The sequence below is a fragment of the Centrocercus urophasianus genome, unplaced genomic scaffold, assembly GCF_019232065.1.
Source record: "Centrocercus urophasianus isolate 14NV4802_14NV808 unplaced genomic scaffold, USGS_Curo_1.0 seq_12, whole genome shotgun sequence".
NCBI lineage: Eukaryota > Metazoa > Chordata > Aves > Galliformes > Phasianidae > Centrocercus > Centrocercus urophasianus.
In genome coordinates this window covers 23,181,569-23,253,657 of record NW_024884364.1, presented here as the reverse complement: position 1 = coordinate 23,253,657, position 72,089 = coordinate 23,181,569, and the positions used below count along the sequence as shown (strand labels likewise).

General features: G+C 39.7%; 1 protein-coding gene across 3 annotated transcripts; it reads right to left on the bottom strand.

Annotated features, from left to right (window-relative positions):
* Nucleotides 1-23,021: 23,021 nt before the first annotated feature.
* On the bottom strand, nucleotides 23,022-52,276 carry CXADR (CXADR Ig-like cell adhesion molecule). Of its 3 annotated transcripts, XM_042809933.1 has the most exons (8): nucleotides 48,105-48,207; nucleotides 38,398-38,564; nucleotides 37,498-37,702; nucleotides 36,994-37,152; nucleotides 35,298-35,420; nucleotides 34,889-35,027; nucleotides 34,370-34,556; nucleotides 23,022-23,595 (listed from the first exon to the last, which is right to left on the bottom strand). In XM_042809933.1, exons 1-8 carry the CDS (start codon nucleotides 48,190-48,192, stop codon nucleotides 23,554-23,556), a joined length of 1,110 nt encoding a protein of 369 aa, XP_042665867.1. In that variant the 5' UTR covers nucleotides 48,193-48,207; the 3' UTR covers nucleotides 23,022-23,553. The 3 variants fall into 3 exon arrangements, with proteins under 3 accessions (XP_042665867.1, XP_042665866.1, XP_042665865.1); XM_042809932.1 differs by lacking the exons at nucleotides 23,022-23,595; nucleotides 48,105-48,207 and adding an exon at nucleotides 52,172-52,276 and having other exon boundaries at nucleotides 30,237-34,556; XM_042809931.1 differs by lacking the exon at nucleotides 23,022-23,595 and having other exon boundaries at nucleotides 30,237-34,556.
* Between the last annotated feature and the right edge of the window lie 19,813 nt (nucleotides 52,277-72,089).

Genomic DNA, 72,089 nt, shown 5'->3' with positions numbered 1-72,089 from the left:
GTGGCACTTCTCTGGAGTTATTCCAGTTGTTCCAGTGCCACTCTAACTAGACTCATAGGCCAAAGCTGCTAAGAGTAGGATGGCCCCAATACAGTACATGTTGTTTCTCTGTGCCCTACTGGCACGTGGTCTGGATCAAGCATGAATAAGGTTATAGAACTGTGGCTCTGTTCGTGAGTCCCAGCTGTCGTGGAAATGAGGGGAAGGAGGAGGATAGCTTAAAAGTAAACAGAAGGGATGGTGGTAATGGGTTGACAGTTGGACTAGATAATCTTAGTGGTCTTTTCCAACCTTAATGATTCTATGATCTTAGAAATGACTGTCTCATGTTGGCCAGCCACAATGCTCTGACAACTTTGACTCTGCCAAACCAGAGTACGCAATTCTGCAAACAGCTGCATGTGCAGCGTTTTCTACAATGCCATACTGCTGTTTTTAAGATACTTTGAAATTTTATACTAAAGCATGAAAAACAAAACAAACACACCATGTCCCTTTCTGGCATCTTACTCTATTTTTGCTGATCAGACCTTTCCAGAAACATTTACCACACTGACTTCTTTGCTTACATTTGCAGGGAAGGCAGATTCCTGGTACTCCAGGAATCAGGCCAATCCAGCACTCGCCTTAGAATCATGGAATCATAGAATGGCCTGGGTTGAAGAGGACCTCAAAAGCCATCTAGTTTCAACCCCCCTGCTATGTGCAGGGTCACCAACCACCAGACCAGGCTGCCCAGAGCCACATCCAGCCTGGCCTTGAATGCCTCCAGGGATGGGGCATCCACAACCTCCTTGGGCAACCTATTCCAGTGTGTCACCATGCTCTGAGTGAAAAACTTCCTACTAAAAACTTCCTCCACCTTGCTGACCTTTCCACTGGACTTATTCCAGAATTGCTATTGAACTAGGGAGCTCAGCTGTAGACTCACATAATGCTACTAAAAAATACTAAGACCATTTGCATTGTGACTACTGCCTTTTCTCAGTCCAGCTTTGGCTGGGGACACACTTGGGATTTTCACTGTCACCTGCTGCCATGGTTGCACTAATTTTAATTGGCTGATTGGAGCCAAAGCTGGCTGAGAAACCGTCTTCAATGACGGGCTTTTTATAGCTGTGTTACTGGGTACTAGAGGATGACCTAATGCAAATCCATTGTTACTAACTTATTTGCACTTGTTTCTTCACCTCCAAAATGTGGCAGTACTGAATTTGTTTGCGAAGCTTAACCTATGTCTGAAGACAGCTGTTTGCTATGCAGTTGTGCTGTTACTCACTACTACTCAAAATTTTGGAAGATTAATCCTTCAAAATTTGTCTGAAACGGCCTGCAGGGTCACGCTGGCTTATTTAGAAAATGTGGAGCCCAAACACAAGCAGAAGATGTTTTGTGCAGTACAATCTTTGCTCTTATAATTTCAGAATTGTCTGAGATCCTGTGGCAGCTACCTTCTTTGAGCAGATTTTGCTGAACAAGATGTCAGCAAGCAGGTATGCACACATAACGGAGTGGCTTTTTCTCTGCCTTAGGGAGGTAAATCCACTTCTGTTGCTCTGTAGTTTGAAGCTGATAATCTTCTTCTTCCTCCACCATAACTGCTGCATGAAATGAGCTCTAAATATTCCCATTATTTCTCCCGCTGATATCAGTCTGTTATTTGATATCACACAGCTATATGCCACCTCTATTCTGAGCTGCTGCTGGATCCCAGTGTCACTTTGTGGCATGTTTTAAGCTAACAAAAACACACTGAAATTGGAAATTCTGGGTTAAAACACTGGTAGAAGAGGAAGAAAAGTATTAGGTTGTTTTCATCTCTCTGCTTCAAAAATCTGGTGTTAAGCTTTCAAGCTGGCATTGGCATTTATGAAACCAAGGGCAGAGCAGCAGCCTCGTGTGACACCTTCCCTTTATAAACTCTGCAAAGATACAGCGGGCAATGATGGTGAAGCCATTGGCAGGGAGAAGTGTTGAAATCTATCAAGACAGATCAAACACAACAGGAGCAAGAGCGTAATTGAAAAGACATCCTGAGAACTGGAGACTGTGTTTTCTGGGGCTTTTCTTTTCTACTGCTGAACAGAGGATGCTTTCTCAGCCAGGTCCTGAAACCCTCAGATTGCAAGGATGTCAAACCACTGAGATCTCACTCTCCTGTCAAACTGAGAATCTGCAATTGAGATCAGACCTGAATCGAGAATCACACCAGAACTGTTTTTTTTCCTAGGCCAAGCATCCTTGCTGCCCACAGCACAGGAGCACTCGATCTTCTCACTGATAGGTAGGCATGGCTGTCTGCAGCAGTGTGTTTTGCTGGGTTATTTACCAAGCCATAAAGTTCTTGGAGCTGATTCACAGTGCGGTCTGACAAAGAATTGAGTCGATACTACTTCAAAGGGCAGTGTGGCGTGGGTGGGCTGGGACTGTGCAGCACTGGGCAGAGGGAGCAGACGTGCCTTGGGCAGTGCTCTTCAGCAGTATCATACCTTCCCCTCACAGTACAGCAAGAGGTTGTAGAGCAGCTGCAAAAGCTCACAACTGCATTCACAGAAACAGCCAGACAGTCTGCTGAGCTTTTGAAATGTTTTGTGTTGCACCCTGACATCACAGCTAAAGAACCTGGTGGCCTCGAGGCCTCAGCACCTTCACACCCACATTGTACCCAGGTCCTGGAGCACAGCTGGTTGTTGACAGTTACACAGGCTGGGGAATGTCCAGGTGAGAGATGTCCAGGGCAGGTTTTTCCTCACTTTGTGCCTGGAGAGAAGGAAGACTTTTTTGTTCATACACTGAGCCCTTCGTGAAATTATCAGAAAGACTGTGGGACTATGTGGAGACAGACTGATGACAGCAATAAAGTTTTCTCTAATTGTCCTTAATTCTGACTGATTAAAATTTCTTAAGGGAGAATTTCACATGTTATCAAAGGTGTTCAACATCTTGCAGTGTCAAATCCTCTATTACTTAAGACAACTTTTCACCTTTTCTCTAAAGCACGGTCTTGAATTATAACAACTCTAAAATCTCACTTGACACTGATGGGATTTTGATATGATCAGCATCTCTGACATGTCTGGTCAATCCAATGGTGCAGCAGCATGTCTGACCCAACCAATGTCAGGGGCTTGAGCACCATTTGTGTCACAGCAAGCAGCCAACACAACCCTCATGAATTAAGAGCTCACTTTGGTGTCAAAATTAGGGCGAAATACCTTTAGGAAAGTCAAGGTTACATTTCTGTTAAAATAATTTTTTGAAAATAAATTAGTATCTACCTACAGTCATGATGTTTTTTTCAGGTAAGCAAAACAAACTAGAACCTGATTCATTAGTAGGATACTTTAGCACAGTCACCTATTATGAGGAGGAGACTCTGTAGTTTGTTTACGAATCCCACACTAAAATTAATAGCTGAGTTTTCCAGGACTTTACAAAAAATGTTGGATGTCAGTGCCATTGCTAATTAATTTCGTTAGTCACACACACACAAAAATCCCAGAACACAGCATTGAAGGCAACCTATAATTAAGTTGGCTTGATACAACTGGAATTATTCATCTCCTGTAATACACTCTTTTCTTCAGGGGTTTCTTGGGTACATGTATGTGTGGTCAGATCACGTGGACTTTTGCCATGTGTTTGGCCCCCTAAGAGGATATAGATTCCTTCAGTGGCTGTTTGATTTGATGTGCTTTGATTCTACACAAAACAAAACAAAACAGGATGTGGAGTACATTTGATATTTACTATGAAGAACATTTAAAGGATAGCAAGAAATGTTGAGATCCAGCATTCCTAGAACAAAACAATTCTTGGAAGAGAACAGGAACAGCTGTAGTTATTCCACCTGCAGTGAGAAGCATTTCTTATAGAACTGAGTGTGTATATTCCTGTGCAGTCCAAGATGTTTTCATGTTGGAAGGGCAAGCGAGGGCATTAAGCAAAAGAACTGAACATGAAAAATGTTCCTGTTAGAATAAGAACACTGCTTTGTTGAAGGTTTCCATTGATTTCTGCATAGATCTCAGAAGAATCACTTAAACTTGTTATCATTCACCTTCAAAAGTGCAAATACTCTTTTACAATAAGAGTGAAGAATGGACAGTGGAGGTAAGAAAGGTGAAAAATGGGATACTTTGTTGGATAATACAAAATTGATGAAGCTGCTGGGCAACAACAAAGGTTCATTTTGACCAGTATCCTATTTGCAATGCAGCACACCCAAGAAAGATGCTAGGAATCCTGAAAACCTGTTGTGACACATCCCAGAGCTCTACCTCACCTGCTGTTCTTCCTAAGCCAATGTTGAAGTCTGTGCCATGAGTAATATGAGACATCAGCCACAGCATGAGGGCTGTTCCAAAAGTAATTCCTGCTATTTTGGCTGACACTTTAGGTGCAGATGTTGGTAGTACGGCAGTAGAGGCTCAACCTTCCTACCAATATTCTGTTATGTTTTGTTGCTATGTGACAGATGGCAGCAGAGGGGCAGTCTGACAGAATGGCATCTGACATGGAAGTGTATAGGAAGCAATGGTGTGGAAGTGAATTCCTCCATGTGTAAAATAATTACACCCACTGACATGCATTGACACTTCCTGAACACCAACAGAGACCAATCAGTGGCTGTGAGCACAGTGAGGTAGTAGATGGTGTGTTTCAGCAATGATGACAACACCAGTGGATCACCTCCATCAGTGCAGAATCTTACGAGCGCTGTGCAGCTTAGCTCTCCACTCAGTTAAATTCTGGGTGCCAGCCTTCTGCAACTTTCTCTCTCGTGGCCACAATAGTAGATTGAGTTAAAATCAAGGGAACCAGTATCAGATTAATACCTGTATAGATACGGGTAATTCAGTTAGTACCAGCTTGTCCCGGTTTACATTTGTTTTATTTTCTGTGCTGTCCTGACAGTTATCAAAGGGTAAAGCGTGCAATTAAAATGATTTGTATTCATGTATACGCACACACACAGAGCATTTATGCTTCCTACTGGCGCTGTCAATTTTGATTCATTATTCTCCTCCTGATACTTTAAGATGAATAATTTAATGCTTATAAAAATTTCCATTATAGCAGCAGAGATGAAGCACTGCTTTCTGCAGTCTTCCTATTAGCTCTAGAAAGACAAAAGCTCTCTCTGGTGGCAGGTTTTAGTAATTACATTTTTCTTTTCATCCCATTTCTCTCTGCGTCTCAAGCAGCCTAGCAACTCTGTTACTAACCCCAAAACACTCCAGTGACAGCACTAGAGGAAAGAAACTATGGCACTGGTCTGTTTAAATAGCACTATGTATGCTTTAGATATGATCACATATAAATATTGAATTGGGAAGCAGATTTAAAGCAGTGAATTCTGAAAACTCTTTATGCATTGACATATATAACTGCTTCATATTTATCATTAAGCCCAAAGACGTTTGGGCTTTCAGTAAACAGCTGATTTACTTGTTTTTTTCCGGGTACAGTTTCTTACTGCAGTATAATACCAGCTAGACACATTTTCAGCCACAGAAGGAGGCTTGGGGCAGAAAATGGGCTTACCCTCCAATCCAATTTTTATGCCTATCCTCAGCTGCCAAGCAGCTATCACTCTAAATTAATTTGCCACTTTCAACGTGGAAACATACCTATAAGTAAGTTAAAAACCTCAGAAAGAAGAGAGACAGCGATATCGATCTTGTATAATTTGCTGTGATTTCTGAGTTCAGTTTACCTCACCAGAAGATTTATGTTTAATAATGATAGCCTTGGGAAGCTGTAACCAGGTGCTGCTGTTCCTGCTGTCTGCAGTGGGTCCTATGCTATGGTGCTGGCCCATCACCTGCATCTGCCCTGCAAGAGCTGGAGGTGTACATTGAGTGGTGCTGGGCTGCTCCATAGGAACTGCAGGTGCATGCTGAGCAGTGTGGGGCTGCCTAGGACCATCTGTGAGGTGGTGTCAGCAGATCCAGTGGGTAATTTCTCCTGAAGTATGGATTATAGTAGAAGAATAAATGAAAAGTGCAAAGAAGAGTTAATTGCAGTTTAGGAATGAAAGACAGTAAGGTACAGGAACTAAGGTTTTTAATTGCTAAAGACAAACACAGGCATTAAAAGGTCTTTTGGTCAGTTTAAACCTACAGTTTAGGCTGCCTAGAACTTTCTGATGCAGTTCTGATCATAGAATCACAGAATCATTAAGGTTGAAAAAGACCACTGTCATCCAGTCCAATCATCAACCCATCACATCAACCCACTGACCACATCCCTCAGTGCCACATCTGCACAGCTCTTGAACCCCTCCAAGGACAGTGACTGCACCACATCCCTGGGCAGCCTGTGCTAGTGTCTCAGCACTCTTTCCAAGAAGAAATTTTTCTCAATATCCAAACAGAACATCTCCTGGTACAACTTGAGGCCATTATCTCACATCCTATCAAAGATATATTTTTGTTCGCCTGTGTAACTATATACAGTTAATAAATTATGATAAATTATGATGATACAGTTCTGTAACACAATAAACGTGGTTGTGTTTTTGCTGTCTGGGAGCTGAGCAATGTAGTATTTAACAAATAAATAAAAAGAAATACAGATACCACAACCTTTCGCCTTCCATGTATAGTTAACATATGGGTAACATTATACTCCTTAGCTGTATTCCACATTTGGAAAAAAAAACAAAAAACACAAAAAAACACAACAGAATTCAGCTCTTGCACAGCAAGATATCTTGTAAATATACTGAAATAAATGCTCATTATATCCTGGTTTATTTATCTGTCTGTTTCATGGATGCTAACTCATTGAATAAAGCCCAAATATATATTGTCCACACTTCTACTTCTCAATGATGCTCCCGATAAAATATCTACAAGCAGATAAGAACATTTACTGTCATCCTCGTCTCCCCTACTACTGATGCCTATTTTATTGGACCCTCCATCTCTCCCAACAGAATATTGTGAAAGTTGGTTCATGAGTGGAGCAACTGATGTACCTTGCTGTGAGCAGCAAATGCCTCTTCCTCTCCTGAAATTCAGGAAGTGAAGGAGATCTTTTCAAGTCACACTGTATTTTGGTGAATCCATACATATTCAGTTGTTAAATTAAGTTTTTCACACTTCGTGTAAAACAAACAAACAAACAAACAAACAAAACTCTCAAAGGCCCTTTCTATTCCAGTACTTCCACGTGAAACAGTTCTTCATCAATTATAACACACCTTCCGCTATGACCCCACCAATGGTCATAAGTAACTCAACCAGTACCCAGAGTTTCTCTGGAAAGCTGCAGGCTGCAAAGGTACTGGCTTTGCCAGCATTCTGCTCCAAAGAAATACGAGACAAACTTCTGGTTTCCTGCTCATCAATAAATGTCTGTGAATCCTTTTCTCCCATTATTGATGCTAGAGCAGCATCCCAAGCTGTTCCTTGATCTTGAGGACAATGAGAAGGGCAGCCTGAGAACTCAGCCAGTTCCTCTGGTTCCTGCTGCAGATGGCTGATTTTCAGGGTCTCCTGTCTCAGCCTGACCAAGTTTGCAGTCTCAGTCCTTTCTGTGAGAAGCCACTCTTTGTCCTGCCAGTCAGCAAGTGAAATTGCACTGTTGTGGGAGAAGCTCAAATGTCACCATGGTGCCCACATGTCACCACAGTGACATCTCCACGTGGTGCCCAAGGCCCAACTGGTGCAGCAGCTGGAGCAGGCGTTGCTAACCTGCCTTTGTTATTTACTGGTCCTGCACAGAGCACAAGTGTTGTCTCTTGAGTCAAGGAACGAATAAAACTGTATCTGAAGGAGATCATTCCTTGTCCAGACCTCGTTTCTCCTTTTCTGTGCGGTCCCCTGAATCACTCCCTTCTGGACTCGCTGGTGTACCACTAGTTCTCCAGATGGGAGTGGAAAACAGTTTCTCAAGCAATGCTAACAGAAGAAAATAGCAATCTCTTCCCAGTTTGTCACCATTTATTTATTTATTTATTTATTTATTTATTTACTGCAAATGCTCCACGACTTCAATAGCACGGCTTCTGCAAGGAAGTAGCCGTGTGCACAGGCAAAGCTTTGCCAAGTCAGTAGTCTCTCACAGGCTGCTCTAGGGTCCAACTGGAAAAAAAACACTAAGCATACTTTGCATTTGACATAAATGGGAGATAACCAAACTCTCTTTTCTTTGATTTGGTTCCAATACTTTTATTTGATAAATTAGAAATTTAGAAAGCAATCTAACAAAATCAGTGATGTTCTCTAAGCTGTTTAAATCACACCTCTCTCTACAGGATCAAGTACTCTATCTGTAAAGAAGAGCTTTGATCTCAAGATGGTAACTGGATGCAGTGAGGATAACAGTAAATCGGGGGGAGTTGTTGACTCTCTCAAGGGTAGAGAGGCCTTGCAGAGAGATTTTAACAAATGAGAACATTGGGCAATCACAAACAGCATGAATTTGAACAAGAAAGATGATCTTTGCTTTCTGGTGGCAGCAACAGTGCCCAAGGGAATGGCATAGAGCTATGCCAAGGGAGGGCCAGGTTGCCTCTTCACCAGAGGGCAGTGGGCATGAAACAGGCTCCCCGAACCTCAAGCTGCTGGAGTGCAAGGAGCGTTTGGACAACACTCAGAAATATGGTTTAGTTTTTAGGCAGTGCTGTGTAGAGACAGGAACTGGACTCAATGATCCTTGTAGATTCATTCCAGAAAAAGGATATTCTAAGATCATACTATGTGAACAATGGATTTTACAGAATTGCTTTCTCATTTCACTGGCTCATTATACTTTCGGTGTAGGCACCCATGAAAGCAGGACTCAAATATATTTGGGTAATGCTCAAAGGCATATCTAACTGCTAGCAGACTGCCATACATCTGTGACTTAAGTACAGCAACATACATATGTATATGATTTTTTTTCTGTATGCTTGGGAAAATGATATGTGGAACTTCAGGCATAAGACTTCAGTAAAATTCTTCCTAAGTACAAATTAGACATTCACTTAAGTAGGTACCCAGATTTCTTGTAAGCATTTGCAGGTACAGGAGGATTTCATCAATAAATCAATTTACTGTTGTTATATTAATAAATGAGTACATGTGCCACTTTCGGGTGCCTTCAGCACCTTGCCACATATTAGAAGAATTATAAAACAGGAAAATATATTTTATTCAAGTCTGGTGTCATCTCTTTCTCTGTCATGGAGACATCCACACGTTAACAGTCTGCCTTAAGAGTAAACATGTTAAGTGGTATTTATTTTTCTTTTAAAGTCTGTCATCAACGTTTACTAACAATACATTCCAAATATACCTAGATTTACAATAAACAAGGACCTCCAGTCCTATGTCATAATCCTTATATCAGTTCTTGTGAGCTCATATTTTTGTCTTTGAAGGAGTGTTTATTACATTAAAAAGGACAGATGCTGATGTTTGCTTCATGACAAAAGATCATGGATATGTTCTGACAGAAGCACACTGTAGGTAAACGATGACATAGAGAGTTGTATTAGAAATGTACATAAAAAAACAATATGTATTTATACTGTCTACACTGAAAATATACCTGAACATCCTTGTCACAGCCTCAGTGGATAGAGGCTTCCAGTGAAGGCTTTGAACAGGAAGGGTAAGATGAACATACAATCTTGCCAGTAATGTCTTATTTTAAAGAGGATTTCTCCTGCTGATTTAATGCATTTTGCCAAACTTGACCTCATTCCATCTCAGCAGTTTAGAGGTGTAAGTCTCCCTGTCACTCTTCATAGTTCTTTGTTCATTGCTGAAACTGGTGTCTCACCTAAGGACAGTATGCACCAGGAAAAATCCTTTTTGCCTATTTCAGAAGAAGCTTCTGGACTTCTTGCTTACTTTTAGCTTGACATAGAGTCCAAAGAAGAGAGTAAGCTGATGATCCGCTGTAGGAAACCTCTGACAGTATGCTGAGTTTGGTACTGAATGAGAAACAACTTATTCAAATTTATCTTGAACAAGGAGCAAGAATCAAGAGTGCCTGAGCACATGAGAAATTATATAAATTTTCTTCGGTGCATCCCAAAGTTTCAGCTTGTTTGCAGCTCTCTTGAGCGTGTATGGGGTGGAGATGCAGTCAAGACTGTAGGCTGGAGGTGTTATAGTCTAAACCCAGGAGACAATAGTGCTGCTGAATCTGGACTTGCCTTAATGTAAAGCTGTCTGGATCTAGACCTTGAGTGCTTGTTTATTTCCCTCACCACTGCTTTTGTTCCCTCGGGATTTCATACTGTCCACAGAATTCAACACTGCAGACACTGCAGACACTGCAGACACTGGCCTTCCTTGTATGCCAAAATAGGTATCATTTCATATATGGAACAAGTACAGATTTCCCTGCTTTTGGTACACGATGTCCAAGCACATTCTTCGTTACTCTTCCCACCTGTTTACAGTTCCTCTTAATCAAGCAAGCCAACTTTGTGAGATGGGAAATGCAGTGAATAATGCTTTTATATCTGTCTGTCAACAGCCAGAACAAAGATCAGTCATGTCAATTTTTTGCTGTTAGAGGCAACTGATGTGGGAGACATCTTCAGATGAAGAACCTTTTTCTAACTCCCAACCCTGACACAGCTCCATGCCGTTCCCTCAGGCCCTGTCGCTGTCACACAGAGCAGAGCTCAGCGCTGCCCCTCCGCTCCTTGTGAGGAGCTGCAGCCGCCATCAGGCCTCCCCTCAGTTCCTCTGCTCTGCGTTGAACCAGCCAAGGGACCTCAGCCACTCCCTGAACTACTTCCCCTCCCGACCCTTCCCCATCTTTGTAGTCCTCATGGCCTAACAGCTACAGGCATGAACAGGAAATTACAGTTTGTACATGAGTGAACGGCGTTTTGAAGAACCATGTCACTTATGTCACAACATCCGTGTGAAGTTGAAAGACACGTTAATTTAATGGCACATGTTGTCAGTAAAATGATAAGGAGGAAGATTCAAGCAACACTAAAATATGAATGACTTAAGCAAGCAGAGGCCCAGGGACTGAAGTCCGGTCAGAGACTGGTCTCACACATCAAATTGCAATGGACAATCAAAGGCAGAACGTTCAAAGAGATGTCTAAACCTCTGTGTGACTGCTGCCAGCCAAAATGCAGCTTAGGCTGTTTCCTATTATGATTCTTCTCCTGAAATTCTGGCGATAAATTTTCTGTTGCTTAATAGAGTGTGACACATAATCTGTCTTCTAGACACACTGTCAAAATAATGTTAATTCGCATACGAAAATCCATTTAATAAAATATATTAAAAAAAAAAAAAAAAACATGAGTTGGCTCACGTTGGAGCTGTCTGGTGGATTACACAAAGTGCCTGCTTCACCGGACAGCTAATCCAAAGTAATCCTCTTTTGAGATCGCTGATTCACCATCTGATTTGCACTCTGATTTGCACTGGGAATGTCTGCTGCTGCAAATAATTCCAAAGGGACAGATTGGGGAACTGAGTCGGAGATCAGTTAAGTGAGATACCACAGATCAAAAAGGAGCATACACATGCTCCAACCTCCAGAAATGGATGGGCAGCACAGATTTTTCAACAGCTGATGAAATTCAATTTAAAAAAAAAAAAAGATCTGTGCACATTTCTGGCCTCCTGCTTGAAACAATCCTACAGTAAACATCCCATTTTGGCAGTCATACCCCAAATAGACACAAAGGGAAAGTTCACAGGTTAAAAGCTTTGCTTTTAGCTTTTCTATAATCCTTTTCTCCAGTTTCCAACTTCCTTTTTTTACTTACTGACTGACAATTTTGTCCATCACCTCAACTAATGACTGGGTGTGCTTTCTCTTTTTCCACTCACACGGCTGTAGTTGTTGGAAGAATGCTGATCTGGTGAATGCACTGGACTTTGATGCCAGTAACCTGGGTTGGGTTATCTTTCTCTTACAGTGATCCTTTTTGATCTATGGTATCTCACTTAACTGATCTCCGGCTCAGTTCCCCAAGAAAAGATAATGATCTGCCTGCCCCTTGATCTGCCAGCATTTGGCTGTTGTTACTATTTAGACTATAAGATCTATGTGGCGGGACTGGTTTCTGACTGATTGCCTGTAGTGTTTAACCCAGTGAGGCCAGTCTGGGTCAAAATGTTTACACTTGTCTCTACCCTAAGTATAGCAACTGCACAATTACTTGCTAGTGGTAAGAAGAAGCACGTTTAACGAGTTCATCAAATTAATATTAAAAGAAGAGCATTTCTATGCTTCTCTTTGACTAAATTCCTATTCTTTACATCATACATTAAATATGAATGTAAGTGTGGTTTTTGTATATAAAATGTGATTTTATTTATTTATTGACTTCTTACAGTGGTTTCATATTTTAGTTAAATATTCCCTCATGAATTGCTCTTTCATTGAATAATTCTAACAGTTCAACCCTGCTATCAAATACAAAATACTAAATATCAGACTGTAGAATCCAGTATTTTTTCATATTTGCATTCATTGCGTTCATTTGCCATTTCATAATTAGGAAAATATATTTTAAAAATTCATAATTAGGAAAATATATTTAAAAAAATTAACCACAATGAGGAAACTCTAAGCGTGCATTTGTTTGTTTGTTTGTTTTACTTCAGTTACAGAGACTAAGCTAACAATAATTAAGTCCATAAACTAAATTAGGATTACAAACTGAGAGCAGGGCACAGAAAGACAGGTAAAAGAGCAAGCGTAATTCCAGATTTCAGATCATTCGCACTCCATTGCTATGACACTGAAATATGCAGATTGCTGGTCTCCACTTAAATTTTTGGGTGATGTACAGTAAAAACAACAGTCACTTAAAGAACACTGATATTATTAATTAGCTGGAGAGGCTAATTTTATGAAGCTTGACATACGACTCACCTGGAGTACTGTGTCCAGATGTGGATTCCACAGTACAGGAGAGACACAGACCTGTTGAAGTGTATTAAGCAAAAGGCCACAAAAATGATCCAAGGGATGAAACACCTCTGGGGAGACCTCATAGTGGCCTCTAAATATTAAAGGAGTGCTATAAGAAAGAAGGGGACACACACTCTTCAGCAGGGTCTGTGGTGACAGAACAAAGGGAAATGGTTTCAAACTAAAAGAGGGGAGATGTAGATTGGATATAAGGAAAACGTTTTTTGCATAAGAGTAATGAGGCACTGGCACAGGTTGCCCAAAGAGATGGTGAGTGCCCTGTTCCTGGACACACCCAAGATCAGGCTGGATGGGGCTCTGAGCAACTTGATGTAACTGTAGGTGTCCCTGTTCATTGCAGGGGAGTTGGACTAGATGGCCTTTAAGGGCCCCTTCCAGCTTAAACCCTAACCCTAACACTTCCAACTCAAACAATTCTGTGATTTTACATTTCTTAAAAGGCTGACTGATAAACCCAGTAGAAATGAATATTGGCAAGTTGCTATTAATTAGCCATGTAAACGTCTTCAGTGTCTGCCAAAAATACATTGTAGAGTCGATGGAAATTCACTGCAGAAACTTCTATAGGGCAGCATTGTTGTAGTTTAACTATGTGCTTCAAATATAAGGGCTCCTTTGAAAGTCATGCCTCCTATTTTATTATGTTAGACCATGATGCCAGAAGCAGATGTTGGTGGTATGGTAGCAGAGGTTGAACTATCCCACCAATATTCCATTCCAATTTGTTGCTATGTGAGAAGTGGCAGCAGAGGGGCAGTCTGACAAAATGGCATCTGATGCAAAAGTGCATGTGAAGCAAAGAAAGGTCACTGAATTCCTCCATGTGGAAAAAACCCATTGACATTCATTGACACTTGCTGAATGCTTCTAGAGACCAACCATAGGATGTGATCACAGTGAGGTGGTGGTTGGTGCTTTTCAGAAGTGGTGACAGTGACGTGGAGGACAAGCCACGTTCCAGATGGCCATGAACAACTGATATTCCATGTAATGAAGACTGTTTCAAGCAGCTCATCTGCATAAAGCAGCTAATGATAATGACTATGCTGAAAAATAGAGTTCTGTAGCTTAAAATTCGTTTTGTCACATAGGGTTATTGTGTTCCTTGTATCTGTCATAGTTATCATGGAAATAAATAGTAAGGCCTTACTTTTGGAGCAAAATATGCATACTTAAAAACTGCAAAAAATGCAAACAAACTCCCTGTTGCAAGCTTTGCTGCAGTGAAATAGAAAAAAACTGATGTTTTCATATTGTACTGAGGCTAGGTCTCAGAATCTGATCAACATAAATTTCCACACTACACACTTTGCATTGCTCTTAATGAAGGTGCAGCTCTCATTCTCAACTATATCTTGTTGCCTGAGAAACAGTGTTTGGATTTGGCTTGCCTTGTTACTCAAGAGACATAAAAAAGAAATGAAATTGGTACTTGCTACATAAAAGATGCTTTGATGGGCTTATAGGTGCGGAGCTTTGTTAGAAGCAACCATAACTCATGGCGTACTCAATGGCATGACTCCAATAACGACAGTTAATTCACAAGGGAAATTTTAAAAAGGGACAGAAACAGGAACATAAAGAGGAGAAAGGGGAAGTAGCCAGCAGGAGAAACAGGAATAGTTCAGGAGGCTTAGGTAACTACAGCACAGTAGCTGGCAGTAATGAAGGTGATGGGGATGACGTGGATTTTAGCTACACATTCCTTTTGGTATTACACATTTTTTGGGGGGGGAGCTGATCAAATTCCCCACTGACTGCTCCTATTTAAAATGCTCTCAGCACTGACAGAAGTATGCTCATTAGATGCCAGTGTCACACATGTTATGAAGCTTCTATGGGCATGTATAATGGGTACATATTATCAAGAATTTAAGTGGCTGTTTATTTGTTCTTCACTAATGAAAGCTAAAGGCCACAATACAAGAGGTAATGCAGAAAGAGGGTGGGACAGGTGACTGTCATACAGGGGTAGCTGCTTTCCAGGAATAAGGCCAGGAAAACTAGAGGAGTGCAGAAAGGGAAAAGAAGGCCACAGAGGCTCCGATAGTGCTGGTTAAGATGAAAGGCTGCCATTTTCTTAGAGTAAACATACTGTTAGAGTAAACATACTCTTTTCTTAGAACTAATATTTACTCCTAAGGTCACATAACCTCAGTCTTGACAAGTTACTTAAAAACTAATTTCACACTTATGTATTGCATCTCCCATCTCATGGCCTTCTCCACTCAGATTCTTGATCCAGAACAGCAAACAGTGGACACACCAAAGGATCCGCAGATGCCTCTCTGACATGGCTACCAGGCCAGTGGGCACTGAACCAAGAGGCAGAAAAACTTCCTGAAGGTTTTCAAGCAGTCTTTCAGCAGCATTAGCACTGGTCTGTTATCCTTAGGCAGGAGTCAAACCGACAAGCTAAAGACAATGGCAGTCTTATTTATGGTTCTGCTCTGTAAATCTAACATTTCAGGGCTTGTACACCAGAACAATGTTGTCACGAGTGGGTGATGAAGATGAGAGCTGAAATCAGAACAATCGTTTCCAGCTTTCTGCTTATTTACTGCCATTTTTTTCCCCCATTTTTTAATTTCTTTCTCAACAAGAGAGTTCAAATGCAGATTTTCTGATTGTGTCTGTTTAAAATTAATATAACATCCCACTTGGAAATGAGGCACATGTATCCAAGTGAGAATCTTTTGGAGAAAGCTTTCTACTGGGAAAGCCTTGATGTTAGATTCGATATTCCCTTTCAACTTCAGAATAAATTAGTTAAACAGAAAGAAAATCAGCCATACCCAAATGCAAAGCTTGTTATATCCTATGAATTTCCACTGTGCTTTAAGACGACATAACAAGGAACTAACATAAAATGCATTTCCTACAGTGCTCAATACTGGATTAAATTCATGCCAGTTCCAGGGTTATATTAACGTCTCTGAGAATGCATGAATAATGTCCACATGCAGAAGCTCCTACTTGGCTAAGTATAGCAAGATAAAAATGTTAAGTATTTTTAGATACAACATCTAGTTGATGTTATACTAACTTTAAATATCCACTCCTATTCTAATATTATGTAAGGTTTTACATTGCACTAAAGCAAAATCATACACCAAAGCTGGAAAATCACCTCAGGGTGATGCATATTTGTTTTAGATATGTACACATACATACGTAATAACATCTAATGTAAATATGTATAAATATGTACACATGACCTAAAATCAAAGAGTAAACTGTATATCTACAAAATATATTTTTGAAAAGAATGATGAAGTGACTTTAGTGGAAACACACAGAGAAACAACAGTGGTGGTTTGAATAGATTTTCTTCATTTTAATTCCTTCTCCTAAATCCGCTTTTACCTGCTCAGCTATCAGGTTATTATTAATTCCTACAAACAGCCCCTCCTGAGTGGCTCACTCTTGCAATCTCTCTTTCCGAATTTGCACATTCTCCATATATGAGTCATTGCACAGCAGGACAAATTTAATCCTCCTTCTTCTGCATGACAGCGCAATGCCAAGCAAATACATTCAGAACACACAAAGGAAGAGAAGCCACCACCAATATCAGTGAACAATAATAGCGTTTAAGTTCGTCCATACATTTCCTTGCTTCAGGCAATCCACTGACATGCCCAAATCTGGCTCTTTAGTGTAATACAATAGGACAATGATTTACTCATGTACACTGCATTTTATGAACAGTAATGGCATTATTTTAGGTCAAATAACAGTTGGTCTTACTCTGCAACTAAAGAGATTGGGAGAGCTAGTCCTAAGGGGAAGGGAAAGAGGCTCTAGAAACCTCCATTCTTAGCAGTCCATGTTGCATGAGCCACCTCCCTGCTACTAAGAGCAAAATCTTCTTCTGAATTTTCATGACAGAGAGGCCAGATGCCAGTACAGAGCACTCAGAGACCAGGCAATCCCCCCAGCAGGGAACCAAGCCCTGTGGCTCCTCCAGCCCCATCACATCATACAGGAGCCCTACACTCTGCCCACTGCAGCCCAGACTTGGCTGGCATCTCCAAAAAGGTCCAGATCCGTGAGATGGGAGGAGGCTGAGATCGTCAGCTCTCAGAGTATATGCACAGTGCTAATGAAAAGACAACACAACATATCATCACCAGATGAACCAACAGAATCTTAAACAAAAAAATTACGAAGTTTATTTCTTATGTCTCAAAACTGTTAAGAATAAATTGTTACAACTTCTTGTTATTAGCTGTGTACAAAGGTTCTTGACACTACAAATATAGATTTACATTGCTTACTACCATAGAAACTATGTCAACAGTTGCTTCACAAGAACTTCTGTACAAGTCCCTAGAACTGATACTGTGATATAACATTAGACCTGTTGCTCGCTGCATCTTTGCTCTATAGAGGTGCTTCCCGACAATATCTCCTCTACGGATCTGGGTGAAAAAGCTTTTTTGTTGCCAGATAGATCTGCTGGTGTAATAGAATTTATCCGCACACACCAAATTTCCCGAAAGAAAGGCTAATCCAAGCTGATTTAAACCATCCTCAGGTTGGATGTCAGGAAAAGGTTCTTGACCAGGCAGTGATTGAACTCTGGAACAGACTCCTCAGGGAGGTGGTCATGGCCCCAGGCCTCACAGAATTCAAGGACTGTTTGGACAGCGCTCTCAGACATCTGGTCTGATTTTTGCATGATCCTTTGTGGAGCCAGGAGTTGAACTCTATGATCCTTATGAGTCCCTTCCAACTAAGGGTATCCTAAGATTCTATTAATACTTTATTCCACTGAATGCAAAGGAGATTTCGTGGAACTATTAACAGCTCTCTGATGGTTAAATACTGGTCACTGAAATACCAACCCTGAGGGGTGAGAAGAGACTCCTTTTATTTTAAGAAAAGCTGAGGAACTAAAAAATAAAAAAAAGAGCAATAAGTAAGACACCTGCGATGCCCTAAGAAAGTAACAGCAACTTTGTGCAGCATGTATCCCAGGGCAAAAGACTGAGGGCTAGGAACTGGCTCAAACATTTTGACTTAAAGGAGGGGCAGAGAAAAATAGGAAGCCATTTGAATACAATTTTCCCTATCCAAGGGATCTCAAGCCACTCTACCCTGACTGCTGGGATGAAAACTGCCCCAGAGGGCACAACACCACCAACAGCAGGACATCAGCTCTGCAGCTCTGGTGTGGCAAAATTACAGGTCATTCAGGGTATGATGATCATTAAGGCTGAACTGTACTGCATGTGCAGTAATAATGGCTGGCAATGCATCTTGTTAACAGTAAACCCATTAAGATTGTACACTAAATTTGAAACTAGCCTAGCTTCTTATAAGCAGTCCCAACATAAAACTACAGAATGGTTTGGATTGGAGGGATTTTAAAGGCCACACAGCCCCAACCTCCTGCTGTGGGCAGGGCTGCCTCCCACCAGCTCAGCTGCCCAGGGCCCCATCCAACCTGGCCTTGAGTGCCTCCAGGGATGGGGCACCACAGCTTCTCTGGGCAGCTGTGCCAGCATCTCACCACCCTATGAGTAAAGGATTTCCTCCTAACAGCTAAATTAAATCTCCCCTCTGTTAGTTTAACGCTCTTCCCTCTTGGCCTATCACTATCCCAACGTGTACAGTAAGTCTCCATCTTCTGTAAAAAACCCCCATTTAAATTGTAATACATACATCAAAATTAAGATTTGAAACTTTGCTTTTATAGGAGAGGCATCAGTGTGTTAGTTTTTTATTCTGCAGTTTAAGCAACTCACATACAGCTTCCTTCAGTGAGTTCTGCAAGGGTCACATGCACTTCATTCCCATGCTCATTCCAAGCATTAGATTTACTGTTAACATGAAGAGTAGGATTATTGGAGCCTCTGGAAGTGTTTGTTTTCTGATAAAAGAGGGCTACATAGAAAGTGGTCCAAAGCTGAGAAAGACAGGTGTGAAGGAACAGATTCTTCTGCAAGGACAGTGCATACTTGTTGCATTAATGACACCTCAGTCATGAGGACAGACACATGGCAATTTAAATAAATACTCTGAGGTGGTAAAAAGCAGCATAAGGCAGTGGTAATGCAGAAGGCAGTAATTCCATAATTAGTTCTCTGTCAAGAAAAACTTTCATAGTTGCATTATTTACAGTTATCACTGTACAGAAATTTACTTTGTAACTGAGAAATTACTTATACAGAACAGTACATACAGTGCATTGTAAGCATTCTGACATCTTCAGTATCAGCTCAGGCTCCTGTTCGTGTCTAGTAGCTTCCTCAACATTAAAGCAAACTGTGTTATATAAGCAAACAATTCAAAATAAATTATCTTCAATTCTTAAGATATTACATTTTCCTGTAGACGATTACAATTATATGAGGAATACAAATGACCTAGAATGAACCACACTGAAGTCTTAGCTATCCATGTTAAAATTCAGTGAGCTAGGCCTTGTGTACATGAATCAAAGCATGCAATCCTTGGACACGTTACTGGAGTAAAGTTTGAAGCAAGCTGTTCTCTTCACTTGCATTTCTCCCCTTTATGTCATATAAACAAAAACAGACCCAGAGTTTGCAAAGAGAATCACACCACCAGTGACCCATCCAAGCTGCCCGTGAAGCTAACGGTGGTTGGCCCCTGTGAATCTACTTCACGAGATGCCTCAGGGAGAGACTTGGAATTACTTTAGAGTCACATAAAATAACTGTGTACGTTTTCACAAGCTCATAGTTGAAGACAACATCAGCATTATCAACAACCATCTCCCTTACGTATGAAAAGAAAAGAGACAGCTGCTGCCAACATGCTTATTCCCAACTCCAACTGGGGCAGGATGTCCTGAGAACACACTCTGCTTTTGCGGAGACACTCATACTGGTTCATTCGCGTGGCAGCCAACAGGATGCACATGCGACACTGCATAGCTTTGCATCCCATTCAGACTAACTGGTTTCTAAGTAGGCTAAGAGAGCCTGGAGCCATCAATGTCATAAACTGAGGTGCCCACAGCATTCAAGCACCTTGAAACATACATGGCAGCCAGCGATCACCAGCTTTGATTCAAGGAGAGTTTGGGTACGTGTGTTTATTTCATAGAATCTCAGAGCAGTTGAAGATGGAAGGCAGCTCTGGAGCTCCTCTAGTCCAGTTCCCTGCTCAGAGCACCATTAGCAATGCTACTGAAAGGAGCTGCCCTGCCTTTCCTTCACTCTTTGATCCTCGTTTCCACTTTCGCATTGCCTCCTTCCCCTTTTATCAGCACAAATGCTGATGCAGTTGCCTTGTGAACTGAAAGGATGAACACATTCAAGTTAAAACTAAACTACACAGCATGTAAGTAATTTTAAACTAAATCTCGTCTCTGATGTGGCTCACAGCAGCTGCAGCAATGCTTATGCTGACAAAAGATTAGAGGTAGCCCAAGGACAGGAACGAAGAGCCAGGAGCAAAAAGGGCAGGGCCAATTCAGTCTGTAGCATGCTGAATTCTGCCACTTAAAACACATGCTAGAGCTACAGTCTGGCTTTCTAATTTTTATGCAAATCATTGCAATGATATTAGTTCAGGCCTGGAAAGACTTGAAGGAATATGAAATTGCCTTGCGCTGGCATAGCTCATTTCTGAGCCTGCTGCAGCCACAGTGCCTGCTGTGCAAAGTTAGAATGGGAATCAGCCCTTGAACCACAGGAAAGTTCAGCTGGTAAAGGACCTGGCTCACCCTAAACCCTGGGCAGCACATCAGACAACATGGAGGCAGTCGGAATCCACGTAATCAACTTTGGTCTGAGATTGCAACACACAGTTTCCAAACTCAAACCTATAGATGTCTGTGACTGGAACATTTGTTAACAGCGAAGAGGAGGCCAGGAAGTGTGAGAACAAATGAGCACAGTGCTGTTTTTCACACGTCTGTAATTAGAGAAAGGCTGCTGAAAGAATTATACTGAAGTGGTCTGAACAAAATAGAGTACAGGTTGATCCAAAGATATGTGTTTGATAAGACCTACAAATTAAGCAGTGATAGTGGGAAAGCACTGCAAGTTAGCTTCTCCATTTTGCAGTAAAGATGCAGGCTAGTAGTGAGTGTAGGCAACATTTAGGCTTATCCATTGGCCAGGTCAGCTAGCTTGCACATGAAAACAGATTTCTGGATGTGGAAAGAGCAGAGCTGTCAAATAAGCATTGGTTGAACTTTTGTATGAAAAGCAAGCCCTGGCAAGGTCTCATTTAACACCGTTGGCACAGAAGTTCAGGTGTTTTCTCCATGTAAGATATTCCTGTGTTAGAACAGTTGAAAACTTCCACCACAGCCAATTAAAAATGTCTACTGACATCTACAATAATTCATAAACAGCCAGCTGGTCACAACAGTCTATCTAGGCATGATCTGCAAGCTTTTATTGTACCTTCTAAACATGAATGTGACAGCAGATGGTGAGTAAGACTCAACCTTCAACCTCCCTGCCACATCAGATAGGCTTTCAAGCTTGTACCCAACTGACACCACAATAATAAATTAACTCTTGGTCATCTCGCTGGGGCAGACTTCTGGACTGAACAGCTAGCATTCAGTACCTTTCAGAAGACTCCGCAGTGGCCTACAGAAAGCTGATTAAGAACAGCTGTGCTGTGGATGAGGCATGGAAAAGTAGTTCTGCAGTTACTGGCTTTCTTGAAGAAAACATAAATGCAACACATTTAACTTCAAAAACAGTTATTTTTCTTTACTAAAAATACAAGCATATTAAAGTTAATTTAAACAGGAATTTCAGGACAAAAATTAATTCTTTTCTCTTATTGCTCCAAGGACATACTTCGGTGCATGACATTTTTTTCCTATTTTCCCCAAGTTCTTTTCACAAAACTTTTTTTTTTTTTTTTAAATTGACATAATGCCTCACACACTAATTCCTACATTTCCCTCCTCTACTAAAACACTAGCAATTAAGCACTTAAACATTGGCATTCACTGGGGAAGGAGGATGATACCTATTCATCTTAGACACTGTAGTACAAAACTTAAACTTCACTTACAAATAACTGTCATATGGATCATCAAACAATTGTTGCTTCTCAATCAGGTGACTTTCATACTGATCCCAACAGATTTTACGCTGATTAATTACCTGCCAGATCTGCTCACACAAGTTTAGGCAGCATGGAGTCAGAAGAGAGGATGAGAAATATAACATTTAGCACAAAAACAAGTGTTTCTAAAAGGCAAAGTATTTTTTTCTGCAATTCTAACACTGAAATTAAATCAGATTTGGAATGACTTAAAAAAAACATTGGCTACTCAAGCCTGTGACTTCTAAAACTCTTCCCTTTTTCTTACGAGAGTATTCTTATTTCCTGACGTTTTATTTTTTACGTGCAGTAACAAAGAGAATCATATGGATTTTTTGGTCAAAAGCATCTCAGAGATTATTGTAGAAGCAGGTATGCCCCTCTCAAAACCAGGACTAAAAATAATTTGATAAGAAGCACACCTTTTCAGTGCTATAACTGGCAGCTTCACCAATAAAGCATACAGTTACCTTCAGAGAAAAGCATAGCTGGTATCACTGGATTAAGATTTAAATTAGTAACTGCATATAACCGATTAAAAATAAAAACAGCAACCAAAAAAGAAAAAAAGCCAACCACACAGCAGAGAAAGGTGTTGATGATCAAAGACAGGTTTAAACTTGTCTACCCTCGCTGTTAATTCCTCAGTGCTGGAGAGTCCTTCAGCTTGCTCTGATTTACGTCGACTGTGTCAGTTATCAGAGAACAGTTATTAAATCTGCCCAAACATCAGTGGGGTAGAGGCTCCCACCTTTTTCATCTCAGTCATAACTTTTTAAAAAAAGAAGAAAGTGAATTATTAAGTTCCCAACCACACTATCAGTCTACAGTGATCTTCTATGGCTAGGCAGATTCTTATTACGAAATCTATACTCAAAGTTTCACATCACAGAAGGAAAAAAATACTGTAATTAGCTTTCTTTAAAGAAAGCACTCTTCTTTCCTCCAGTTTCCTGCAGGGAAAAGCTGAGAAGAAAAAGAATGAGACACTGTACAGACATGAATTACTACAACATCGGCATTAACAGATTATGCTGAAGCATGCCTTGACGTTCAAGTATATTTTATTAAGTATTATAAAATATATACAGTCTTAAAATACAGTGCATTTCAAACATAGATTCCAAGTCTTCGTTAGTATCACTACAGCATTGAATTGATGATGCACTTCCTATCGTATCAGCAGGACAGAAGGCTAGGGATAAACAAAACTACTCAAAGTTTAAAATCTTTTTCATTGCCCCACCACTTAAGGCTGTTATTTCTGCTACCTGGATTGATTTTGTGAACTCGACAAGTTTCTGAATTGACGTGGAAGTGGGGCAGAGCGGAGTGATTGTGCGTGCTTTTCAAAACAGAACCACCACGAAAAGTGTCTGTAAATTTGGCATTAAAAGTATTCTTTAACATATTTGGTACTTACAAAACTGAATACAGCCTATTTTACAGTCTTGGATCTAAAGTGAGAAAAAGTACAAAAAATAAAAAATAAAAAATAAAAAACCCAGCACTTCATTTTGAACTTCGGTTTCACCATACTTGAAATTCATGCAAAAAATGATGTGTGTTTCTTCATGTTTATACCACTGTTATGTCACCAATCTTGTGTGCGATGTCAGACTATAAGAAAAAAAGAATATCATTAATCTAAATTAAAAATGGGCCAGGCAATTTAACATACAGCAATTAAATGCGTGATTCAGATAATGATCCAAACGATGGCCTTTCAGGTAACAATTTATACCACTGTTCTACATAAAACAAGTACAGTGGAGTAGCAAGCTAACAGTGTTTATTAGCTAACTTGAAAAGAAATGACTGAGTTTGCCAAGCACACACTTCAAGTCCACTCAAGTCAAGTGTCAGCAACAACTAATAGGATCACTCTTCACCTAGCTAATAATGCAATTTTAATTCATCACAAAATTTCCAGCATTTTCAACTAAGTTATTTGAAAATTCTCATGAATTTCCCAGCACTACAGTCATTTTGTAAAGTTTCTGGATAAGACTGCTGGGATGACTGTTTCTTCAGTTTCATCCCAGTAACTTGAACCGTCAAAGAATCACACACTTTTGTTTACTGCTAAATACTAAAAAAAAATATATTTTTTTTCAAAGTATCCAGTGACACATCTGTACTCAATAAAAAATACTTAACAGTAAACAATATTCATTTTCAAGACACGATACACAAACCAGCTCTTCAATGTGTATACATCTGCTGCATTTACTAGAAAGATCTCATTTTCTTACTCCACCATTTCAACCTATTAAGACTTTTTGTATTGCCACCCCAGTCCTCGCAGATGTTTAAAACATGCCTCAACTCCACCACTGGTCCTCTGTCAAATCTGTATTTATAAAGCTGACTCAAGCTATCTCTGTAACATCTTGTGCTCTTCCTCACAAACTGTCACATTTCAATTTCAATTACACTTTGAGTAAAACCTTCCAGGTGCATGCGATAATAAAAATGGATACCTTCAAAAAACGTGCTTGGAAGTATAATTCAAAGCAGTGTTCTACCATCTTATTCTAGTTGCAGTGTTCTACCCTCTTATTCTGATTACTGTTTATAAATTGTTTTCAATTTTTTTTTAAATGAGTAACTACATGCAACAATGTGAGAAAGTAAATTTTCAGCATCATTTATCTACCATGCTCTCCATTTGGGAAGATTCTGGCAATGTTACTTTTTTCTCCTGGAACTTATATCCCACTCCAACTTCATGCATCTGTCTGTCCTCAACTATTGTACTGAGGGAACAAGAACACTGCCATCAGCCTGAAGATGTATTTGATAGAATTAAATGATACTCTTAAGAGACATATTAATTGGAATTGTACACTGAATCAACAAGTACCCTTTACTGTCTGTATTTCTGTCCTTGCTATACAGCTAACACACATCCCTATTTCTGACCTTTGCCATCAACAGCTCTCAAAGAAGTAACTAATAATTAGTATTTCATTAGTAATAATTAATAATTAGAGGCAGTTAATAAACACATGCCTTCTAAAAAAAATAAGCTGCTCCCCTCACAACTCATCCTATCCCACTCTCCTGGAAAACCCTGAAAAAACAGTTCTCACATGTTTTATAAAGCTTGGTAGCTATTCTCAAGGATAAAATGGGCATGCAAGTCGGGGCTTACATCATGATGGCTCTCCATCAAGTCTGTCCTGCTCACTCCCTTCCACAACTGAGTCTAAAGACAATTAACATGCCTGCATGTGAAAACAGAAGTCTGTTATGTGGCACACACAGACCAGCTTAGACAGAATGATAGTTTTTGATCGCCCATTTGTTCAGAAGAAGTTGAAGGTAAAAATCAAATGCTTAGGAGAGCTGGAAGGGCAACATCAAACAAATACAACCTAATTCGCTTTCCCTTCTGTACTGTCCTGATACTTTCAGTCTTCATTTTCTTCTCCTCCTCATCTAAGTAAATCTTTATTTAAAAAAGAAAAAAAGAAAAATGCAGACTGGCAAATGAAGCTTTGCAGGCAGCTAGGACTTATTCATGTAGCTGTGATAAAGCAACAACAGGAAAGAAAATCTCAGTCTGTCAGTTGAGGTATGTATGGCTAGTTTTTTTTTTGTTTGTTTATTTTTTTAAATAAGCAACATGATAGGCAAATCTAGTTCTAAAGTCTCTAGCAGTCCACAGAATTCTCTCCATTCTCTGGGTGCCCTGTGCAGCTGGATCTAGTAGCTGGCAACCCTGTTCCTGGCAGGCAGGTTGGAACTAGATGATCTTTAAGATCCTTTCCAACCCAAGCCATTCTGTGATTCTGAGATGTGAAAATTGATAAAAATAAGGAGATGTTCCCAGTGTTCAAAAAAATGAGAAAAACAAATTACGTGGCAAAGTAATGACATAGCCAGGACTTCAACTCTAATCCTCTACTTCCGTGCCTTGGAACTATTTTGTTATTGTCATTGCTGCAGGTGAGTGCACATCTGTTGGCCACATCACACATTAAAGATGTCCTATAGCTCCTTGCATGTTCAGCAATTTCCCCTCAGGAACAAACCATAAAGCCAGCAGCAAGTTAGCTTGCTAATATGGCTGTCACAGACACAGAATGTTGTCAGAATAAAATTCACATGTGTAATGTAATGACCCAATTTTCGCTGTCAGTTAATAGCCCTCTCAGAGTGCTGATTAAAATCCTAGCTTGCCCAGGTATAACCGAGGGCAAGAAAATTATGCTAATTTGGGGAAAACAGGGCTGCTCAGCACAAAGGCTCTAACACTGCTTTCAGCTCTTTCATCTAGGAATAAAGTATTTTTGAAGGTTGTCTGAAGTTCAGCCCTGCCTACCCAAATCATCCAGTATTAAAAAAAAATATCATATTGGTATATCTTATTTAAATAATACCACTGAACTTCAAACAGCAACAATTTCAATTTTAAGAAGATGTAATAATATTTAACTTCAATACCTTCCAATTAGGCAAGCCTAGCATGATCAGAACTGTATTTTTTTTATTTTATTTTATTTTACAAAAACCACACTTTTCATTGTCTTGCCTCTTAAAAAAATTCAACTGCTATAATTAAAGAGGTCTGAGAAACTTTTTTTCCCCTGAAAGGCCTACAAATGAAGAAGCAATGCTGTTGACCTTAACTTCAGCCTTAGCAAAACAGGTATTTCAAGGATCATCACTAAGCTCTGGTCCACAGTAGTCCATCAGGCTTCAGCGATTTTTTTTTTCTTTTTTGAAGTATAAGAAATGTAGCAAATTTGTACTTACAGCTTAGCAATAGGCTTTGTAAAGGTAACAGAAGTAGTATTTTGCATCAAAACTGTTAATATCTGTCAAATCCTATACTCATATCTCAGCTGCCATTTCCTTTAATGATACCTGTACAGTTTACAGCTTTTTGTCAGATCTTATACAGAGAAATAAAGTTTCTTAATTGATGCAGATTGCAACAGTCACTTTCTTAATCTATATTCCTGAACAAACAATTAGAAAAATAACTGTTTAAGAAATTTACTGTGTTCTCTTTTGACAGAACACAGCATTCCTTAGCCATCAGTACAACTGTGCAGCGCCTTTTAGCACCAGCAAAAGGATTAAAGGCAGCTAACAGGTCAGCCACCAGAGGGCAATCGGTATTCTCAAACAGAAAATGGATTACTTTGGTCCAAAGTGCTCATATTTAGCCATATATATATATATATATATATATATATATTTGTAAGTCAGCTGGAGCAAGCATGGGAGAACAGAGCATTTTTCAAGTTTTGCACTTCAAACATGTTGAGTTTTCCGTCTTACACAGGAATAACAGGGTAATTAAATTCAAATAAGTTCCATAAAGAAGTGACCTTCACCAAAACTCAAGTCTGAAGCAAGAGAAAGGCATTGCAATTCTTAAGCAATTTCACATTAGATTATAGAATACAGGGACAAAATTAGGGCAACCCCAAACAGTCCACTTGAAGCTACTGGCACACAAGAAAAATCCCAGAGTACTCAAAGGCCACAAGAAACAGGTTAGACTACATTAAGTAACTGCAAGCTTAATTTTGTATTTCACAGCTCCTCCAAGCTTACATGAATTGTTTCTACTCTTGGAAGTATTGGAAGTGACATAAAAGGACATTCTATTTATTGGGCTAAACAGTACAGTGCTGGCAGCAAAAACATAAGCTTTTTGACAAGTTCTACAAAACACCAGCTGTGCCCCAGAGTTGCCATCTCATTCAGAAGTTGCAAGCCATTCAGGAATTTTTATGCATTACCTCCAGCTACCTTTACTTCTGGTTTAAGGGTAGCAGTTTCTCTCCTACTTGAGCTTTTCTACAGGTAAGTAGAAATCTGTAGTAAAACTTTTTTTTTTTTTTTAAATCTTAATCTCCTATGCATAAGAATGGCACAGATCAAGTGTTTTGACTTCAGCAAGTAGTTTCTTATAAACGCTGTCCATTCACACGACTAGCAAGATGCTGCAAGTTGCTACTGACAGCTGCAGAGACCTTGAACACTGAAATGGATGCTCTGCTGCACACTTCTGTGCAACTGAAGTATTATCAAGGAATATGAAATAAGGAGATCAAAAAGTACTCCTGGAAAGAAGTCTGTTACCCCTCAGCTACTTAGCTCAACTTCCACCCTGCCTGCCTGCCGCTTACAGAACCAAAGCTTCCAGCCCTGAGAAATGGGACAACTGTCATTGCATCACACAGTTTTCTGAGCTTCCCAGTGGACATACTGCCTCAAGAGGTTTTTCCCTGAAGAAAAAATTAGATTACTGAAAGTAAAATGATGTGCTTTCAGATGTTAACATCTATTCTAATATTGCTGTTTTAAAATTGTTACATAATCAAATTACATAACCAACTTACTCAACTTGTTTGCAACACTATCCCTTCCCTCCCACCTCCCACTCCCCCTAACATCATATCAAGATCTTTGGTACGAGCTGAAAAACTGCATTTTTTTCTAAATAATATGGCAGAAGTATCCTTCATCCAGTCAATACAATTGAAAACAAGCAAAAAAAAAAAAAAAAAAAGTTCAAGGACTATACTGATCCACAAAACAAAAAGAACCACCACCCAAAATACAGCTATCAGCTCTGCTACCTAATTATTAATTTTCTTACTCAAAGTTCCCTGGCCAACAAGGACAACTAGACAACTGAGAATTTAAGTATTCTAAGCAGCAGTACGTGAAGGTGGCACTGACTTATAGCGATATAAACTCACTACAGAATCCCTGTTTACAAAACTTCCCCTTCCCCAGAACTGAGTACCTGGGAATAGTCATTCATCAACTGAATTATGAATTTAAAAGATCTTGAGATCTGGAAAGATAGACAGTCTAGACAAGCTTCTCCCATTCATTCAATTCACTTTTGCTCCTTAATTAGCTATTTTCTTTAGAAGCAGTTCTGTTCTTTTGATTTTATGGATAAGAATTGTCATAGACAAAAAAGCAAGACTAAGTAGCTTGCATTAACTGTTTTCTAAAGTGATCTAGTAATTTCTTACCTACCAGTGTAACTACAGAGCCCCTCCACCTGCAAAGAAGTTTGAAATAGTAAACTCACAATAAGTCCAAGCTCCGTGAAGAAACAAGACAGACCTTATAAAAAACATTACCCAAAGCATTGCCTGATTACATATGTAAAGACCACAAAAATTTTATGAAACTACCTAATAAGTGTCCTCTCATCTTTTACGAGACTATCAAGGAAGGGCTAGCTGTTTTGCTAGAATTCCCACATCCAGCTGCTCCTCTGATTCACAATTATCTGTTTCTAAGTAAAATCACTGGAGCAGCTGAAGCACTGAAGTTTGAGAGAAAACTGCCAACCTGTGAAAGAACTGAAGCCTTGAAGTTAACAAGTTAAAAAGGTAGAGAAAGTTCTACAAAGAGCAACAACATAAATGTTCATTTTTATCAGGTTTTCTTTTGTATTTAAGCAAATACCAGAATTTGAAATACATAAAAAAAAAAAAAAAGGGCTTCTACTCTTAGTAATACTCTTACTATTTAACAACTTCTGTTTGCATACACATTAAGTAGATATAAGACATACACTAAGAAATGACAAGCACCTGGCACAGCACAGGTATGCATTATCATATGAAGATATGCATACATTAAATCTAAGTAATTTAGGCCTCCAGTGGTAAACGCAGAACATGATAATAACACAAACATTGTTCTTGCTAGGCTTTCTTTCCTGAGATTAAATGGAAGTGCCCAAGATGACACTAGAGAACTTGCATAAGTTAAATGATAAATTATCAGTTGGTTTGCAAGGTTAAGAGGTAGAGAATATTCCAGGCCAACTTCACTTGAATTTTTTTTTTTTTTTTTTTAAATAAAATTTGGTTGACAGCATAAAAACAAGCATTTTATCCAAACATTTCTAGTGTAAGCATTCTTGTTTGAGTTTTATAAGAATTTATTAGATTCAGCAATACTTAGTTCTAGCTAAAATAACAGAGGACAAAAATTAAGATCCTTACCACTTTATCGTTTCAGAGTTTGTTTAAACTGACCCCTGCATTAGTGTACCTACAGTAAGAATTCTCATATAAACTGTAGGTTTTAAAATACTTATAAACAGTTTCATTTTCCTTTATTTTGAAATTAATGGGGGGAAAAGAAGCAATAAATGATTACTGCCAGTGTGGTATACACAGCCATATTTATTAGTTCACTTCTAATTACAGAAAGAAAGCTGAAGGCATACATGACTGCTGCTTTAGAATAAAGACAGACTACTGTTTTCTCCAACAGTTTTATTTCAAAAAGTACACAAGTCTGTCATGGAACTACAGCATTTTAAAATTTTGAATTTGTTTTTACAGATTCACTCACAGTACTTGCATTGTATAATACCATTCCCTAAAAATGTGAATATAAAACCTCATATACTGAAATTCATATCAATATTCAAGTTCATGCTTTGTGCACGAGAAGTATAAAGCAACGTTGCAACATGTTGTATTCCAGGAAATGTTATTGCTCCAATTTCATTTGAGCTGTGTTGCACACCAGAGGACCAATACCCAAAGGGCCCTAGAAAGCACCTATCAAGTGTATAAAACAAGGTTCAAGTGATACAAATAGTATTGTGTCTTTAGACTACCACAGCGATCTAAAGTGATCTGGAATATACACAGTTAAGAGCAAAACCAAAAGGCTATCCTGGAAAACAGTAATATACAATATTCATTATTACAGAGACAGCTTGCAATTAACAAGTCTTATTTGTACTATTAAGCAGGAAGCATACATCTAATACAAACGTGACTATTAGAGTAGAGAAAGATGTATGCACTGTACATTTGCTCCAAAAGTCATCTTTTACCCTTCCAACAAGGCATTTTTGTGCACTACATAGTTAAAAAAAAAAAAAAAGTATTCTTTTTTAGGTAAGGAAGATTCACATAATTATCTTTAAATATCCATTTTAGAAGTTTATGAAAAGGCTCGTAGTGTATGGACAAATGTTACATAACCTCAACAGTACTACAAGTCTAACACTATTCACACCATGCTAAAATTCAATGGTTTCTTCTACACTGTCATCCTTAACAAGCAAGTTCACAGTCATGGCATTATCTAGTAATTTCTTGAGCTCATTCAGACTATTTACATAATGATATCAAGCCTCCCTCCTCTATTTCTCTATTTTTTTTTCCTCTTTTTAAATAACATGAGACAGTAAAAATGCCACCTTCTAACTGGTATATCAGCTGCCGTTACCTCCCACAGAAGTTCTGTTAGCAGGTTTATCTGTATCATCGGACACCTCGTGATTCCTCAGTTCGTGCCCTACACAGCTAAAAATTGCTGCTGAACTACAGTAACTGCTTTTGAGAATTACAATGCAGTGTTGAATTATAATTATGAATCCACTGACTGAAGAAATAATTTATAATAGTGCTATTATGTTGCTGTAGTGTTTTATTCATTCAAAAAGGCATGATGAGAGCAACTTGAGGGAAAGCTTACCCCAAGTCAGAGGTTCTTTATTTCAGATACGGACTATGTCAGATTCCATTCTTTTTATTTTCCATGCCAGTACATAAATAGACAGACACTGCCAAGGCTACTAAGCCCAACAGCTAGGCTCTTAGGGCATATCATGCTGTCCTTTCATTCTGTCAATTTATTGTTTTGTGCAATCTGACAGAGCATTAAAGTATGTGTAAACTCCAATCTGTATGTTTGAGTGAGATAACTATTCTTGAGTGTCCCAGGGCTTACCTGATGGAAAGCACGGATTCACAGGGAAAAAAAAAAAAAAAAAAAAAAAAAGAAAAAAGAAAAAAGAAAAAAAGAAAAGAAAACAGCCACACCTAATCTCACATATGTCCATAGATGGCTAAGAACTAAGTTCCATAGGTTTGCTGCCTGCAAAGGTCTTAGGTCTCTAGCTATTTCTCAGTCTGTGACTCAGGTCTAGTTCTAGTACTCAGCTTTTATTTATGATCCAAATAACCACACCCTTTCATTTAGGAAAGGCCTTAGTTTCAAGATAAACAATCAGATTATGATTAAAATATCCTAAAGTCTCTTCTATCATAGTAATTGGATGCAAGAAGATGTCTCCTCATTTATTGTTCTTCACAAGCATGTGTTTGGCACAGTTTCTAAACCTATTATTCACCACACAAGTGAGAGTCAATCATCCATCTAATTAGTACAAGTGAACAGTTTTCAGGAATATAAACACTTACATCGTAATTATCAATTGAAGGAGTAACTCACATTTTGAAATACAGAACAATACAGAGAGCCACTGAAATCACATCCAAAAAACAGGCAAGAAGAGGTATAAATAGTACATAAGAATCAAGAAATCAGATCACAGTGTCATGTTTTAAAAATTGTACCATCATCTAAGCACCTGTCCAAACAGTAAATTTAGGCACCAGAAATTTCATAAAAACTGAAGATACAATCAGGCAAAGTTTATTGAAAAGGCACACATGAAAGATAAAAAGTCCGATCTCTAACAGTATAAGTTTACAATCTAAAAAAGTTCCAAATGTGTAAAATTGTTAAGTCTAGAACACTTAGTAGCCATTCAAGTATCTAAATTCAGTATGAAGGGTATGTTTTCTACATTAACAGAGCCAACCAAAAATTGTGCATCTAACTACACAAAAGACAATTATTTAATAGAAAGTCAAATAACTTATCACAGATCTAATTAACCAGCTACAAGAAAGCAGAACACGAAGCCTAGAAGTTTGAGGAATTCTTATCTCACACTGCTGCTACATACAAACACTCCTAATACCTTTCAACAGGCTCTTCAAATATTTTCTTCATCAACCTCTGTGCCACATACTATATTCATTTAGAGTTTTCCAAACTAACGGGCAATTCAACATCTTTACCTAGAATAAGCTGAAGGGATTCCTCCCTACACTCCCAAGCACAAGATGAGAAAGAGGTTAGTAAATAGGAAGTAAAAATAAAAAAACCAAAGATTCAAACAGCATTTCACTTTAAATCTAGCTGTTACAGATATACAATATCACTCATCAGAAACTATCAATTACATTTAAGTAGGTGTGCAATTAAGATCAGGAATTATTCTATTTCTCCTGTAATGTTTTAAGTTTGCAAAAATGCGATGGCTTTTTTTTTTTTAAATTAACTCTTCAAACATCATGTTCCTATCAACAACTCTGGGTAACTATGTTCTCTCAGACTCTGGTTGTATGAAGCTCTTGCTGATGAGAATTCTAAACATCTATTAAGAATATTTAGGGTTATTGAACAGACAAGAAGTGAGGAAGTGAATTCCTTGCAAATTCACACTAAAATGCATCATTCTCTTTAGACTACCTATTGCTTACCTGAACCTGGAAAAGATTTTTCTGAAGCGATGTTAGAGCAAGAGCAACTATCAAATACCAGTTACTTAATAGCTTTAATAAAGCCCCATGAAACTTCTAGGTACTTGGTTTAGGAAAAGAACACTGCCTTAGAATCTAAGGCAGACTTTGGAAAACGTGAGATACAGCTAACTTAAGACCTGCAGAGGTGCATGTTCACTCTGACAATGTAACAGTTGAGCTATAGATTTGAGAACTCAGATACCACTAGTAACAAACTGATAAAACTTGTTTACATAGGATAAATTAGTTATCTGACACTGCTAGAATTAGTTATTGCAGTAAAATTCTGATTACAAGGAGCTTGCAAAACCTCCTTTCACATTTCTACTCTCTGTGACTTTAAACTCAGAAGAGATTCATTAAATTAACTGAACCATCCAAATGACTGGCAGTCCCTGAGATACTAACTCAGGAAACACTCCAGACAAACATTACCAATTTAAAGAACTGCATAAACCCTCTGAGTCTGAGCAGAATTCAAATTCATCCTCAGTATTTCAGCCCCACTGAAAGTTCATCAGACAGTGGCCAAATTAAAGTAGTCCTGTTACTCCAAGATTGAGAATAAAGCTTCAAGAACTGAGGAACTTTACAGTCTACATATGAAACAGTTTTGTTACTTCTCAGTTGTGTTGCTCTTTCAGATTCTGAAAACTGCACATCAGCTAGTAGTGTCTCTTCAGTAAGCCACCAGAAATCCAAACCTGATATTTTAGGAACTTTCACACTTTCAATAGTTCAGCTGTTACACATTAAGAAGTTTAAAATTAAAAATGAGAATTGGTGGCTTTTCAAACCTACACATTTTCTTCAAGGAAAATTGCATGCCATTGTTTAAATGAGGGTTGGAATACTGTAGTTCTCTCTAATACTTACAACAAACACTTAAAAAAAAAAACAGGTCTTAAATTAATATTTCATACTATGGACCCATCTTTGCTTTGTGCTGGAATCATCACAGGGACAGCTCCCATTCTACTTAAATTAGGTGCAGCTACCTTTGAAGATGCAATGGTTTGGTTTTGACCAGAAGCACGTTCAAAGTCTTCACTTGGAACCTGGCTATATGGAGTTTTGGAGTATCCTTCCATATTTGAGGGAGACATTGAACCCAGAGAAGAACGATTGCTGCCTATGTAGCTGCGCGCTGTTGAACTGCGACTTTTTGGAGGCAGAACATCTTCTCTGAAAGAAAAGAGAGAACAGTTGCACAACAAGAGTTCAGTCACTATTACTACTATGCAGCAGCTTACATAATAACATTTCCATTTGTTTCTTTTCATTCTGACTCAGCAGACAAAAATGTTGTTTGTTAAAAAAAAAATAAAGTTCTCATTTTCTTTAAGATCTTTACTGAAAGTAGGTAGACTTGACTACCTACACCATATTCAAAACAAGTTCTCAGATAAATTGTTAGTGTTTTAATAAATTTACCAGATTGAAACAGAAAAGACACTTGCAGAAAGACACTTAGAAGTTAATTTTCAAGCAGTACCTCAAGGTAGGCATGTCATTACCTGATTTCATGATGTACTTCTTTCTCATATTTCTTCTCTCTATGCTTCTTACAGCAACAGAAGACAAGAAAAGCCAATAAGGCAAGACCCAACAGAGTTCCCAGAATAGCTCCAGCAATTACACCAGCTGTATTTATAGCTAGAATAGATAAATTACAATAGCATTTAAACATCAAAATTAATCTATCAGTTGAAATAGAGGTAAATTTCAATTCTATGATTTAAAATGACAGGAGAACTGTATCTTTCTACACAAAGAAAAAAAAAAATCAAATTTTTGGCAAAGTACAAAATTAAAGCAGCAACCCTCAGCTGCAAAACAGTGTTTGTTGCTTTTAAACTTTTAAAGAGAAACAAGATTATTCAAATACATAAAATGCTATGTGACTACTACATAGTGAACACTTACGAGGGGTGACATTCAGCTCAACAGAACATTCATCTGTGCCAACTCGGTTTGAAGCAACACAACTGTATGTACCAGAATAGTCCTTAGAGGCATTTTTCAAAAGAAGTTCCCCTGTATTTTTATCTACAAAGAATAAAAAGCAATGGTTTACCATTTACTGAAGCTTAATTTCCAATTCAGTGCAATAGATTAATCAAGCACATACATGAAATCCTAACTAAAAACGCCACATTGAAAACAATAAAACCACAAGTTTACTACACCACAGAATGCTACTATTTGCAAAAGCCTTTTCCTTTAGTAGAAATTTATGCCACAGAAATCGACTATAGTATTAAAGCCTTCAAATTGCTCTGTCAATGGAAAAAAAAAAAGGATGCTTAAAACGGCAAGTTCTCTCACCCTAACCTCGTGTTTTGTTTCAACACGAAAGGCTTATCCAGTGGATGACCATCTAACTCTAGATAGGCTGACAGAGTGAAAACAGAAAAAGCTTCTTATTAAGGCTTTTAAAGCAACTGGTAACTACCTTTGAGATTTTACTATATGAACTTCAAATGGCTTAAACGCTTAGACTGCTCATAGATTTGCCATCAGCACTTAAACCCAAAGCTGGCAAGAGATTACATCACAGTAAGAAACAATCTCACAAAGACCTAGCTCTTTCAGCTGAAGTTAAGCAGCATCTAGGTTCTTGACAGCACATTCAGTGCTCAGGATCCTACAATCCCAAACCCGAAGCAACAGTAGCTTTATGATGTTACACACCATTTTCGTATACTTCCTCATTCTTGTTCAGCACTAAACCTGTCAAGTTTATTTATGAGACAAACTTGCAGTGTGGATGAAGAGAGAACAATAGAAACTTAAGGTCCTGAGTGATACACAGAGACACTAGTAACTAACTGCTTGTTGTCAAAACAAGAAATAGGATATATCAAATAGCACTACCACAAGGCAAGCTCAAGAAGAACAGCACAAGGTTTTTCAGATGCATAATCACATAAAATATTCCAGAATAACTTTCAAAGTCAGAACTCACAGACTACCAATGAACTGAACTGACAAAATGAGTAAAATCAGTTTTTCTAATAAACTTCAGCAATTAAGTTTTCACAAGAAAAAAATCCAATATTGTCACAATTCTCAATTTACCACCCAACATTTTTAAGAAAATTCTTTCCTGGATGTTAGCACATAAGAAGAGAGACAACCTTCTCTCTTCCTTTACTCATGACAATTTTTCTTCTACAGATATGTATTCTCTCCCCTTCCTAACTAAGCAGTTCATTAACTTGATCAGGAATTGAAGCTCTCACTTCAATCCCTACTAAAATTCAAGTTTCATTTCTGGTTTCGAAAACGCAGTTCAAACCACTGGTCTAGATTCTATTCTGACTCTTTATCCCATCCACATGAACAGAAAAGCAGTCAAGAATCAGCAAGCTAGAGCAGTCAAAACATATATATGCAGAGATGAGCATGATCCTGCAAGCCTAATGGTAAAGATCTCTCTCAACTTGGAGTAGCTTGTTTAAATGTCAGTTTTATTATCCACTGAAAGGATAGAAGTGACTTCTCTATACTGCTCTATATTAAAAGCATGCATAAAGCTGCTAACAAGTCAAAATATGTCAAAAACATGAATACAATCTTTATTATTTATTATTCTGAAATACTTAAAGCTTGACAATACTTAGCACGGAAGTTGCAGGAAGTCCTTGTGTGCCAGTTACTACTCTTCTCCAGTTATAATACAAAAGTGGGGTTCCTTCTTGTGATGCACACTTCAATGTAATGTCCTTTCCAATCTCCTGTGATCCTTCAATGAAGCATTTAGTGCTTGCTGGCTTTACTGATAAACAAAATATTACTGAATTAATAAGTCACAATCACAATAGTAATGTTTTAGTTCATCAGCACATTTTACTATAGAAATTTTGTACAAAAAAGCCTTTGTAAGAATGAAAAAAATTCTATGAAATACAAATCAAATGCAAAATTTTTTTAAACGCTCATCAACTCCATTATTTCCTTTGCCTGCCCCTGTCCTGAAGACTTAATAATGGATGCACTATTGTAGATTCAGTGTGACTTTGCCCTACATACGTTTTCATTGTATATATCAAATGAAGGATAACATAAACACAAATATGCCATTGAAAACTCAAGAAAGAAAAAAAAAAACAAACTTGCTTACCAAGTACATTCAGCTGTATTTTTTGGCTTTCAACTCCAGGAGCCTTCTTCACTTTGCACTGGTATGTGCCAGTATCTGCTGACTTTAAATTCAAGATATCCACTGAACCATCACCAGATTTGGGATCAGAACTAGTAAATTGCAACCGCCCACTCAGAGCAGGATAATAATGATTATAAATCCTATCTCCAGAATACAGAATTATCTGTAAAAGAAAAAATATAGGAATTCAGGAATCTACTTCACATATAAGCATTTGAAGAAAAAACAAAACAAAACAAAACAAAACAACAACAACAAAAAAAAACAAGAAGCATCTTCAGATTTTTAGCAACTTCTCTTTACTGCTTAAATTAATCCCAGGGCATGATGTACCTTTTTTCTCTAAATAACACCACACAAAATGCTCTAAGAAATACTCCAACGCAATACCTGCTCAGGTGACAGGATGTCAACACTGTCTTCTTTTTTTTTTTTTTTTTAAAAAAAAAAAAAAAACTATTTATCTAATCTCCATTCTGTAAAATCTCTGCTAAAGAAGTTCTCAGACTTCAGAATAAATGAAATAGTTAATCTAACAAAGACATAGTACATTTAAGACCAAATTCTCATGAATGACTACCCTCAATCAGGGTAAATAATGTAGGTGTACAAGAGCAAAGTCTTCTGTTCTCTGAATCATTTTTAATTTTAGAGTTGTTTACAGTTAGTAGAGGATTAAGTACAAAATACTGCAACATTCTTACTATTTCAAAAATTCCGCCTTGGTGCTTCAAAGTAGTTTAAGACCACACGCACGTCTTGAAGAGGTGAAAGTAGAAAGAGTCACTACTGAAGTTCACACGTTGAACTAGTTTAGTAACTCAATCAGAGCTGCCAAAAATTAAAGTTTTTACTTACTGTTTCTTCTTTCTTCTGAATATCTGCTGGTATCAAGACCCACTCAATATCTAGTGTGCCTACATCCTCGTCTGAGAGTACAAAAGTACACGGCAATGTAACTCTCTCTCCTTGAGCTTTTTCAAATGCTGACTCAGCTGAAGTTATAGATAGGCTTCTTGTAAGACCTATTAAAAAAAATTATTTTTGTTTTAAAAGCATTTCACATGCAGTTTCCACAGTAAGTGTTCTATTGCACATTAATATATCTTTCTAGAAAAATAACGCCTAAAACCAATCTCTGTATGTCTACAATGTGTAGATTATTCAAATAGCTCTCTCAGCTGCTTATCTAAAATCATCTGCTCATTAAGAAAAAAAAAATCAGAGTTACATAATTCCTTTTTCAAATCTGTCATACACTTTTCTTGTATGGCAATTATATCACTGAAAAAATCACATCAAACTTTTATCACTACCCGAGAAATCCTGTGAAGTTATTAAACACAATACAAAGTTTGTTACTGCTAGTTTGGAATCATATCCAACTGGCAGCTGCATCTTTCAGCTTTTGCATAATTCAAGTCCCATACAAAGCTAAATACATGAAAAGGCTGCTGCTGAAAATTTTGACATTACAGTTATTGAAAAAGGAAAATACAGAAAATGTCTAATGACATTCTGAATGAATAAAGAAAACTGTTGGTAAAACGAGGGAATTAAACAGTGAAAAAGTCAACCAGGACTGACAAAATTTTTGTGAATTTGGGACTGCTTTATCTGGAAGGAATGGATAAAATAATCTCTTCAAAAAATCCCTACAGCTCTTAAGAATGCTGGCATGCTAAGCTATTTTCTACTTGTTTTATTTATTTTTTCCCATTTAGTCAATATTAGAATTGACAGGTAGAAGAAGCAAGCATCTTAGCTGAAGGAGATGTCAGAGCCAGCTGGGTTTGAATCAAGCACTAGCACTAGGAGGTAGTGGCAGGTCAAACTAGCTGGAAATTCCCTTCTGTAAAGCAGACACCCACCTGCTGCCAAATAAGCAGGCAAAGATGGTTTAGACAGATTCAGTGTTAAGAGACTGCCAAGGTTCCTCTGATCCTTCAACTATTACAGTGTTATTGCTACTACTGTTTGTTATTCCTTTTTTTGTTTTGTTTAAATCATTACTACTACATACTCTTCCTGGCATCCGATCCCTGCTTACTAAAGACAACCTGATACAAGAGTGACTACAAAACTGAGGGCAAAGGAAAAGGAACTGGGAGCACAGGCACTGTGAGTTAACAGCTGGCTGCAGGATTGGTAGTCTTGAAAAGCTTCTACTACTACATAAGCATAAAGACTCACAAAGGAAAGCAAGGACAGTGGTTTAGTCGCAGGTGATGTAAAACTAAAGAACTCACTGTTGACTCTGCTTGCAGCAGAAAAGTAGATGACTGAGGTCACCAGTAAATGCATTAAAGATCTATGCAAAGCTAATGCACATAAATGATCAAATGATACTGTCACCAAACTGCCCTCATCTTCTTCAGTTTCCGCTCCAATCAGAAATACTCAACTTCTGCTCATCCCCTAGTACACTCCTCAAAACATGAGTGGATCACCTGTGGCATCTTAATGCTACTATGACTCTATCAGACAGAGAAAATCTGTGTTCTTCTGAATATTCTTTCTGAATATTTAGGCATAACATCAAATACCCCTCAAGTGAAACAAAGCTTAGGGAGCTACATTAGTATTGCATTTTTAATCTAGGAAAAACTGAATGCTTGATCCAAATGGACGGAAATTATTTTAGTATCGCTTGTAAACAAGTCTTCAATATAGAAAACACAATAAATGGAGAATGCATTCTACATTCCAGCAGAAGTAACAGAAGGTAAACTTTCAACAAATTTTGTCTTTACTTAGTTTATATATACTTTTTTTTTTTAAATGAATGTGAAGAGCTCAGGATACACTGAAATTCTGGATTTCTGGCTTACACAAAGTGAAGTGTAAATTTAAGCTTGATGTAAACATTTCTGGCAATTGGATAGTACTGCTATGGTAGTGTTATGTAACCCAGAGAACACAATCCCTCCCTAAATAGGTAACATGAGAGAGAATCAATCAGCAGGAACAGCAAGAAGTATGGCAACTGGAAAACAGAGGGGACAGGCACAACAGAGGTAGACTGCCTCCCCCAGGCTCAAACCGAGTGCTGAAGCAGCAAGCACCATGGAGTTATATATACTCTTCTGCAAAGAAGCACAGACAGCTTCTAAATGAATTAAGAAACGAGTTCATGTGTTTTGATGAATTAAGAAATGAGTTCATGTGTTTTGCTGCTGCTCTTAAAATCATATTTGATTCATACACGACCTGCATTTGCAAAGTACTTCAACTTTACTAACAAACTCTCCAAAAAACAGATTGTTTGCCAATACTTGCTTGTAAGCAGATGCTTGTAGGTGCATTGAAGTTTCTTCATAAAATGAGGTTTTAAGGAAATACCAGAGACAATCAGAAATGTATATTAGTGTTTTCTGAAGTGCAAGCTATAAAATTCACTTAAGAGACTCTTCCTTCAAGCACAGGTTACAGATGTTTGCCTGCACATCTGTGACCTAATGCCTTCTTGACAGACTTCAGTCTCAAAAAAAATAACTCACCATTTCACTTCCAAACATGCCTCTCAACCACAGCGAGTCTATTACTTTTTAATGGCACAGCAGTACTGCTTTCTGTATCTGTAGTGGATAAGTATCTAAAGAGCAAGTTTTAGTATGCAGTAATTTCAGAGTTCTGCAGATAATTCAGATTTTGATGACAATATTGCACTGGTAAGAGCCAATTGCAAAGCACAGAAAGTACTATACTAGCTTAATAAGTTTCAAACAGTTAATGTTTAATACGTTATACAAGCCAGTGTTTGACACTTATCATACAATGCTACAAAAGATTTCATAAGTGAAGCACAGTTCACAGTAAGTACTAAAACCAAAAAACACCAACACACCACTTCAGCAAAAATCTGAAACGCTTCTACATCAAACACTTCCAAAGCTACTGACATGAACAAACCACATACCACTCTACTTAAATGGCCCAATCTACAAATAGATCAGCAAAGATAAAAACCTGCCTGCCTTTACTAGCCTAGGTAGTACACATTAATCCCTGAACACAACATTCAGATGTTCACACCTGCATTTCCTACCTACCAGTATAGTACTTTCTGCAAGTATACCAGAGCCACACCACCTCTACTGTGCAGAAAGCATCCCAAGTTTATGGAGCCATAGAAATTAAAGATCCATTAATAAAGGCACTAGCCTAAAAAAAGATGAGATATAACTCTCAGTTCTCATCCCAGACACACCTCCTTCTTCTAAGCCCATTTTGTTCAAGACAACATTTCACAAGAACAAACCCATAAAGCATTTTCGAAACAACAGCTTGAAATTTATACAGTGTTAGTAAAGACAAGAATTTAAACCTCTCTTTCACATTTCATGTAATCTGCCTTACCAACAGCAGGATAAAGTTGAACAATCAAATAGTCTGAGAACTGGTCTAGGTAAGCTTTCAGAACACTTTTTGCACAAACCAGTGCAGTGTATCAGCGTCAAGGAAGGTTTTGCCATAAGCTACAAAGAGATAGCTGATGAATGAACAGAGCATTTACAGCAAAAACAGGGAAAAAAATCCACATCAGAATGGTTCTGGTAAAGTTGTATCACCTGGACAATCAACTACAGTGCTGGGTCTCCAGACAGGGTTTGGTTTTTCTTCCCCAAACTTCACGTTGTCTGAACAATCATGGTGGGGAACATCACTGATTTGAGGCACATTCGCTGAGTAGTCTCCCAGTTGTGGCCAGCCTCAAAGTAACTGGGGTGGAATCACTTCCTCAAATCACGTATTTAAGTTCTCCCTACTTTTGTTTTCTAACTTTTCATCTGCTTCCACGTCAAGGAGGACTGGACTATTAAAAACAATCACAGAATCTTAGGGGTTTGGAAGGGACCTCTGGAGATCACCCAACTCCTCTGCTAAAGCTGTTCCCTGCAGTAGGTTCAGGGAAAGTGTTCAGGTCACTTTTGAATAACTCCAGAGCAGAAACTCCACACCCCTGAGCAGCCAGTTCCAGTGCTCTGTCACTCTCAAAGTAAAGATGTTCTTTCTCGTATTTGTATGGAACTTCCTATGTTCCACTTAGTGCTTGCTGTGCTATGTCCTGTCACTGGGCACCAGCAGTGAGTGTGCCACCATTCCCGCTCCTTAGATATTTCTAAGTATTAATAAGAACTCCCCTCATTCTTCTCCAAGGTGAACAGTCCTACTTCTCCTGGCCTTTCCTCGTACAGGAGATGCTCTGAGGCCCCTAATCATCTTTGTAGCCCTCTGCTGCACTCATTCCAGTAGCTGTCTTTATTGACCTGGGGAGCCCAGAACTGGACACAGAACTCCTAATGTGACACCATTAGGGCAGAGCAGAGGTGAGAGGACCACTCTCAATCTGCTGGCTGTATTTTTTTTAAATACATTCCAAGATACCATTGGCTTTCTTGATCATAAGAGCACAATATTGGCTCGTTGTCAGCCTCTTGTCCACCAGACGCCTAAGCCCTTATCCACAGAGCTCCTTCCAAGTAGATCAGCCCCTAACCTGTACTGATGCATGCAGTTGTTGCTCCCCACATGTTGGACCCTGCTCTTGCCCTTGTTGAACCTCTTAATGCTCCTCCCTGCCCAAGTCTCCAGTCCGTCCTGGTCTCACTGAATGGCAGCACAACCTTCTGCGTCAGCCACTCCTCCCAGTTTTGTATCATCTGCAAAATTGCTGAGGATGCACTCTGCCCCTTCATCCAGGTCATTGATGAACATGTTGAACAAGACTGGACTCAGTATCATACCCTGGGAGATACTACTAGCTACAGGGCTACAAGCCCCCAGCTAGACTTAGCACTAATGATTACAACCCTCCAAGCTCCACCAGCCAGTTCTCAATCCACCTAACTGTGCACCCATCCATCCCACACCTCCTAAACATACCCATGAGGATTTTATGAGATACAGTGTCAAAAGCCTTGCACTGAAGCCAAGGCACACTATATCCACTGCTCTCTTGTTATCTGCCCAGCCATAGTAGACATCATAGAAGGCTATCAGATTGGTCAAGCATGATTTTCCCCTGAAAATCCATGTTGACTACTCACAACCTTCTCTTCCACTTGCTTGGAGCTGACACCCAGAATAAACTGTTCCACCACATTCCTAAGGACAGATATGAGGCCAATTGTCCTGCAGTTTCTCAGCTCCCTTCCCTTACCCTTTCAGAAGAGTGGAGTGACATTATCTCTCCTCCAGTCCTCAGGCACCTCTCCCCATTCTCTATGACCTTTCAAAGATGATAGAGAGCAGCTTGGTAATCACTTCTGCCAGCTCCCTCAGCACTTCTGGATGCATCCCATTGGGGCTCATGTATTTGTGTGCACTGTGTTAATCTCTGACCAGATCCTCTTTTACTAAGGGGAGTTTTCCTTTCTGCCTACTCTCTCTCTTATCTTGAGGGTCTAGGATTCCTCAGGGACAGTCTTATATTCCTTTCCACTATTCAGTCACCAGACTCACAGAAACATGGTTTTAAGCAACACAGAATCTGAAACTGAACCCATTCTAAAAATTGAAGAGTTTTGGCAATCTAAGCTCACAATTTTGGTAGAAAAGCTCAAAAAGACTGATTGTAATTCAGAATTTCACAAACGCCACCTTAAACTTATCTATCTCTAAGAAATCTGACAAAATACATTAATTCAGAAATAAGTTAAACTACAAAGTCTCTGAGATCGTCTGAATCCATAAATCCTTTCAAGTTACACACAGGAAAAACAAAACACTAAAACCAACAAGAAACCAGCTAAGCATACTGTCTTTCTGAAGACAAAAATATTTCAGTCTGGATGTTACCGACTTGTTATAAAAAAGTTCTCAGGGGGGATCAAGTTAATAACTTGTTCTAATAGTGCAGAGTTGCATCCTCAAACTCCAGTTTAAAACATACTGCACAATGAAGTTAGAAGTTGTTCCTTCTCCCAGTCTCATAAAGAACATTTATTTAAAAAACTATAAAACAAACAGGACTACAAACAAACCTACAAATACTGCACATACATAGCATGATTTTAAATTTCATTCCCAACTGTTACTCACTGAAATGATTGAAAGTTATGCAACAAGACCTAAAAATCATGGGCTTAAGCTTTACTGAACTTTTCTCCTCCTCACATTTTACTTCTTTTCCTTTGACATTCTTCAGATTCTACCCAATATTCCTTTCTTTGCTGTCCTGTGTTCCTAAGTTGCTCAGTACATTCTTAAGTTTTGGTTTTTTTTGTAGCTAAACTCAAAGTCATTAGCCAAGTATCCTAGCAACTACAGCAAATGATGACCTTACTTAAGAGGGACATGCTTATCATGTTTAGAGTGGGAGAGCTGGTATCTCATTGCTGAAGCGAAGGACAGGCTTGAAATAGTAGGGAAGGGGCCACGCATACAGGGGGAAGGGATATAACAAAAACTGTGATTGATTTTAAGTAAAGAAATATTGTTTAGGGAAACATCTGTGGAAGAACACTATGAATTCTGAGTTTTAATGCATGGTCACATCCAAACAATTAAGTATGCAGCAGTTTAATCTTCAGTATTAAGTGACAGGCAACCGGACCACATTAGACTTACTCAGAAGCTGCCCCTTCATCCTTAATTCTGATTCCGTCACCTCCTTTTCTGACAGAAAAACACTTAATGCAAAGAAGTAGAAAACCAAACAGTTGACTCTGATTAAAATTGTTCATGCACCGTGAACATGTACTTCTTTCCAGACTGAATTCTCTGAATTACTAAGCACATTTCAGGAGCACAAAGCCACACACGTAAAAGCTGTGGGGATACCGCAGCCTTCATAAGGATTTGGTTACTATGCTGCTTTGGAACCCCACCCACAGAAAGAAATTCACATTACACCTACACTAACCAAGCTGCTCCCAGCTCTCAAGTAAAAGCACTGCTCATCCCCACGCTGCACAACCACCAAGTGATTCAAATCAATTAACGTGTTCAATGAATTCATTCAGCTGCTGCACTACACTGACTGTAGACAGTAGGGAAAGGAAGAAGGAACCCAAAGTCATCTCTGAAAGTGGCAACAACCTAGATGGACACATGAGGTTGCACCGGATGTAATCATAGCACACCTTTATGCAACTAGGTGTCTTAGGACCCATCCATACATAGTACTCAGGAAAGTAAAAAGAAACGGCACCCAACCATTGCAAAGACTTTCATAATCAAAGAAAAAAAAACAAACAAAAAACCCCACATATTCTGACACCAACACACACAAAAGCCTGCCTCTGCTCCCAAGTCCACATCAACTGCAGCCGTTGTTTTTTACTACTAGCCCTGCGAATCTCATTTATCAATCACTCCATTTGATATTGAAGGCTTATAGTCACTAAGCAATCAAGCTACATGATTCTGTTTTTCTTTCCTGTCAATTTGATAGCATTTAAAAGGAAAATGAATGAAGCAGCCCTTTTGCAGCATGAAAGCATGAGGCACATCCGTCAGTCAGTGCATTAGGGAGTTCAAGTCCAATCAAGCACTAAACTGAGCAGCCATATTACTTTCACTCGAGTAAAGGAGTTTGAGCTCTTCCGAGCTAGTGAACAAGAAACATTTTTTTCTAGCACATGCAAGTTTCACATTAGGAGGGAAAGTTATTTTATTCAGTAGCATTAGTTTTTTTGTTGTTGTTCAACTGTTAATTATCTTTAATGTGGTGCTGCTTTAAAGTAAGCAACACAATGCCAGCTTGGTTTTGCTTTCCCTTCTCTCTCCACATGTAGGTAAACAGAAGGAAAGGCATATGCTCAAAGAAATTGAATATTTACCCTAAATAGCCAGAAAGTTAAATGCAGCGGTAAGCTGAACTGCAAAACATTTGACCATCAAGTACTTTAGGAGCTCCTTAATGCTGCTGAATGGCTCAGGACTAGCTCCAACCCACGGCCACAAAAATTCAAGATCCTGCTTGTCTATTACAATGCAGTTTTCAAATACACAATCCAAGAAGTGACAAAAAAATCAAGCTACCTATCCCACTCACGTGGGTCTGAGGTTACCGCTGACCATTTTCTTACAGCTCTGACTAGTGAGCTCATTGAGTCACATCAAGAAAAGGTACCGGTAGAAAACTGACCTTACACAAATTTAATATTTTTCTGACTTGAAAACTCCCTAAAGAGGCTCAACGTGGAGTCAGACAAATGCCAGGTACCACCTGAAACAGGGTGCAAGAATAATTCTTGAATCCAGCCACTCAACCATCTGATTTAGTCAGACTTCCTAATGAAGCTCCCTCAGGCCACAGTTACACATTTTTCTCACATGGGAGAATACCGATCGCGCAGAACTTTTTGGAAAAATAAAAAAATAAGTAAAATAAAAACGTTCTTCTGTCATCTCCCCGATGATTGTTCCTGCCCTGCACCAGGAAAGGTTGATGGAATAACTTTTTTTGTTCCAAATCATGAAACTTAACTGATTAAAGTGAAATAAATCTAATGAAAGCTTTAAGTAGTCTCCATTCAGACACATTCATCATGCACTCATGCAACTAACACAGTTGCACGGTAAAGGAAATTACCAGCAAGGATGCTGGATCTGTGTATGTTCAAGCTGCTTCTGAAATAGATTCCCACAAAACTACAGCTTCACTGCCACCTGCTCACTCCCATGACAACAGGGTGAAGTGGTTCTTTTTGTAACTACTCCCTGTACAACAAAAACTAGTAAAAAGAGGAATTCAAAGAAAAGGCAACATAAGCTGACTGTATACTTAGCCAGCAATGACTAAATTGATGTAATTGGCAGGGGAGCTCTTCTTACAAGCTGCTGAGCCATACTACTGTTGAAACATATTTAATGTTTCACACAGCATCTAAAAGCTTCATGAAATGAAGTTGCAATGTGAGCAAAAAAAATGAGTCCCTACCATTAAAAGCTCATGAATACATGCAAGAAACAACAAATGATTAATTTAATTAAGAAGTATGATGAAACAATACTGGCCCCAAAAACAAGCTCCTTGGTGTATATGCATCTCTTGGGTCACTGAGGCAAATGAATTTCATAACACTCTGAGGCTGAGATAGATTTGAAGATGGTTACAAGGAATTTCTTGACTCACAAATAGAATCAAAGGCAAAGCATACAAGTATTTGTTTTTTTGTTTTGCTTAAAAAAAAAAAAAAAAGTAAAAGAAGCTGAAAAAAAAAAAACCATTTAGATGTGGTAGCTTCATTTCTATATAAAGCAGAGTCAGTTATGGAAAATGCTGTGACAAGCACTGAAAGTGAAGACAGGTAGCTGAGGCTTGATCCAACACAGAGGAAACTAGCCAGGGGAGCCAGCCAGGAGACCTAAGTGACAAGCTACAATAATCTCTGCAGCAGAATGCATAAAATACCTTCAGATAAACAGAAGATTAAATGAAGCAAGGTGACTGTCATTCATAACTTAAGATTGATGTCACAGCAGTAACTAGATGTATCAAACAACATCAGTTACTGCTTTTTTCATACTACTTAAAATAAAAAGATTTGGGAAATACAGGAGAAGAGTTCTGAGCATCAGATCACTGTCCAGTGATGTTAAAAGATAAGAAGTACCTGAACTCTGAAAACTGCTGAAGTTATTCCTCGGCAGACCAAATGCACCAAGCTCGGCATTTTGAGAGACCAGGATAGCAATGATCATTTAATCCCAGAGGTAGTCAAATTTCTCCTAGTTAAGCTTCACTGAGATCCTATTGCTGCATAAAAACACGAAGAGGCTTAAGTTCCCTCTTATGCATACTTAACAAAATGTACTAGCCACCAAATGCTGACTTACCGTGTTCTGCTCTCCACGAGCATTGTCAGAAATACTTCTGTAAGTTTCACGAATGATAGTTTTTGAGAAAATCTAGCATAACTGCCCTATCCAAACATTTAACTAATAGCTTGATCTTCTATTAAAAAAAAAAAAAAAAAAGATTCAAACAGTGCAGGATTTAGTAGAGGACAAAGTTACCTGCTAGTATTGTAAAAAAAAAAAAATAAATACAAAAACCTACCACCATGAACCAGGCTGAATCCACTTTTCAAAGTAAATAACTCCTAAGAATTTATGTGCAGTGCATTACTACCTTTCCTGAAGGCTAAAAGGATCACCATAGATGCATAGATATTAAGAAGCGTTAACACTGATTAGAATCTATCTTTGCAATCATCTCATAGCTATGGAAAGCTTGTGTTCCGCCATTACACATTAAGAAAAAATGTTAGTATCTTCTTTGTTAAAAGCTGCAAGTTTGGCAGCTATATATATTCTCAAGCATTCTGAAACCCTGCAAAAACTTTTACCATGCTTCAAATGAGACGACTTCTCCAATACTGTATACCAAGGGAAGGGTTACAAATATTTACAACACACTTCCTGTTAGAATAAGCAAACACACGCTCAATGCCACTGACAACCTCAGACTATGATTCCCTTATTACTCTTGAGATGATCAAGAGCTCCAGAAAGCTTAGAATTAATTAAAAAAAAGCTCAATGCACCAATTTGCATCATCACAAGACCTACAAAATGACCTGCCACTGAGTTTCCACCCCTTACACCAGAATTCTGCATCATCCTTTGGAAAACAACTTAATACCAATTCTATCAGTAAAATATTTCAACATCTGAAGAGGTATACTTTCAACATTTCTATTATCCTAATCCAGGATTTGTTGGTGACAGCTGTAGAATATTAAAGAGAGTCTGCACATTTTGGAAATCCCCACCTACTTGACGTGACCTATTGTACTATTGTAACTACAATACATAACATCAAGTTGTCATTTGTCACAGGCTTGACGTACATTTTCAGTTGGAGAAGAATCAGTAAAATAGCTTTAGAAAAGCTTGTACAGTTGCAGAAAGCCATTCAAATGTCAAATTCATATCCTAAGTCCTCAAGACAGCAGAAGACTGAGTTTCACTACACCGATCCATTCTGTGTGTGGGCATTCTCCAGAAGCACCAACTCAGAAAACACCACAGGAAACTATCAGTTGCACAAACAAGTAATACAGAGGCAATGGCTACAATCAACACAGGACCAATTACAATGATAGGGGTAAAGAGGACTGTTCTCCCCTTATATCCCAAAACGTTCTTGTATGAATTCTTTCCTTCCTGCAAGGGAAAGCTCTCAGTTATTTATGACTGCGAAATTGACCTTAGAAAAGATATTACATCCCTGAGCAGGGTTCAGGGACAGCTTAAATACAAACACTTTTCTCTTTCAACACAGAATGGCATAGCTGAGCATCTGTTTTGCACAGTCAAGATAACTGATTCTGTACAAATCAGGAGGCTTATTTCCAATCTTCAACTGTTAGTAACATGGAAACAAGAAACAGTAGGCTTACAGAGAAGAGTGGGAAAAAACGAGTACATAACACAGACTAAGCCCTGAAGTACCATGATAAAATTACCCTGCGACCACAAAGCCAAGGACTTCAACAATGAGACAGCCCTCTATCACCAACAGCTTTCACACAACTACACGAGTTCCCTTCCTCTAACTCTGGTCCATAAAGCAGTATCTATTTCCTCAACAAAGGAAGTAACATCTGCCAGGAGCACCGACATAAATATTAACTCAGCCTTGTGGAGGAAAAAACACCAGCAACCTCTGGTGTATTAACTTGCGATGCACAGATTTTTAAGTCGTTTCCTTCAGAGGACTATGAGATTTGTGCATCTTTCAGACTAGTTATTCAACTAACCATGCCATCAAATAAGCAAAGCCACTCCTAATCAAAGCACACACTCAGAAAGCCAAATACTTGAAGGAAGTACACGAAATCATCCAGTTTCACAATGACGTCTGAAGACACACACACACACCTCAGAGAAGTGAAGGTGTAAAGGTTCCTTGCGGCTTTGCACGTCGCCTTGTGTTAATCATCTCCAGCTTTATAGCATTATCTGCATTTCATAGCAAAGGATCCTGCTCATCTGCAGTGCATATGATTCTGCTCAAGCATTTTTTCACAGCTTTTGTTACAAGAAACACTTTAATATAAAACTTAACCTACCTTCTATATACTTGTAATTCATAGTCCTTACACCACTCCTGCTCAGAGAGCGAGTTAATGCTGAGCTACCAATACCCTTTTATGCAAGGGATTAGAGCTCATCACTCTGTGAAACAGAATTTTGATCCCATGAGTAATTTCCCAAAACAGAGGTGACATCAACAATGGCATCAGCATTCCAACAGGAAACAACCCCTATCTGCCTGACATGCTTTGCTCTAAACATTAACCTCTGTAGGTGTTTTGGCATCTTATGTAGTTTCACTTAGGTCTGAAACAATTCTGGTTCAAATGATACGTTTGAAGTAAGGAAGCGCAAGTAATTGCACGTGGTTCAATTGATTTATTGATCTCAATTTATCCAGGTGTTTGCCAACTTTTCATTTGAACAAACATGCTTTTTCTGTTTTGACGCAGTATTTAATTCAAATGCTTTTACTCCCTCACAATCCCTCATTTTCCCCCTTTTTCCACCATAAAACTCAGTCATCCTCATTTAATCCAGAACAATCAAACTTGCAAGAGCTCTCTGGAAGTCACCAAATCATAGAATCGTTAAGGTTGGAAAAGACCTCTAAGATCACTTAGTCCAATCACAAACCCACCCAAACCGTGCCCATTAACCATGTCCCTCAGTGCCACATCCACGTGGTCTCTGCACCTCCAGGGACAGTGACTGCACTACCACCCTGGGCAGCCTGTGTCACCGCATCATCACTCCTTCTGAGAATAATTTTTTTCCTAATATCCAACCTGAACCTCGTCTGGAACAAGATAAAGCCATTACACGCTGTTACCTGAGAGAAGGGGGCCAACCCCCACCTCGCCACAACCTCCTTTCAGCGAATTGCAGAGGCTCCCTTGAGCTTCCTTTTCTCCACATCGAACAATCTCGTTTCACTCAGCCACTCCCCATAAGACACCAAGGTCTCTTCCACCCTCCCAGAATGAGACTAGCCCTGAAGAGGCATTAACCACGCAGATTCTCAGGCTCTATTTCCTCCCCACGTTCGGTTTTCCCTGGCGGGCTCTCTCGATGCCCGCTCCCAGGCAGCCTGCAGCCTCGCCGCCCACCGCAGCCACTCACTCCCGGGCGGTGCCGGTAGGCACCAGGGCAGGGACCGCTGCGGAAACACCGTGCCGTGCGTACCGGGCACGGCCGTACCGCTGCCCGCAGCCGTGGGGACCTGGCGGGACGCTCCATTCGCCGGGAACCGCGTGGAAGCGCCTCTCGCAATCCTCACCGCCACCACGTTGGAAGTTGAATCGGTGAAAGAAAGAGAGGCGGAATGAAAGGAATCGCAAAGCCCGAGCGGTGGGAAAGGGGCGAGCAGGCAGATGCACGCGGCGAGGAAGAGAAAGGAGACAAAACGCGGCGGCGAACAAAGCCCAGGTCCGCCCCGCCGGGCGCCGAGCGCAACGCACCCTGCTACGCGGCCACACCGCGGGCTGGGGGGGCTCGGCAGCAGAGAAGCCCCCAACCCCACCACCACCGCCGCCTCCCTTTCTCTCAGCCTAACGCAGCCCCGACCGCTCCTCTTCCCTCCTTCCCTTCCACCTGCACCCCGGCGCCTCCACTGTCCCGGGCCCGTCCCGCCGCCCACCTGCGACGGCGAGCAGCACCAGCCCCACCAGCAGCACCAACGGCGGCGGTTCCATAGCGCGGCTCGAACGGCACCACCGCCTGCTTCTCCGCGACTCCCGGCGGCCGCCCCGCCCCGCGCGCACCGCCCAGCAGGTGAAGCGCCCGTCACTTCCGGCCGGCACCGGCCCGGCCCCCGGGGTATCGTCGTGCCCGCTCGCCCGGCCGCCCCCGGCGGGCTTTCGCCTGCTCGGCGCCCGTCGGGGTGGCTGCGAACTTCCCACGCGGCCGCACGTGCTCACAGCAGAGCGGCGTCGCCCGGTGCGGCTGCAGAGTAACGATCCTCGCCCTAGGGCGGCTGTTCCCGCGTGCTACAAGGCCAAGCCGAGCGTTATTGCGCTTAGCGATCGTGATATGTACGAGGTTGTGTTAACCAGAGCGTTCCGACAGAAGGGCCGGAGATGGAAGTGCGTTTGAGGGAGCAGAAGTGAGATGCTGAGAGCGCCGTGTGAACGCCGCTATCAAAGAAAGGCGCCGCTGCTTTTTCCTATCGATAGCTGCTGGCTTCGGCTGTTGGGGAAGACACCGAGAAAGGCTGATCTGAGGCAGTCCCCATGGCAACGCCGCGGTATTGTGTGGCTCTCGCCCTGTGCGGAGCGTACGTATTCTGACTGTGAATGATTCGAAATCGAGGAAAACTAGAAAAGGACAAAAGGAATTTAAAATGGCTCGCACAAGTGGGGTGTAGGGCGGCTTTCTTTTATCATGGTGCAGGACCCCCCAAAATGGCAGTCGCAGCTGATTCCAGAAGGACGTGGTTTGTGTTGTGTTCCATGTGCAGCAAAACCGTCCATTACATTTATTGTTAGATAAAGCAGACTCTGTAGAGTTTGTTCTCAAGATTATAGGATGGCTTGGGTTGGAAGGGACCTCAAAGACCATTGAGCTCCAAACCCACTACCACGCACAGTGTTGTCACCCACTAGATCAGGCTGTCCAGGGTAAAGTGCCCATGGCACAGTGTTAAGTGACCCAAATGGCCTTCCGTTCCCACTGTTCATTCCTGTAAAGGGATGAGCTGCATGGTGAGCACTTCTTTCTTCATGCCCACTGCTCTGCCTATATTAACGAACATCCCTGTAATAAAACTATTGACACAAACACAGAACGTAAGTAGTCCAGACCATATAGCCCAAACGTGGCTTTTGAATGCAATTGTATTACTGTTCGTCGTTTCTTTTTGATGTTTTTATATAATTATATGTTATGAATATGTAAGAAACGAGTCCTTTCTGCCCTTGATGTAAATGTCTACTTGGCTACAGAGGAGGTGTTACTCCATTCATTCAATTAGGGATTTCCACTGATGAAATGGGTGGTGTCTCCATTTCTGCTGGAGTAATGCATGTATGAGTGTACACTGACATCTTTCAGAATGGTTGGCTGCTGTAAATAAAGCTGCAGCTTTTACCTACCAGCTTAGAATCTTTATTTTTCTCGATAAATAAGGAAAATGCATTGCTGTTTTCCATTAAAGCACAGCTAAAGTACTGCTTACATCTTGCCAGGAAACAGTAATTCCTATAATGGACACAGCAATACCTACAATGTGTGTTAGATCTCCTTTCAGTAACAAATCTGCTGAATAAGATGCTAGAAACTACGCATAAAGCACTGAATTTTAAATCAAGAGATTTCAAGCATTTTAGTTAATGACTAAATAGAATCGTCTTTCCCTTCTCTGAATAAAAGGAAACAAAGTGATATTATGCTAAGGAGACCAGGAACTCAAAGTGGGAATATTCAGATTTTGTTTTCATGTACTTCTTCTATGTGCTGCAAACTTGTCCTTTAAAGGGTAATCTGTCTTAATCCTAGGCTGGCTGGATCAGTGAGATTTTTGCTGTATATCCACTTGTGTCAACATATAAATTATATACCATGGAAAGCATGGTAATCATGGTCAAGCAAGGCAATTGTGGTCATCACAGAAAAAGAAAATGATTCATCATTAAAATGGAGATGTTCAACCTTCTGCAAAATAGATCCCAGCTAATAATTAGAAGAAATACTGTACTGCATTCAAGAAATATGAAATCCACACTTTGTCTAGCCTAGATAGAATATTTCTCTCATTTAAATCAAAAGGGACGCTGATGCAGTTGTGTTTACACTCTTGAAAACTGTCGTGCATTAGCAAATGAAGAGTCCATCAACATAAAATGTTTAAATGACAACTACTATTAAAAAGAAAAGAAAATAATAAAAAAAAATCTATTCTTCTCCACTGCAAAGACAGATCAGGCTAATAGGGCATAAAGCTACTGGATTTATTAGAGGATGTGACATGCTGTAGGTTTTGAATGGTCTCTATAATTCCTGGAACTCTAAACACCACAATGGAAAAAATAGCTTTGAAAATGACCAAAGCTGTTCCACTCACAATAAAACAGGTCAAGTTCAAAACTTCTTGAACAGATTTCCACTTATGCCAGCATTTTGGATCAAACCCAAAAAAAGAATCAGAGCTATGTAGGAGAACTCATAGATCGGTGTCAGCCTGTATGTATAGGTACCTTGAAATAATACCAGTAAAATCTTGCTAAAGTTTTAAAATACTGTTTTTACATAAATCACAAATTCAGAAGTAATTTTAAAATGCATTTACAAAATACTGAGGTGAGACAGGCATGTATATCCAAAACTAATTTTTTCATAACTTGAAAGACTGAATAAATATGCTTGCATATTCTTGCAACTTGCCACTACTTTTCTTGGAAATAAACAATCTAACAACTTAAATCTCAGTTTATGAGTAATTTCTGTTCCCTTCTTCTGGTGCACTTCCTTTACTATCTGACCTACAAGAGCTATTCTCTGTTTTGGTTTCCATGCTGGCAAATGGAGAAGCTGCTGGGGTCAGCCAGCACAAGTCTTGAGGGAAGATTGCCCATGGACCTATATAGTTTCTAACATGGTTAACAATGTGTCTCAAGAAGGCCAAGAGAAAAAAATGAGAAGGAAAGATAAAGAAGGAGCAAATAGTACCCATGGGACCTTGGGTTTGGATTTCTACCTGTAAAAGGGATTTGTTGCATTTGTTTCTGGAACGAGTTTTCTTCTTGATCAACGTACTGCATCAGTTTACATTAGAATTCAGACAGAAAACACACAAATGAAGAGAACAGTCTTAACCAGGACAGGGGAATGGGACAGTTTATGTTCTGAAGCTGCAGGCTGCTGCTGCTGAATGTATTTTAAATTGGAGGTCAGCCCTGAACACCAGAATTGCCACATGTGCTATTTTGCTGGGTCTGGACCTTGCGACACTAGCTGATGTTAGCTCAGGAAGCCTGCCCAGCAAATACCTTTTGTTTCCAACACGCTCAGCTCTGCACTCTGTTTTCCTGCTTATTTGCCTGAGTTTCAGTTGACCTTAAAAATGAGGTTGGGTGGCAACCAGGGAAGGGAAGGACTCGGTGGCCCAGCTAAGATCAATTTAATCTGCTGTTGAACCACATCTTGAACTGTAAGAAGGGAAGAGTCTACCACGTGCAGCCAATTCTTTTTCCAAGAAATTTCAGCACTGCATTAGCTGGAGTACATGCCCTGCTGGGAGGGAGGCACAGGCACTTCTGCAATGAAGCTTTTTGTCTCTAGCTGTCCTTATCAACATCAGTTAAACCAGCCCAGGGCAAATCAGTTTGATATGCTGAAAATACCTGCCAGAGCAAGGATATAGACTACATTAAGGTCTCATCAACATGGAGAGATTACAGCAAAGGATTTTAGAAGGCACATTTACTGAGCACTACGTATTTCATAATACTGATTTGAGCACACACTCGTGTTACGTCCCAACTGGCAGAACCTGGAACAAAGTCAAATTTCTGAGGCTAGGACATGCCCAGCATTCCAGCTTCCCAACTGGGATTGCTCCAGCTAGGTATCACCACCTCTTCCTCACCTTAATTTCCACACTAGGATGGATGGATTACCAATGGGGAGATCAGAATGAGTTCCACCTTTTTCTTTAATGGCCTTGGGTGGTTTCCTATTAAGCTTTCATGAGATCACTACCTTTTTATAATGATCACTAAATGCAATCCATTATTTGGGAAAATAAAAAGGAATAAAGAGAAAAATAGCCAACAATAGCAGGGGTTTAATTATCCCTGATTTGGGTTAATGTTTTTCACAGGTGGCCTTGTTCAGAGTTAAAACAACAGCTTTGAAATTTAACACCTCAATCAAGCTACAGTTGCTATCAGGATACAATTCACACCTTGCTGTGCTCCTTTTGGGGAGACAGTTTCTGGCAAAAATGTTCTAAGGGGGCAGCAATTTACACCTTTGTGTCCCTGTATGTTAAAGTTTAATAATAAAAACTGCCTCAAATAATTATTTTTTCATAGGTTACTTAAACATATGCATCATATAGGGTGTTGACAATAAAGGGCTAAGGAGGAACACCAGTTCCCTACAGTTTTCTAGCAGTTAAGAGTTTGGCCCACGCTTAAATTTACATATTTTCTCTATAAAAGGAAAGCTGAATCTGTGTAATACAAAATAGATTTGGTTTGTATAAAGTCTGTAGCATGAGTACATTGTATGATTTGTCTTTGTAAAAACGTTAATGCTTTCTATTAACTGTATAGTGGGATCTATTTGTATTCAGACTTTCATTGTAAACGTGCATGGTAGTAAAGTGCAAAAGAAAAAAATGTGAGGAAGTACTTCTGTAGCAGCTGATATAGAAATAAGCAGTCTCCAAAGGTTACATTCGCGTTCTTCTTTCCCCTTTTCTCTCTTTGCATTGTCTTTCAGCTGTGAAGTTAGCTAATGCCTGTATGACCAGCGACAGCATTTCACAAAAAGCACAATCCCAATTACCTCTCCCCACTTTTGCAGTTGCCAGATTTTCTCTTGTGCCAACTTTGATAGCCATCTGACAACCTAGTGAGCTAATTTAGTTCACCTGACTAGCAAATAATTATCCTCCTCACTTTTTTTTATCAGTTTAGTTTACCTGATGAATTGATAGCTGATCACTGCTGGTGCCATAAAAGCCCTGCAAACACAAGGTAGGTGGAGGTGAAGTTGTGACAAAGGATGGGGTGAATAGGCCCATACTTGTTCCTTGTAGTAATAGGTTGTCTCAGATGCCTCATGAAATTTGGCTTCTCAGCTTTGGTTTAATTTCACTTTAGAGTAGAATTAGCTGCATCGTGGAATGGTTGTGTTGAATAAGTGCTGAATTTCCACTCCTACAACTGACTCCTTGTGCAGGGAATTCAGCATGCACACTAGCATGCCCAGCCGGTTGTGCTCCACACACAGATCTTAAATATTACAGCCAGACAGAGGAGTTAGGTTCTTCAGTACGCAATTTTTATGAGTTATGCTTGGTTTGGGTTATAATCTCCAACTGGATCTCACCAGCACTGGGGTGGATTCTTGCACGGCCAGGCTGGAAGTGATAATTAGAGAGCCAAAAGACCAAAGGGAAAATGAAAAACGCCCATGAAGAAGCAGGAAGGTGCACTGTATGAATTGTTATCTATAGACAGGAGGGTGTTTGTAGTACATTTATCCAGTGCGCAGAACAAAAGGAATCGGTCATCTTGTAAGGACTGAACAGAAGACGGTGCTTGAAAGGAGAAAAGAAACAGTACCTGAAATCTGAGAGCATTCATGAGCTAATGGTAGTGGGAAGGGTTTTTTCCAACCCTTCAGGGAGCTCAGCTGAACATAAAGATGATCACAGATAGGTCAGAAGCAATGGTGTTTTATATCTAATCCCAAAATTAGGACAGCTTTGATGCCTAGAACGAGTAGCTGATGACTTCTTGGAATCTGTCGTGACTTTTCAAATTATTTTATTTGGGCAGGGCGTTTATGAATAGTGCCTTAGCACTTACTATCCACTTTAATGTCTATATCTACAGATACTTGGTACAGTTTTTGAACTGCTACTCAGCTGGCATTATCCTGCTAAGCAGCAAGTTTCTCCTGTTGTCACTGCTGACCTTTCCCATTCATTAGCATCTGCTCTAAGCCATTTCCTGAAATGATATCCCTGAACCTGAGTCAAGATCTTCCACAATCAGGGGAAATTACCCTTTCATGCTAAGCTGGAAGACTACTTTTGCCTAATTGGTGTGAGGGAGAGCCTGTGGCCTGGAGTGCACAAGTCTGCTATACAGTATTTCTACTCTTAACTGTGTTGCGATACAACTGTTAGCCAGTGGAAGAAGCAAGAACGTGCCAGGAGCCAACTGCATGTCACACTCACTTCATTTGACATTCATTTGCTTATTCTGACAGTGAGACCAGATCCCACAGGCATGCCCAGATCACTGCTTGTGTTTGTGTTCTGCCAGCTCACGTCCTCAAAGGTCTGGGTACAAGCCAGCAAGGGTGGAAGAACAGCATGTCAGCACAGAAGACAGTGGAAGGAATAAAATGATAGGGCAAAATAAGAGATGGGCAGTGTGACAACAGGATGGAAAAACAACCTGTTTCATCTGGTATTGCCAAACCAGTCTTTGCTGCTGGCATAAAGAAGATGTTCATAGAATCATAGAATGGCCTGGGTTGAAAAGGATTGGCTATTTCAATTGGCTATTGGCTAGTTTCAACGTCCCTGCTGTGGGCAGGGTCACTAACCACCAGACCAGGCTGCCCAGAGCCACATCCAGCCTGGCCTTGAATGCCTCCAGGGAATGCAACCTCCTTGGGCAACCTGTTCCAGTGTGTCACCACTTCATAGATTAAGATCTTCAGAATAGGTAGGTGAGTAGGTGCCATTTCAAGTCCAACTGTCAGTAGCATAGATGCCTGTTCAACCTTACTTGTTGCTCCACGCTTTTCCTTTCATTCTTCACAAGTGTGAGACACTGTGCTCAGCTGGCTACTTGTTGAAATATTTCTTGTGTAGGTGTCTAGTACCCCCCTTCTCCTGGGAAGCCTGAATGCTTAGCTTAGAACTGTAAAATTTGCTTGCCATGGGGTGACTGGAACAGTACGTAAAGCCAAGCTCCTCAAAGCGTTAACTGCCATTTTTGTCAGCTAAATTGTTAAATAAGTTTGAGGATCTGTATGTTGGGGCCAACAGTTGCAAAGATTGTGATGGTAATATCACTGGCAATTTTCTCCAGTTTGCTTGAAGGACCAGCTTTTACACTTGTGAAAATCAGAACTTTCATTAAAAATTAACAAATATTAGATCTTCTTTGCAACTGATAGACTGGGAAGAAGACCTACAGAAATCACAAAATAAAAATGCAAATAAAAATGATACACCTCCTTCAAATTATGCTGGCTATCAGGGAGGTTCTCAGAAAACAGAAAGAACTAAATAGCCAACTGACTGCCTGCCTAAGTATCTAACTGCTACTAAAATAGTAGTCTTACAGTCTTACTGTTAGTCATAGTTCCACATCCAGTATATTGCCCTCCATTTTCCTATTTTGTGTAATGGTCATGTATCCGTCAACTAAGTCCAGGCACTGACACACTGGCAAGTTAATCCTACAAAGGAAAATAAAATCCATTGCTTCTTGTCCTCCCGAATCATATGAAACCACTTCATCAACAGATCTGTCAACAGAAACCGGTAGTTTATCAGGGTTGGTTTTGGAGAAAGTGTTCCAGCGCTCCCGGCAACAGTCTGCCCTTAAGTGAGCTCAGGCACACTGTACATAACCATGGCCAGACAGGAATAGACCTGGTGCTGAGCCAGCCCCTTGTTGCTGAAGCTGACATTTAGTCCTGGAGTACTCTAGAAACCTGCTTTTGCCTTTCACTGTAGCCACACCTGCTGGGTATAACAGGAACTTTGGACCAGGACTCTACCTTTTTTTTTTCCTCCTAAAGGAAACTTTTTAATTCTCCAAGTTGGAAATTCTAAAAGAGCCTTCTCCCATGGAGGCAAAAATAAAAGTCTAGCAACTTTTAATACGAGGCTTCACCAGTTTCTGAAAGGGAATGTATGACATGGCTGCTTGAATATTGCTCGCTGATCCGAAAAGGAATCCACTCCGATGTGCACCTGTCTTTAGTTGTGATTCTTTCTGTATGCCTTTGCACCTAAACAGCTTCTTGTCATGAGAGAGAGCTCCAGTTTGTATTTCAGGTTGAGTTGAGTTGGATGCATTTCTGTCTTGCTTGATCTTTTAACATCACACTACAGGAAAATCACTGTAAAAGATCAACTTTATAAATTTTTTTTAAATAATAATTTTAAAAAAAGTATGGTTATGTAATTTACCTTCCCTACCCTTACGGGTTGGGTTAGTTTCAATAGTGCTTTGTAATTAGATTAGCTTGGTAGAAAATTGCTGACAGTGTTAAGGAATACATATTTTCACTGATAACAGCCTTTGTACTGGCTTGCGTAACTATTTACAACGAAACCTGTTTTAAATGGCCTCTCAGAGAGCCAGCGGAAAATATTTGCTTAGTAGAAGTATTCTCTAACTGGAAGTCAAGCACTGTTAATGTAATGGGAAATTACAACGATGTTGGCGTTTATTGAAAGTGATGCTTATTACAGAATTGTGGTGTATTTTTGGACATGATGCAAGTACAGAATGAACAAAGAAATGCAACTTTGTTCATAGAGAATGTTACAAAGGAATGAAGCTACTTTTCATATTCTGTAATTTGCTTTTCTGTAATTATTTTTCTCTTTTTGCTGTAGTTTCAGCTTATTGCCTCTTGTTAAGGCGGATTTCAGTGCTGAATGTCATCCTGAATTATATTTTAATCTTTCATCAATTAGTGAAATGCTCCAGGAGGATGAGTAAAATGCATTCGGGAGCTCAGAAGTGAATTGCGTGACATGGAGAGGAGAGTGGGAGGCAGGACAGCCAGATTCTTAGTTTTGCTGTTTGTTGAAATCTCTGAGCAGTTTGCTTCATTTGTCTGTTCCTTAGTTGTCTAATCTGTATAGCTATATGATAAAGTATTTGCTTGACTAAAAGGGAAAATATGAAAAAAAATCAATAACTTAGAATTGGCAAAACATCCTTCCCCTTCATGCTGGAAATACTCTAAGGGTAAGAGGTGTTAGAGGTGCAATAATGCCCGTTTCATGGAGCATTTTAATGTATTTTATTATGAGAAGTTTATTGAACAAGAAATTATGTTTACTTTACAGGGTGTCAGAGGCTGAGTCTTACAAATAACCTGTACTGACATCAGACAGGCAGTCCTGGTCCTTCTCTTCCCCTTGTGCTCATCACTGCTCCTTAGCTACTTCTTTGTCTTTGTGCTTGTGTTCACTGGCTTGTGGCCACTGGGGAAGAGGGATTAGGCAAATCCCAGAATTCAAGGGGGAAAGAAACATCAAGTCCAGCCACCTACTTGTGAAGCATCTGTCCCTAACCCCCATCTCCCCTCCCCTGACACAGCTCCATGCCGTTCCCTCAGGCCCTGTCGCTGTCACACAGAGCAGAACTCAGCGCTGCCCCTCCGCTCCCTGTGAGGAGCTGCAGCCACCAGCAGGTCTCCCCTCAGCTCCTCTGCTCTGTGTTGAACCAGCCAAAGGACCTCGGCCTGTCCTTATGCATCTTGCCCTCCAGGCTCTTCCCCATCTTCACAGCCCTCCTTTGGATGCTCTCTAATAGTTTCATGTCCTTCTCAAATTGTGGCACTGAAACCTGCATGCAGGTGAGGCTGCACAACACAGAGCAGAGCAAGAAAACCCATTCCCATACCCAGCTGGCAGTGCTGGGCCTGATACACCCCAGGGTACAATGGGCCCTTTGGGCTGCCAGGGCATGCTGCTAAGTTGGTGAAAGATATTGATACTTCCCCATAGTAAAGGCTGCAAGAGAAATTCTGGCATGATGAGAATGAGCCTCCAGCACCATGTTCAGCAAGGCCAGATCTTCTTGTCACCAGGTGTGCTTCCCATGAGCAGCAGCTGCCAACACAGCATCTCCACAGGTGGCTGCTGAATCCCATCTCAAATCACTGCTGGTCACCATGGTCACCATAACACACATGGGGACCAGGGTACATAAACTAATGCAGGACAGAGTGGCATTGCAGGCCAGTAGCTTTGCAAAAAGGTAAGGATGACCACGGGGCTGGGATTATTGTATCAGCTAATGCAGTTGTCATTTCAGCTAAATCTACTATTAAACAACTGTCAGAACTGTAGCTACTCTTGTCTCTTTGTGCAGTGTCTAAAGGCTCCTGTCACAAAGCATAGCTCTATTTCACTAAGTACTCTAAATATGTGTAAAAAAATGTTGATCAGTGTCCTAAGCAATGTGTCTACATTCTTTTCTGAAGCTAGTGGTTTTTTTGTTGTTGTTTTTTGTTTTTTCTTCTAGCTCTTTTGAAGGTGTGCAATTAAACAGTCATCATGAACCCAGCTATTCCAACATGCATTCTCAGGGAAGATAAGGTGTTTTAATTTTCCCACAGAGAACTATTACTTGGATGATAATTGACCTGGCATTGTAACCTCATACCAGAGCAAACATGACTGGTTTTCATTGTGACTATTTCATAACAAGCCCTTCTTCTCAAGGCTGTAGCCCTGAGAAGCACTTTTTTTTCCCTGCAAACATTTTTCTTATCCTTCTCTCAGTGGTTACTACTCTAATAGCAGGAACATCAAAATAGCAGCTGTACTTACACCTCAGTTTCTCCAATTTACTTTTTGGAAATCAGTCACATCTAAGAGCTTTCAGGTCACCAGCTTCTGAATGGACTGAAGTGAATGGAAGAGAGAAACAAGGCAAACCTCTTTTTTTGTTCCTGTTTTTATGCTTGGTAATAACTTCTGGTGGAGAGACCAGAGGGTGTCTTAGTGGAGAGAACAGGGGGGATACTTCCCTTTTTTATAAGTTACTGTTTGTCATTTGCTTTTGTCAAGATGAAGCTAAGAATTTAATACATTCTATCTTTCAGCAGTGTAGAAAAACAGAAACTAAAACAATTAGTTCTGACCAAAACTATGGACAGTATACTTCTCTCTCCAGATGTGTTTAATACTATAAATTAGCTGACCATTAAAAAAAAAAAAAAAAAAAACCACCAACAAAAAAACACAATAACAACAAAGACATGAAAATTATAATGCAAACTTGTCATTTAGTCAACGTATGCAAAAAAAGTTAAAAGAATTGTGGTCAGGAAAAGTACTAAGTGCCTCTACAGTAAGTATGAGGTAGACAAAGAAAACAGTTTTGGTTCTGGTTCAGGTATTAACACCCAAGTGCCTACTAACTAGCAAATTAATTATGTTTACATGGAGAGATAGGTTTTAAGGAAGCATGTGGAATAAATCAACTTAGCGGCCTCACTTATTTTTAGGGGGAGAGTGTATTTTGATGCTACTGAGAATCAAACAAGAAAGCAGAAAGGTGTAATGTGCAGTAGAAGATGGTGCCATCTGACAAAACAGGTCAAGAAGATGAAAAGATTGACAAGATGTACGAAAAAAATAGATTGAGTAGATCTAAACCAGCACAGGGATATTTGTGACATGATGGAAAGAAGGAAATAATTGAGAGACCCATAAGCAGAGATGGTATGGTCAAACAGATGAACCTGGACGAATGATGTGTTTCTATAGGAATTCAGAAAATAATGTTGTGTCTGCTAACCTTATGAAGGAGCGATGGCAGCAGTGTTATTTGCATGGCTTTGCTGTAATGTAAGAAGTGAGCTCTTTTAATTTAAGAAAAGCTTCTAAGAAGTTGCACAAAGATCATTTATAATGTGAATATAATTTCAGAACATACTGAACCTCAAGTGTGGCCTGGGGTACAAAGACTCCCCTGGTACACTCAGGACCAAAATAAGGCTTTGTGTTTCCTCTGCTTTTTTAGATTGCTTCCAGATGCTTTATGCTTTGTTTTAATAAAATCTGTTGCCTCTCTATAGATATGTGACTATTTTTCAGAACATTTTATAAGTGGCTATTGAACGTGCAGACATATTATTCAAAGGTATATTTTAAAGGAGACAGACCTGGAGGTTGAGCTGCTGACGTTTGATGGGGAAAGGTGCAGTTCAGTAATGCTGAACAAACACCGTCAGACCCTCAGGTCTTAATCTGCACCGTGTTTCCTTTTTCTTTAATCTCTGCACTACTGCAAGGCCAGTGAGTTGTAGCACTCAGCCATGGGAATCCATCAGGAAAAGGGAAGGGGCAGGAGGGTGAGGAGCTGTTTGGGGAGCCAGGTAGCAAATGTCATCAGTAGTGCTAGAGCTGGTCCAAGCAAGGAAAAAGGAGAAAGTAGAAAGGGCTGGAGAATATGCAGTCTGGGAGATGGATTTGACCACACTGAAAGAAGTGTCTGTGACATTATTTAATAGATGTTGAGGTAAGGAACCCAATTATAATCTTTTTTTTTTAAAATAAAAAGTGTTGACTGCAGGCAGTGCAATTGAGGAATGTACTAATAGGGCAACAATAGCTAGAGTATGTTTGACACTTCCCTACATCCTCTGCTCTGTTACGCAGTACTTTGCCATGTGCAGATAACTTATTGTTAGGGATACATGGAAATAAAATAGGGTGATAAAGACAAACTGGACCGAGTTCAACAATATAAATGCATTCAAGCACTAATAAATTCATAAGCACTGGTGAAAAGATAGTATTTTAACATAGTGAAGCAAGTAAACAAATATAAGAGCTAGGTTTGTAGTTACCCTACGGGAAGAAACAAGAAATAGCCAAATGAATAAAATAACTCTTTGAGTTAAAGAGCCTGCAGGGACCATTTAAATTCAAGCCAACACAGATGCCAGCTTTGGTTTTTAAAGACCAGGAGGGATGCTTAGAAACACAAACCAAAAAAAAAAAAAAAAAAAAAAAAAAAGAAAAAGAAAAAACAAAACAGATAATCCTCAGAATAATTCATATAGAGAGCTCATTTTCATGATGGTCTCTAGTTTCTTAATTCTGGCTCTGAAGTGGGAAAAGCTATTTAAGGAAAAGATAAGACAAGCAGAGAAAAAGATGAAGTTCAAAAACATAGTAAACAAAAAAACAAACAAAAAAAGGTTTTAAAAATGTAAAAGATCAACTTCCCAAGTAAACAAAGTAGCTCACACAGATATTTCATGGAACACAAAGCAGTTCTCTGATAGATGAATCACATGATAGTGACACTCAACTTGTAAATGTAATTTTCAAAACAGAGGGATGCACTAATGATTCTTTTGTTGTTGTTACTATCATCATTAACATGGACAAAAAAGATTTTTTTCTTAAATGTATCTTTATCTCTCTGTTAGGAATTCACTGTTTACTAAAAAGGCCATTCACATTCTCCAGTTTATGTTAGGAGTTCACAGCAAATGCTGTTTTAAAATCTGCTTGTTCCTAAGAATAAGTGAACATTTTTATCTCTTTATAGCGGCATTCTCGTTTAATTAGACTGTTTTGTGCCAGGATAACTGAATTCACATAAAAAGCCATAGTGATGCAAATGCTTTCCCTCCCCCTCCTCAATTTCCCACATAAAAAAAAAAATACAAAAAAAAAAATTACCTTTCAGACAAGACAATACAAGAGAAGGAGAAAAGAACATTCAAAATATTAGATTCATCTAAGAATTCAGGCTTTAGACTGACTTTTTCCATGTAGCCACTGTAAAAGGAACAGAAATAATTGTACACAGAAATGCTTTTAGGATTCTGAAATGACAAAGCAGTGTGGCCAGTACAAGTTAGTTCAGCCATGAACAGCAGCGAGGAGCAAAAGGTGAAAGCTGTGGCTGCCTTCCTAAGTCGCTTTTTTTAAGACCTAAAAATATTACCAGCAATCTAAAGCAGTGCTTTTTTTCTGCTAAAACAAGGAGCCAAGAAGCAGAATGAAACCTGAAGTAAATGTAAGTCAGGAAAGAATGAAAGCAGGGAAGCAAAGAGTGAAAAACATTGCAATGGGGTGAAAAGTGTAAAAAAAAAAAAACAACAACAACACAACACCCCACCTTTTGATATACACACACACACATATATAAGCACGCATATACACATATGTATATATATGTATGTATATGTACATACACGTATACTGATCTTTTTTGTTTCTCCCTCTCTGAATGGGATTAATCTTTCTAAGAATTCCATTTATTTTGCCGGGGAAAAGCAAACACAAAGGCAGAGCGGGGCAGTCAGGAATGCACTTTCACGCTGAAACCCGACCCCTGCAAGCTGGATGTAGCCTCCTCAGAGCCCTTTTGGGGCAAAGGCGGCCCGATTTGCAAGATGAACCCTGAATCACATCTCCTTCTGCAAATCAAACGGAAAAAAAAAAAAAAAAAACAACCAAAAACCAAACAAACAAACAACACCAGACCGAAAAGGCTGCAAAAAAACAGCCTGCTGGAGAAGAACAGAAGGAAAATAAAATATTCAGGAGATAACACGGGAACAGCATGTCGGCCATGTGAAGTCATTAAGCAGTTTCTCAGTTTTTCGGGTTTTTTTTTAAATTTTGTTTTTCCTCAGGCTTTTTTTCCTGTAAACAAAATCGGCTCCTCAAAGAGTAAGAGCTGAACAGGCAGGAGCTGCACAGAGCTCTAGCTACAGAGATAAAAGCTGACCGGACAAAACCCACAGCAGCCTGCCGAAACGCTATCATTTTCTAGGAAAATATTGGCACCGCCTGAAACCAGAGGGTTTCAGGCAGTCCCTCCCGTCCCACCCCCTGCCCGCCCAGGCGCAGCCCCGGGCTGCAGCTCGGGCTCGGGGGGGTGCGACCCGCGGAACGGCAGGGTGCCGGTTTCCCTCCGTGCTGGTACTGAAAGACGGCGCTTTCTGGCAATTTCCAGGCAGGGAGAGAGAGCTGCGGTGCTCCTACCTCAGCAGTTAATTAAAGAACTGAAAGGAAATGTTTGTCTCTGCTTCCCGTGCTTTCAGCTCTGTGGGCTAATAGTAAAAATAATGGGTAGAAAGAGCACATTGGGTGGCTATGTCTACATGTGTCAAAGTAAGGTGGAGCAGGACAGCATGAGTGGTCACCAACATCTCATGACCCTGTATGTCCCTGCTCGTTGCAGGGGAGTTGGAACAGAAGACCTTGAAGGGTGACTTCTGACTCAAACGATTCCGTGATTCTGTGATTCTATATCTTGCCGTCTGTCCTTCCCTCAGATACCTCTGAAAAGAGAGCTCAGTGATGTGATGTGAGGGTTAACAAATGCAGCCCGTGTCTGCTGTCAAGGGCAGCATGTGATTACCTGCCATGCATTATTTACCATATATTAACTATGATAACTGTGTTTACAGGCTGTCATTAAAGGTTTGTCTGCATTGGTGCATTTTTGGCCTCTTACTGTCATTGGAAGCATCTTTATTGGCTTTACCACTCAGGTATACGTTCTTGCTGTTCAGCTATAATAAGCATCAGAAGAGGAGCTGCTCCTATCAGCCTCTTTCATGTAGCTGTCTGGCAACAGCAGCAGAGCTGTTTGCAACAGGAACTCGTAGCATTTGCTCTTTACAACATCATTAACACCAGATAACAGGAGCAGGACTTTTTTTTTTTTCTCCTTTCCCCAGACAGAGCAGAAAGAAGTAAAAAATGGAAAAATTAGAGAGAATGATGAACAAAGAGAAAAAAAGATTGAGGATGAGATGCCTGAAGGAAATAAGTAAATAAACCATGTCATTCCTGTTACATGCAGTATTTCTCTATGCATATATTCCCTACATACACACACATCACCCAGTGTTTGGTAGACTACTGCATTAGAAAATATCTCAAAATCTAAAATGCTCTTGTTAATAGATTCATATTTCACAGTGCTGTAAAACCATTTAACAATTTTGGTTCTATGTTAACCTATAAATGCTGAAAGGAAGCCAGGCCTGGGTGTGTTACCTTCCTTTCATTTTAAATGGTTCAGTCAACCTTGCTGCTTATTTGCTGTCTTTGTTGGATCTGCATGGGTGGAGTTCTGTGAGAACTGGTTCTTTCACAAACCTCTCCTCCCTGCTGCTTGTGAAATGCATGTTGCTCATCATACATAAGCATTTGCTTTCTAAATATGTCTCTGTGCCCTTTGTTATTCATCCTAACCCAGTAAGAACTTCTTTGATTTGCAAGGCTGGTAATATGATATTATATTTAATGGCAATTTTTTGTGTTTACAAACTTTCCCAGACAATCTTTTATGAGTCAGCAGCCAGGGATGAAACACAGCCAAGTAGTTTCTGCTGAGTTATTCATGCTTCTCCTGCCAGCCAAAGACAAAGAAATTAGAAAACGTAAAGCAGGTCGAGAGGAATATGGACCTTTGTTGTACAATGTCAACATCCCTGGAGTTCTTTATTAAGAGAAAGTGTTCTTGAACGTTCTGCATAAACTGAATTCATTAAGTAAAGAGTAGTTAACCTCTTTGTAGAGTATATTTGTAAATACTGGAAAACCAGTTGTTGGATTAGGGGAAAATGGGAGGCATGTAATATCTACTGGGTAAGAATGAGAACTGATGTTGGGGAAAGGGAGAGGTTATGCCCAGTTGCTGGTGGGAGACAAAAGCCAGTGACTGTTCAAGGCATAGTATTTCAAGGAACACGGTGGAAACAAGGGTAAAAAGGTGGAGCATTCGTGGCACTGCCTTTCTATTCTACATCCTGCACACAGGATCTCTTTGGATTTCCGCATACATTTTCTCTGGGCTGTAGGTACTTCTGACTGCACTGAATGTCATTACTCCCAGAGCAGAATCTGCCTCTCTGCAGTTGCTGACTGCCTTGCCTCCTGTGTGATGTCTCTTACTTGTGGGCTCCTAAGCTCAACTCCTGTATGTTGTGCATGTACACATTCAAGAATTCATCTCCTGCTGTAGCCGTGGGCTCCTGAAATCTCCAATCATTGTCTTGGCAGAACAGCCCAATCAAGGTTGGATTCTGCGTGAGCAGACATACGTACGTGTTTAACACATGGAAACCTTTCAGTGTAATATTTTTGGACATTGGAGCAGTGCTACAAAGAGATTAAGTGATGACAAATAATCTTGCAGATCTGTTTTCTTAGTACTGTGGAGTAGTCTTCTAACACCGGAAGACAGTGCCAGAGAAGAGTTGCTGTTGGAGGTATTTCACAGCTATTTTCATTTGTTGTGGCTTATTTGATTACTAGAACAACAAAGAAGCTTGCTCTCTGCTCAGTCAAAATGACTTCAGTCACAAAAGGTCTTCAGTTACAAAATCTCTAAGGAAATAAACACAAGTGTTCGGGCAGAGATTGCTGAAATGTCCAGCTGGCACACGATCTTCATTCAGAAGCTTAAGTTTTGGCATTTCAGGATCTCATCAAAAAGCTAACAATTCACTTAATTTAGGAAAATATACATATTATTAACTGACATTTAGACATGTCCAGTGAAGCTTCTGTACCATTTCAGAAAAATTCCTTTGTGGGAATAATTTACAATTGAACTTCAAATTCTATTTGAAGCAAAGGAATGTGGCTCACTAAGCTGACAGCATAACTTGAAGCTGTTCAGCTTTCAGTTTAGTTTATCCAATATACTTAGTGACACAGAAAGATTTATTAAGGTGCTTTGCTGGAGCTCTTAATATTTATTTATTTATTTATTTATTTATTTTTCCCAATCAGTTTCCAGCTAATCAGAAAGTTTTGCTAGACAAAAAGTTAAGTAGTTCAGGTGATGATGGAATATTTTAGAAGTAGAATCAGCAAATCTAGACAGTAGCAGTTAATACTGATGGAACTGGGGAAAAATGGGTACACTTAGAAAATGTCTTATTTGTGAAAAACAGCTGCATAGGAATAATATCTGCAGTAACTCATATTATATAAATGTTATTATTTCAGACTTTTTTGGATTTGACATATTTGGTGATTTGGCAGTTAACATTTTTTGTCCCAAATGGATTAACAGTTAATAGTTAATTAATTGTTTCTTTTGCTATGAAAAGCTGTGTTTCCTGCAGGTGTTCACTGCTGGGGAAGATTCTGGTATACATGTCCACACCCCAAGCTTTTAACGTGTTTCATTTCTTGCGTCGTGTAGTTGATGGCTTTTTAGGAGAGTTCAGCTGTAGACTATCATTTACTATAATAATAAAGCTCAGGGTCAGAAAGTTAGATGTGTGTTGAGTACAAGGACTTGAAATTTCATTTTGCTGAACATCAAAATGCAAAGCTAGGGAGGAAGATCATTGACAGAATTGACATTCTGTGACATCTAATGTCTCGAGAAACATCAGGAGTGCAAAAAAAAATACACCTTAGAAACATTTTATATGAACAGAAAACATAGATTCCTGGACAGTTGGCTTTAGTTGTCTGTGATGCAGAAGCTACCTGACATTAATACTGGGCACCATCAGTGATTGAGCTTATCCTCATCAACATGACACCTGCCCTTTATGTATCTATAAGGACTGATAAAATCCACTCTCCATCCTCTCTTCTCCAAGCTGAACAGTTCCAGGTCTCTCAGCCTGTCCTCGTAGGGGATATACTCCAGACCTCTGATCATCTTTGTAGCCTTCTACTGAACTCTCTCCAATAGTTCCCTGTCTTTCTTGTACTGAATAGCTCCATACTGGACACAGGACTCCAAATGTGGCCTCATCAGGGCAGAGCAGAGAGAAAGGATCACCTCCCTCGACCTGCTGGCCGTGCTCTTTTCAATGCACCCCAGAATACCACTGGCCTTCTTGGCCACGAGGGTACACTTCTGGCTCATAGTCAGCCTCTTGTCCACGGGGACAACCAGGTCCTTCTCTGCAGAGCTCTTTTCCAGCAGGTCAGCCCCTAACTCTTAGTGACGCATGCGGTTGTTGCTTCCCAGGTGTAGGACTCTGCCTTTGCCACTGCTGAACCTCATAATGTTCTTCTCTGCCTGGCTCTCCAGCCTGTTCTGGTCTTGCTGAATGACAGCACAGCCTTCTGGTGTGTCAGCCACCTTTCCCAGCTTTGTATCATCTGCAAACTTGCTGAGGGTGCTCTCTATCCCTTCATCCCTTTGCAACAGCTAAGTCTCTGTCTAGGGCAGTAATTCTCAGTATAGATAGCTCATGAGAGAGAGAGGGTTAAATTAATCAAGCAGCAAAATTTACAACACTGCACAAGTCAATGGAGGCACTTTGCTTGTACTCTATTGCTTCTGAGAGCAAATCCCTCACCATTATTTGTAAATGATGTGGAAGATTCCCCTCCAGCAGCACATTGATTCAACAGCCTACAAACACACACAGTATAATACCTTCTGTCATTCTCAGTCCTCAATCAGTTCAAGGACAGAAACTCCAGGTATTGTCTGCTAAATAACTCTAGTGACCTTACAGTAAGTTTGCTGATGGAACAATATAGAAGGGAAGTGCTGTAACTGAGTTATGCTCTAGATATGTGGTCATGAACATAACTAGCAAATAGCAGGGGGACAAAGCAGTATTTAATCCCGTTTGATAGACACTCATTTCTAGAGAGTTGCTGAGAACAAAGTGGACAGCACGTACATACACCTAAATGTCCTTCAACAAGTACCATCACTAGGGAAATTTGATTTCCTGAGTATTTGCCATACAGATGACTGACTCAGGTGCTTTGCCTGCTACTGGAAGGTTCTGCTCTTTGTCTATCATCATATCAGCTTTCCCAGATAAACTCAACTATGTTGTAATGTATGAGCTAAGACAGCAGTTTTACAAGGTATCTGTTGGAGCCTGTATGTTTGAATGACACTTTAAGGAAATTATTTATTTCTGAAAGCTCTGTCTATAATCTGTGGAGTTAAACTGTTGGAATAATGACAGTAGAAAATAAAATGGTATCTGCAGTCTCAACACAAAATTCCTTTTGTAAAATTCCTAGAAATCCGTTTGTTCTCTTGCTTTTAGAAGAAAAGGTCAAACGTAGAGTAAGTCAGTACACCTTCAGTGCTGTATTTATTTTGTTATGTCACAGGTCTCACAGGCCCTTG

Bases quoted from the DNA above. Each gene is read 5' to 3' on its own strand.
- CXADR (XM_042809931.1), bottom strand. From the start codon at position 48,192: ATGATCATTGCTATCCTGGTCTCTCAAAATGCCGAGCTTGGTGCATTT. The intron at 35,421-36,993 runs GTATTGTCAAGC...TATTCTTTGTAG, and splicing joins TCCTGCAACTTCCGTGCTAA to ATAAAAATACAGGGGAACTT. The intron at 34,557-34,888 runs GTAATGACATGC...CTTTTCTTTCAG, and splicing joins GAAGTACATCATGAAATCAG to AGAAGATGTTCTGCCTCCAA.